Source organism: Panicum virgatum, chromosome 4N, assembly GCF_016808335.1.
Source record: "Panicum virgatum strain AP13 chromosome 4N, P.virgatum_v5, whole genome shotgun sequence".
NCBI classification, from domain to species: Eukaryota; Viridiplantae; Streptophyta; class Magnoliopsida; order Poales; family Poaceae; genus Panicum; species Panicum virgatum.
In genome coordinates this window covers 35,826,732-35,898,820 of record NC_053148.1, presented here as the reverse complement: position 1 = coordinate 35,898,820, position 72,089 = coordinate 35,826,732, and the positions used below count along the sequence as shown (strand labels likewise).

At 48.4% G+C, this 72,089-nt stretch overlaps 2 protein-coding genes and 3 pseudogenes across 2 annotated transcripts; 4 read left to right on the top strand and 1 right to left on the bottom strand.

Moving 5' to 3' along the window:
• The first annotated feature begins 7,048 nt into the window (after positions 1 to 7,048).
• LOC120669356 lies at positions 7,049 to 12,063 on the top strand (annotated as a pseudogene).
• Positions 12,064 to 14,637: 2,574 nt separating this feature from the next.
• Positions 14,638 to 16,007, top strand: LOC120671360 (3-oxo-5-alpha-steroid 4-dehydrogenase 2-like). The gene has a single exon (XM_039951655.1). The coding sequence runs from the start codon at positions 14,877 to 14,879 to the stop codon at positions 15,699 to 15,701; it is 825 nt and encodes a 274-aa protein (XP_039807589.1). The 5' UTR covers positions 14,638 to 14,876; the 3' UTR covers positions 15,702 to 16,007.
• Positions 16,008 to 16,877: 870 nt separating this feature from the next.
• On the top strand, positions 16,878 to 18,323 carry LOC120670922 (probable carboxylesterase 15). The gene has a single exon (XM_039951120.1). The coding sequence runs from the start codon at positions 17,063 to 17,065 to the stop codon at positions 18,047 to 18,049; it is 987 nt and encodes a 328-aa protein (XP_039807054.1). The 5' UTR covers positions 16,878 to 17,062; the 3' UTR covers positions 18,050 to 18,323.
• Positions 18,324 to 19,458: 1,135 nt separating this feature from the next.
• LOC120668984 lies at positions 19,459 to 20,750 on the bottom strand (annotated as a pseudogene).
• Positions 20,751 to 30,411: 9,661 nt separating this feature from the next.
• Positions 30,412 to 62,387, top strand: LOC120670956 (annotated as a pseudogene).
• The last annotated feature ends 9,702 nt before the right edge of the window (positions 62,388 to 72,089 follow it).

Here is a 72,089-nt window from a genome sequence, read left to right as displayed (position 1 = left end):
TTTCGGTGGCAAACAATGCCAAATAAATTCAGCATCTCCAGAGAGTCGCGCTAAATTTGATTTTGACATGTCCTGTTTGCCGGTCTCCATAATTGCTATGAAATCGAGTTGTTGATCTTTAATTGCGTAGAAATGTAACGGTATTTAGCCAAGTCAGAAAGACCTCTGCTATTCCAAAAAATACCTTTCATGATGAACTATGTTTAGTTTTATTTCTGACTTTCTTTTTCTTATGGGATTTCCTTTTGGAGGCCATTAGATCACAGATTGACATGTCTAGATCCTCCGTTTCAAGACCCACTTCTGAAACATCCTTAATCAGGTGCGCGAGAAGGTCGCTGTTAGTGTCAGCGTCTTCGTCATCACTTGACTCAAAGGGATTTGTTACTACCTTTTCTAAAGGAGACCCTGTGGAATTCTTAGATTTATTTGAAGCCAGCAGTTTTAATCTATCGACTTCAACACGTTTAAGCGCTTGAACTGATAAGTGTACCCCGGCATCACTAGTTGTCGTTTTGAGGCCTATGTTTCTTAGGTTCTTATCACAAGCATCATCTGACATTGCAACAAAAGAAACATGGCTTGGACAAGGTGCCATACCATTTGTAGGAGTAGTCAAAACCGAAGACGAATTAGGCATTCCCTTTGCTGGTGCCATCGTCCTCTTGCTGCTCCACTCATGGTCAAGATTACGAGTTGCAGTACGGCGCATTGCCATATCCATGACAATACTATCTGTCAAAAAAACTCCATCAGCCGTACACAAGTTGTAGCGTCTACTACGACGTAGACCATTAACACAATTAAAATTCGTACCACTTGGAGTGCTAGTAGCTTTAAGCTTATTTGCTGAGATTAGAGATGAGGTGTACAACTCTGATGCGTTAGGCTCTAAGTCCTCCACAGGGAAGGATTGCATCTTCTCAGCAGGTTGATTAATATTGAGATGTCCCTGTCCCTCATCCCGGCCATTAGGGCCTCCTGTTGCTGCATCAGATGGGTGCAAAGCCGCTGCCGTGTGCAGCTTAACCTCAGCCGCACCTGTCGCTGCAGTAACGGTGGGAGTTGCTCTCACTGTGTCCAGATTATCCCCCACTGAAGCATCTCCATGCTCTGTTTCTGCGGAAGGAGGAGGCGCTGCTGCTGCTGCATGCAGGTTTTCCCCTGCCGAAGCAACTCCAAGCTCCTGATATCCAGCCAAAGCCTGAGAGGCCGGTACATTCTGTTCGTGTCCCCTTCCAGAGATTGGTGAGTACAGTTTTGAACCTAAATTAACAGGCTTTTCTGCATCAAAAAAACCCGGTTTTGAGGAACGGACCACCGGTTTCTTTCCAGGCGAAGTGTGAGCAATCATCCCCTGTATTGGGGCACTGTCAACCTGCAACGGAGCTGATCCTTGTTTATCGCCACCAGGGGGCATAGAGGGGGTAGAACCAGCCTTGTTTTTCTGCCTTTTGTTGGCGTCTGACTCCTGATCTTTCTCAGGGTTATCTCTGCTGCCCTCCCCATCATACCGCCCATGATGGTCCGTTGCAGCCTCCTCTGGCATGAAAGTGATGTCGTAACCCACATTGTGAAAGACAATATCTGTTGAAAGTGGTAATTTTGTTCTGTCCATCACCCCGACTAGCAGGCGGATCACGCCCTTCCTTCTATAAGTGAGCATATCAACATCTAGGGTTGCACCGATCGTAGAACCAAGGGCCCAAAAGCCAAGATAGTGCCTCCGAGCATGAGGTACTCCTGTGACATGGACCCACAGTTCATCCAAGTGATAAGCCGGAGTTGCATCACCGCCAAAAACCCACTGATTGATCTTCACGATAACACCACTCTTAAGTTTGAACTCAATATCCGACATACGCAGCAGCTCCTCTTCCGAAGGAAAAGCGATAAGATAAGCATTCTCCCCATGTGAAAGAGCTTCCCAATTCCATTCTACCCTTGAAAGTTTGGCCAATTCTGTTTGTAACTCAACTGCACTCAGATGCCCACCCGCTACTATAATCAAAGCTATTGGGGCTGGGTCTGGGACCTCACGTTTGTAATCAAACTCAGGTATGCGATAAAAGCAGAGCTCATTTTTGGCACACCCTGACATGGATACAGAAGGCTTCTGCAATTTGAGGATTGGGCACTTAAAGGCAGGGGCGGAGAGAGGGGAGGCGGACAGGGGTCTCCCCCCCCAGCCCCAAATTTTCATTACAAATTTAAATTTTGATTAATTTTTTATAAAAATTTATATGGTTGCCCCCCTAACAATGGAAAAAACGACATCCTGGCTCCGCCCCTGCTTAAAGGTAACATGGGAGTTACGCTTGTTGCAGATGTAACAATCCAGGTCAGCTATGCAGTTAACGTTAAGGTGGCCAGTGCACTTGCATCGAAAACAAAAGTGTTTGAGGCTTTTTGGATTTAGCAGGTTGAACTTGCTCTTTCGGCTGCGCACCGCCCTCCTCTCCCTTCTGAATTGCTTGCTTCGAAACAGGCACGTACCGTTGATGAGATGCATGGTGACGGTAGGCATCAATGGGTGCTACAATCTCTGCCCCTTGCCCGCGCCTGTAGTTGTGACTGACTGCTCCACGCCCCTGACCGCGAGGTAAATTGTCACGGTTAGATCTGATATCGCGTCCGCGTCCCTGAGCAGGACGATGGAAGGAAGGCCGGCGCCGGTCATCTCTCGCTTGCTGCTGCGTCGGTCGAGAGGGCTCTCCTACGGGAGGTCGCGCCGCCATGGCTGCGTAAGACAGTGAAAGTGATCGGGTGCTCTACCCTAAGAGTGGGAGGGGGTGAATTAGGCACTCTAAATGCTTAGACCTATAACTCCAACTAGTTTGCACAAAACTTAAACTAAAACATGCTATCTAGATGTGCAACTACGTTGTTCTAGTGTGAAAACCCTATCCCAAAAGAGTTTAGTAACATATAGCCTTTCCTATCAAGAAACTATTCTTATGAAAGTAAAGGCACACAAATTGCTAGTATGAAATGCGGAAGCTTAAAGAGCGGGATAGGAGATAGCAAACTCTTGACGCATGTGTTTATCCCGTGGTTCGGTTAGCCACAAAGTCACATCTACATCCACGTTGTTGTAGCACTCACTAAGAGTATTGCTACTCGGCCACCAAGTCTCTTCCGTGAACACAATCACGGTCACCTTGGCCCCGGGTTCCACTAAGGAGCTTCTCCACAAAGGATGGGGGTCTCCACGTCCCCCGCACAAAGTGTCGTCGCCGCTCCACACCAAGTCGGAGGGTCGATGACGTTGCCGGTGAGCTTCACGCTCCAAGGTGCCGGCGCACCAAGCTCTTGTTTTGGTTCACTAGAGAACCACAGCACAAAGGCTCAAGGCCTTGCAATCACACTCACTAAGAGCTAATCTAGCACTCACACTTTACAAAGCTAGTGCTATAAGCTAAGGATATGATCTATGAGCTCTTGTATGGCTTGGAGATGTTCTTGGATGTGTATGAGGTGTCTTGGGACTCCAGCAATCTTCAAATGGCCGGGGTGAGGCGTATATATAGGCCACCAAGTCTTGTAGCCGTTGCTCCAACGGTTAGCTGAAAATCTGCGTATCACCGGAAGAACCGATGCCTCTGACGGGGTAGCGTCGGTTCATCCGGTCACTCATAACCCGAAGTAGCCGTTGAAGTCCTGACAGCTGACGCAGAGACCACCGGTTGAACCGATGCTTTGTACCGATGCATCACCGGTTCATCCGGTGCTTAAGAATCTTCTTCTGGGCGCTGACGTCATTGCACCGATGCAATACTCCGATGCACCGTCGGTTCAACCGGTGCTGAAGAAACTTCTCCTGGGCACTTGACATCGTCTCTGGAACATAGGACGCCCAATGCACCGATGCCCTTTCTTGAACCGTCGGTTCAACCGGTGCCTATAGGCTGACTTGGCTTCGTTTCCCTTCTGCACCAAAGTACCATGGCGTCGGTTTTTCCGACTACCATCGGATGCTCCGATGCCCATGGCGTCGGTTCTTCCGGTGCTCCTGATCCGAAGAGCTTTCAGGGCGCTGCCCTGAGACCCGCGAGGGGCGGCTCCCCCTCGACCCCCGTCCGCTAACCGGGTAGCGGAACCCCCATAGGGGCTGCCCTTCGGGCCTTGCTACGCCTATTTTCTCTTTCTCTTTGTCATCACTTGAACCTAAAAGCCTGAGAATGATCATCTTAACAATCATATTAGTCCAAGTGTTGTGTTGTCATTCGATCACTAAAATCACTCGAAATGGCATAAATGGTGCCATGTTCGTTACAGATAGGCAGCCCGCGGCGCATCCAGAAGTGCAGGAAGAGGAACCGGCGGCGCGGTTAGGCGAAAGGGTATGAGCGACTCGACTGATTCTAGGAATAGGCCGGCGTTTCAGATCACGGTTCAATCCGTATTCCCTGGCCCGGTTCACCAGACTGTCCCGGGGTTGGTTTAGCGGAGGGGTCGTTCGCACTTGGATCGGCACCGAAAGCGGGACCGGACTTTCCACCGATCGCTCGTCACCGCGCGACAAAGTCTCCCGTGATTGAATCAAAGATGGAAACTCGTCACCCGAAAATGGTGCAAAGCCCACCTTCCCTTTTGGCTGTGTGGGCAAAGGCCTGCTGTCTTGCCTCGCCGGCCGGTGGCGCGGCTCCGGCCAGAAGGCGGCCAGCGTTACAGCCGGTGACTTCCTAGGACGGGGGAGGGGACCCCGCCAAGGTTTGACATGAAAACCCCCTCTCACACGTGTGGCTGGTGAGGACGAGGACTTTGACGAACACGCTGCCGCTGATCGAGAATGATCTGCAGGTGGTCCCTGTTCTGAATCATTACCAATGCTAGCCAATTTTGAATCATCTATGCATCGAACTGTTCGATCCAGATTATCAATGGCTGCTGGTACGATTCCTTGTCTGACAAAACTGAGGTCACCCTGAGGCAATGCGAGATCAGGACTGGAGTCCTCCTACCATCTGCTGCCTTTTGGGAAACCTATGGAGCACCACAAATTCTCACGGAAATCTCCATCCAGACATACCTGGTTTGCCGCATCGATCTTCCTGTCGTTGACGTATGCTTGTGCTTCTTGATCCGTGAAGCCGGCCAGCAAAGCTGTGTGGAGTGCCTCGTCATCGTCTTCCGCGGTTTGCGCCTCTCCTTCCGAGACTCCATCTTGAGTGCCAGGTTCGCTGGCCTTCGCGTCCGCCGGCACCGCGCTCTGAACCGCTTGTCCGCGCCGGAGATCCTCCAGGAGCGAGCGTGAGGCGCCGCCACCGGCGTTGGTCCTCGGGGCGTCGACCCAGATCGCCTGGGCGGAGCCCCTTCCCAACGGTCATCTCACCTAGCTAGGTCAATCGGTACTTGATTTGTTGCCTAATTCTGATTGCGCCCCATGTTGTTCCAATCAGAATTTATAAGTTGCAATCGTATTTTCGGACAAGCGTTGCTGATGCAGTGTTATCTCTACCCTAGATCGATGCAAAAGGGCCGGCGCTCACATGCCAGAGCTTGCTAGGCCTCCGCTACAACCGGATTTCGAGCATTGGACATGGTAGCGCATCTGTTCTGAACTTTCACAGCATACTTCAAAGTTTCAGACACGAGGTTGCTGCTGCTTGTATGTACATGATGACAGTTCGTCGCTAATTTATATTTCAGTATGTGAATGGATACCGTCATCCTCTGTTCGCCTAAACGGCCGTTTAGACCGTTTATACACTGTTTAAACGCTACTCGGTAGCCAACTGTTTTGGCCGTGTATGCCGTTTAATCTGTTTAATCCCGTATAATCCGTTTTTTAATCAGTTTAAACGGCCGTGTCGTCCGATTAAACACTAAACGGAGGGCGACCGACTGTTTACCGTTTAGCATTTAGGCTAACACTGCCGTCATCCATTCATGGTAACCGAATTCCAATCCGAAACTACCTTAAGCTCGTGGAGCTCCTTTAACTGAATTCACTGCAGATGGTCATGTGCCAAATTTGTTCCATGGAATCCCAGTGTTTGTCTTGTGTCATGGGCAGGCAGTTGAATTTGCCATATGCCATGGTGAGAGCGATGGGCTTGCTGAAATAGGCCACAGCGCCGAAGCCTGATCCCGATGCATCACACTGCACTGTGATAGGCAAAAACTGGCAAGGTAAACATGGTGGGCTGGTGGCCTTCTGTAACGCACGAGAAGCTCTGGCCGCACCCTCAGACCAACAGAAGCTATCTGCTATCCTTCATTCCTTCTTGAGAAGAACGGTGAGTGGTGCAGCAACTGCAATGGCGCTGAAGTTGCAGACGATTTGCCGAGAGTAGGTAGCCAGACAGACCCCATGCTCATGGAGAGCGAGCACCGACATCGTGCGGGGCCAATGCAACACTGCCTAGACTTTGTGCTGATCCATCTGCAGTTCTGCATGCCGGCCTCTGAGATGGCATGGCCTAAGTATGAGACTGACTCCAGCCCAAAGTCGCATTCAGATTTCAGCCTTTCAGGGCCATGGAAGAAGGTGTCGCTCTAGTTCAACCATGGAAGAGGATCTTCTTTGCCGTTGCAGGTGGGAAGACCTAGATCCAGCAGCCTCGACTTTAGCAATCATGCGTTTGGTCTGAAGCAATCATGCTGCTTATTCTTATGATACTTTTTTGGATGGTTGATGATTAGTAATAATCTTAGAATTGGTCTGCTACTTCTTCTTGTGTTAGGGAATCATGTATTTTAAATCTATTGTCAAACACAAACTTGCAAGTCCGCATATGGTCTTTGTGCTCCAATTTTGATGCTTCACTAAAAATGTGACTAGGTGCTGCTTGAAAAAATGTGACATGTTATAAGTGAAAAATGGTGATGCTCCAATTTTGATACCTGAAAATGCTTCATAAAAAAGGGGGCCCAATACCTTGCTCAAATTTTCAAATTAGCCCAATACATATGCTTCCTTGGCTAGTTGATATACAAGAGAGGGAGGCGCGCTTGCGCTGCGCCCGTCGCGGCCGGGAGGCGGCTCGCCGGCGTGAAGGCAGGGGATGCGCAGCGGCGGCCGAGACAGAGACGCGCTGACGCCATGCCGGGCGTCCTGGGCACGCGGGCAGGGGAGGCGTGGCGGCGGGCGGACCGCAGGCGGGGTAAGCGCGGTGGTGGGCAGGATACGGGGGAGGAGAGAGCGGGTGGCGACGGGCGGGGGAGCGGCGGGCACGGACGCGGACGCGGACGCCGCACCCGCTGTTGTTGTGGCGTGGACGGGTGGGGAGGCGTGGTGGCGAGTGGGAGGCCGGGGAGGAGAGGGACATGGTGGCGGCCGGGAGGCGGGGGAGGAGAGGACGAGCGTTGGGGGGAGCGACACGGCCACCGGCGCGACGACGAGGGAGCGGGAGGCCGGCCGGCGGGGCACGAGAGGCAGGGGAGCCGCGGCCGCGAGCGGGAGGGCGGCGAGGAGGCGGACAGACGCGGGCAGGCGGGCGGGGTAGAAGGGTCACGGCGGACGGCTGGGATGAACCCGCTGTGCCACGTGTCGACAGGGGGCAGGTGGCCTGAATGAATCTGAAAACTCCCCATGGTATGAAAGTAATAACTATATATATATTTGTACTCTAGTAGCTCAATAGGCCACTAGCACATACGATCCGATAACCGGCAAACTATATGGCAAGTAAGAGCAAGTATAATAAGGTGATGTAGGCGGGCTGTAAGGGATGCCACGTTAGATTTATGGTGAAATGAAAGAAAGAGAAATATAATAAGGTGATGTAGGCGTGCTGTAAGGGATGCCACGTTAGATTTATGGTGAAATGAAAGAAAGAGAAATGGAGAGAGAAGAAAAGCGGGCTGCTCACTTGTAGCCAGCTTAAAGCGTGCTGCTCACGGACTCTTAAAGCGGGCTGCTCACGGACTCCAAGACACTATGTGAGACGGAGAGATGGGCTAGGTATTAAATGTACAGCTTGCATAAGAGACAAATTATTATACGAGTGGACTTTTAGTTGGCTATATATAACATGCACTACTACAGAAAGTGCATATAGTCCCGGTTGGTAAGGGGTTTTTGTCCCGGTTTTTCAACCGGGACTGCTCGTCCGGGATAAATGTGTCCGACATTTTATCCTAACGGCTATAGAACCGGGACAAATGTAATTTTTAATAATAAAAAAATCAGCCTCCATCAGCCAGCCCGTAAGCACCGCCGCTCGTCGGGTCTGGCCGCGCCGCCGCTCGCTCGGTCTGGCCGCGCCGCCCACTGGAGTTTGGCCAGGCCGTCCACGCGGCTTGCATCCCCTCCCATTCCCCTTCCATCCCCACCAATAGTGTCGACAAATTATTCAAAGAATCAATCACCAAATATTGAATCGACCATACAAAATCAATAGATCCAGCAAATCATTCAAAGAATCCATCACAAGATATAATCCATACAATCCGATAAGCATCTCTATTTCTAAAAATCTAAAAAGTAAGAAAAAAAACTGACGGACGGCTCCCGCGGCACCCGCTGCTCGAGCGCTCCCGCCGCAGTGGCCGGCGGCGGCCCGCTTTGCGCGGCGGTAAGCTTCGTGCTTTGTGGTGGCGGCGGGCCCGCGCGCTTCGTGTCGGCGGCGGCGGCGGCCGGCCCGCGGCCAGCTCCTCACGGCGTCCGCGCGCTCCGTGGCGGCCGGTGCCCTCCACCGCGGCGGTGGCTCACGTGCTGCATGGCCGGCGGCGGCCCGCGGCCAGCTGCTCGTGCGCTCCGCGGCTGCCAGCGGTGGCTCGCGCGCCTCCGCGGCCGGCGGCAGCTCGCGGCCGGCGGCAGCTCGCGGCCGGCTGTGCGCTGCGCGGTCGACGGCGGCCCGCGGCCAGCTGCTCGCGCGCTCCGCGGCAGCCCGCTCCGCGGCTGCCAGCGGTGGCTCGCGCGCCTCCCGGCCGGCGGCAGCTCGCGGCCTGCTGTGCGCTGCGCGGTCGACGGCGGCCCGCGGCCTGCTGCTCGCGCTAGCAAGACAGAGAGAGGGATAAGGTAGAGAGAGAGGAGAAGTAGAGAAATGAGTGGTAGAGAGGAGCCACGGACTTCGAAACTATCAAGAGGGAGAGGCCGATCATCACCTTTTGTCCCGGGCTGTTGTTTCAACCGGGATAGAGTCTTAGCTATTGGTCCCGGTTGGTGGCTCCAACCGGGACAAAAGGTCCGCGCAGTTTTTTGTCCCGGTTGGAGCCACCAACCGGGATAAAAGGCATAAAAGGCCACCCTTTTATCCCGGTTGGTGGCTCCAACCGGGACAAAAGTCTCCTGTCCCCCGCTGGCCCGGCTAGCCGTTGGACCCGGGACAAAAGCCACCTATTGTCCCGGGCCCAAAGGCTGCCGGGATAAATGGCCTGGAACAAAGGCCTGTTTTGTAGTAGTGATGGCAAGATCATATAGCCCATAATGAGCTCTATTATTAATCTTGCTCTAACACGTATGGTGCAAACTTGCTATCCAAACAACTGGTTATAGGTGACAAAGAAAGCTAGTGTACTGATGTGCACAGAAAATTACAAAAGCATTTGATTTACAACTAGAAAAAATAGGATGCAGCCAAATAAGGCCTAATTCTCTGTTGGCATTCCACATGTTAACCTGCAAGAATTATTTAAATTCAAATTTTAGTCAAACTTCGTCAGATTAAAACGATGTGACTTGTTGTTCTACTAGCTAGATTCCGGTTGCTGAGAAAGTGATGCGAAACCACTCCCAACGCATAGATTCCAGTTGGTGAGGAAGTGACGCGAAACCATTCCCACTGCACCCACCATCCAATGCGCTGATACGAACTTCTTGTTAATGCAAGTCCGCATATGGTATTAATGCTCCAATTTTGATGCTTCATGAAAGATGTGACGAGTTGCTGCTTGAGAAAACGTGACCTATTGTGAGTGAAAGATGGTGATGCTCCAATTTTAATACTGCTTCATAAGAAAAAGGCCAAGTACCTTGCTCAAATTTTCAAATTAACCCATACATGGGCTTTCTTGGCTGATTGATATATCTGTATTCCAGTAGCCCAGGTTCACATACTAACTGATCATCCGGCAAAACTGTATGGTAAGTAATATATGCGGTGCAAGCTTGCTAATAATCAAACAGGAAATTGCACCTGCATTTGGTTAAGAGCTGGCAACAAAATACGATCGATGGGAGCAGACACGGCCTATATAACATAATTATATATCGTCATTCACACGATTAACTTGCGACAACTATTTAGATTTATTTTTTATTTGGGCCTGGTCAACCTAAAACGATGTGACTTGCTGTTCCACTCGATTCCTGCTGGTGAGGAAGAAGACGCGGAGCCCCACCACCCCACCCACCAACGAGAGCGTCGAAGCCCAGTTGGTGCGAAAATGATGCTTCGTCCTATATAAATCAGCTTGCAGTCTGCACTCTGCACGCCACATAGTTACCGCTCGCTCCCAAATTCTAGTAGCAGCACGCGCGCACGCAGACGTGCCAAGTGAGAGACAACCATCATGTCGTCGCCGCCGACGGCGCCGCCGGAGCGGAGCCTTACGTGGTGGAGGACTGCCGCGGCGTGATGCAGCTGATGAGCGACGGCACGGTGCGGCGCAGCACGGCGGCGCCGGCGCCGTTCACGGTGGACATCCCGGAGGGCGAGTGCGGCGTGGAGTGGAAGGACGTGACGTGGTCGCCGGAGCACGGCCTGGGGGCGCGCCTGTACCGCCCTCCTCGCCGCCTCGGCGGCGACGACGCGCGCACCACCCCCGTGCCCGTGCTGGCCTACTTCCACGGCGGCGGCTTCTGCTTCGGGTCGGCGCGCGGGCGCAACTTCCACGCCGTGTGCCTCGGTGCCTCCGGCTGGCCGCCGAGCTGCCCGCCGTGGTAGTCTCCTTCGACTACCGCCTGGCGCCGGAGCACCGGCTCCCGGCGGCGCAGGAGGACGGCGCGGCGGCCATACAGTGGCTCCGCTCCCTCGCCGCCGCCAACGACCCCTGGCTCTCCGCCGCCGACTTCTCCCGCTTCTTCCTCACGGGCGACTCCGCGGGCGGCAACATGGCGCACCACGTCGCCGCGGCGGTCGGGACGGCCGGGCTCGGCCCCGCCGTCACCGTCCGCGGCTCCGTCCTCATCATGCCGGCCATGTTCGGCGAGGCGCCGACGCGGTCGGAGCTGGAGTGCCCGCCCGACGCGTACCTCACGCCCGCCATCTGCGAGAAGTACACGCGGCTGGCGATGCCGGAGGGCTGGCCCTGGGACCACCCCGTGCTCAACCTGGCGGGGCCGCGCGCGCCGCCGCTCGGCGACGTGGCGATGGCCCCCGTGCTCGTCGTCGCCGCCGGCCGCGACCTGCTGAGGGACCGCAACAGGGAGTACGCGCGCCGGATGAAGGAGTGGGGCAAGGACGTGGAGTTCGTGGTGGTGGACGGCGCCGACCACGGCTTCTTCCACCGGTTCCCGTGGTCGGAGCACGCCGACGAGGTCGTCAGGGTCGTCAGGCGGTTCGTCGTCGACCACATGGACTCCTCCGAGTAGGACGCACACGGCCGCCGGGCCATCTCGCACAAAGTTCAGAGAATGCACGGTGCATGAATGGCTGGCTGCATGTGGTTACCTTAGCTTCTTGATGTTCATGGTTTCGTTGATCATCAGGACGGCCGGGTAGATTAATTCCTGCATGGATTTCTAGCCCACTTTTTTTCTTCTCATTTTCGATTACCATTTGCTCATTGTCATGTACTTCTGCATATATTGCCGATCAGTTGTCAACTAAAACTTGCGTAACTTATAAAAAAAACTACATCATGAATGTTTACTTAACGTTTTTATATGTTTTCTTGGAGACCTACCTTGGCGCAGATGGGCGACCATAATCAGTGATGTCCACCTCCACCACATGGATAATTAATCATGGCTTTGCCGTTTGCTTCTCGCTGTCGGCTGTCTATGATTTTGTTGATCATGATGGGTTGGTTACTTCCTGGACAGATATGTTGACCTTTTTCGCTTCTAATTTTTGTTTGCGATTTGCTCTCTGTCATGTGGTCAATTGTATTGTCGATCTGTCCAACAGTCCAAGGGACGATTATATATGAACTCCAACGTTAAGATTTGTTTGCTTTTCTATGTTTCTAAACAATATTTTCCACTGCTCTAAATGTCGCCGATCCCTTCTCAAAATCATGGCTCACACGTTTTAAAAACAAAAAAAAATCATGGCTCGCACAAACGTTCCTTTTCATTTTCAGCCTTTCAGAGTGAGATTTTTATTTTTGGTGTAGGCCATACGAGCGACGAGGTCCTCCGTCCGATACACCACTCTGACAGCCTTAATTAGTGGACCAGCAGTACTGTTAGATGCCAGTTGGATAATGGTATAAGAAGGTGAGATAGAGATATAAAGTGGATCATATAACTAAACCAATATTTGAATTTGGGGGGGGGGGGGGGGGGGGACAGGTGAGATAGGGAAACGAAGATGACATCAAGAAGCCTTCCCATTGTATGTCTATCCCACCATATCCTAACACGTTTCCTTATCCAGTTATCCATATGTCACCTCTTTTATCCTGCCATCCAACGTCACCAGTGTTTCTGAAAGGACTTTAACCTCCCTCAACTATATCTTTAGAGTTCGATTTTCATCTCTGAGTTAGAAAACGGTAGTTTGTGCTCCCTATTATTGAATCAATTACGGCTTTAATAGTGGTTTTGTTTGATGCGGCGTCATGTCAATGCTGACGTGACCAAGGAACATGTGATTCAGATTGAATGGACAAAACTCGGGTGAAATTCATCCATCTCAGTTGGCCTGATATACCATTAAACAGAACAAAAAAATCGACCTAATTTGAATTTTTAATCCAGCCCATCCATAGAAGACCATGAATACGTTCAACGTTCCCCAGTATTCGACCTAGTTTTGGGTGGTCTTGTTGTGCGCCTAGTTGTGTTGCTTTATCTACGACATGCGCGCATCTTGGAAAAATGGAGAGATCATGTTCCAGCACTGAAATGGAACCAGGCGGCCGAGGGAGCCAAGGGACGATTATGGACATGATGCGATGATGGAGAGCACACCATATTATTGGTCTGGTTGGCCAAAAAACATGGAGAGGCATTGATGACATGGAGGCCCAAGTGAGCACCCGCGGCCCGAAAATGTAAAGGCCCACGACAGGTAGACGACATAACATCAACCCCATAGTGGACACGTAGGGTCGGCCAGGCGAAAGCCGAGGACTAAATGGCCCGCTTGCATCCCCCACGTAGGACACACATGGACCCGCCCATTCTCTACGAAATACACTATACACTATATAGAAACTTGTTTAAATTATTCGGTTGCTGTCTTGCACAACGCGCTAGAATTTTTCTGGTCTTGGAAGCATACTATATTAGACATGTACACACACGGTTAGTACCATAACCTTTATCCAGTTCACCCAAAGCTATTTATATGCAATCTAGTGGCTGCACATTTTCATTTTACTTCTCTTCAACTTATATTTTATAAACCCTTTCGGTAAAAATTTTAATAGCTCCATGCTAAAAAAAAAGAAAAAATTAATCCCTCCACTCATATTTTGTTTTAACCGCTTTAGGCCAACCTCAGCGGGTAGTGTAAAAGGATTTGTATCCTCATTCGGGTCCCGCGCTTCCACTCTGTGAACAGTGCAGCTACAGTGCGAAACAGTGTTTTGCGAATCTATTTACAAGTCTCCGCTGAGGATAGCCTTACATGTTATAGATTATTGGGTGCGCATATTCGGATACCTTCACTCACGTCGTGTGGGGCCTCATCTGCTGCTTCCTGCTTGTCGGCTGGATTATGCACCCACCCCGTATCATGAGCATGACTTTTATTATTCTGCTCTCACACCTAAAGCATCTTCAGATGTGAACTTTTTTTTTCTTAAAGAACTAGTATTATTTGTTTGTTGTACGATTGCTCGAAATATCCAGAAGGAAACACTATAACTAATGAACTATCGCAATATAAACATGTGTTTCATGTGCTGATGGTTTTTTTTATTGTTGCAGCTTCCCTTCGTTTGTGAAACGGTATTGTACATTTGACGCTGTTGAATTTTTTAAACCGGTCGTATTTTAAAAAAATATTGAAACATGTAAGAGTATAGTACATACTCAAAATAACCTTAATGATAAAATGTATAATAAGACAAATAAAAGATAACTTATGAATTTTTATAATAAGACGAATGATCAAAAAAATTTAAAGAAAAAAAATCAACCACGTTAAATAAAAAAGATCGGATGGAACTGTAGATAAAAGTTGTGCCAGCTTTTGGCTCCGTTCCTTTCTGTTTCTATGGTGCAGTTGGCTTCCGCAATTCACTAGTAATAGTTGTGCGTTCGTGTGCTTCGTGATCACACAAGGGACACATGGCGCACCATACAGACACCAGATGTTCACATGCGTGTACATGCACAATAAGTAACCATGGTTGAATCCAAATCACATACGTACTCAAAAAAGAACGGATGGAACTGTAGATAAAAGTCGTGATCACTCAACTGCTCGACAAGGGCGAAGAGAGGCAGACGAAATGGTACAGTGTGTCGGCGCAGGACCTCAGGAAATCAGCAAAGTACAATTTCGCGACAGCCTATAGCACACCAGCACACCGGCACACCGCGGCATCTGCATGCCTCGTCCATGGAAACACGGCCACATTCTTTATTGCGTTTACTCCAGCCTCGTGAAGCTTCCGGCGCCGCGCCGCCCGCGCGCGGACGCGGAGAACTATATGATAAACCTGCATCGGTTTCGTCTGCGTCCGGATCTCCGTCTCCCACGAGCCCACGACGGCGTGCCACTCTCTCTGCGTCCCCACACCTCGCCGCCGTCCTCCTTCCTCCTCGTCGCAGACCGCCCTCGTGAGCAAGCTAGCTAGCTATAGGGACCATGTGGCTGTCGCCGCCGCCGTTCCTGTACGCGCCGACGCCGTTCGTGTTGGCGGCGTCGGCGGCGGCCGCCGTCGTGGTAGCCTTCCTGGCCATCTCGGAGTTCCTCGGCGACAACCTGGCCTACTCCAAGTTCTCGCGCGGCGGCCTCGGCAAGAAGCCGCAGCCGATCTCCCGGCGCCTGCCGAGCCGCGGCGCGATGCTGCTGATCTACGCGCCGGCGCTGGCCGCCGCGCTGGCGTCCTTCGCGGTGCCTGACGCCGTATCCGGACCCCGCGAGTGCGCCCTGGCCGCCGCCATCGCCGCGCACTTCCTCAAGCGGGTCCTGGAGGTGGCGTTCGTGCACCGCTACAGCGGGAGCATGCCGCTGCCCACGGCGCTGCTCATCTCCTCCTACTACCTCTCCAACGCCATGGCCATGGTCTACGTGCAGCGCCTGAGCCGCGGCCTGCCCGAGCCGCGCGTCGACCTGCTCTGCCCCGGCGCGCTCGCCTTCGCCGTCGGCCTCGCCGGCAACTTCTACCACCACTGGTTGCTCTCGAGGCTGAGGGCCGGTCACGGCGCCGGCGGCGGAGACGGCGGAGAGAAGGCGTACAGGATCCCCACGGGGGGTATGTTTGGGCTCGTCGTCTGCCCGCACTACCTCTTTGAGATCGCCGTCTTCTTCGGCTTCGCCATGATCTCGCAGACGCTCTACGCGCTCACCGTCGCGCTCGGAACCGCCGCGTACCTCGCCGGCCGGAGTTACACCACCAGGAAGTGGTACGCGTCCAAGTTCGAGGAGTTCCCGGCGAGCATCAAAGCTCTTGTGCCGTACGTGTGGTGATCCTTCGATCGGCAGGCTGGGAGAGCACGAGATGAGCGCTGACTTTGTGCGAACTAGCACTATCAGAGTACGGTTATCTGAATCGCACGATTTGAACTGGAAATTCCATTAGAACTGGACCCGAAGTTTTTTTCCTTCTATTATGATAAAAAAATTCAGCAATTGCCCGGTTGACCAAAGAGCGGTTGGTTTATTATTATTAATTGAAAATGCTTGATTTCATTTAGCATGCGTGATACTCGTTGTGTTTTTTTTTTTGTCATGAAAGGCTGTACCAAAGTTTTGGAACAAGTTCTTTTCTGCTTCTTCAGTGCGATTGGCTTTGGTTTTGCACCTCACTGTGCATTGCGCCTCTGTCTATTTGTGGTGGGCAGAACTCCAGAAGCTTTGTGCTCCATGATCACTGAGAGCACACCATACAGACACAAAAAAAATCTCACAAGTAGATGCATTCTTTCGAAAGATTGGTCCAATCGTTCTTTAGGTGGGCAGTTCTCAACCACCCAACAAGGAAGCAGTTAATCAAAAGAAAAACAAGGAAGCACAATTTTGCTGCAGCACACATGATAGCGAGCTGACACACAGGAATACTTTGCTCTTTCTCTCTCACTGGACAAATCATTCTAATACTATCCTAATAAGTCAAAGCTCTCTAGAGTTAAGTTTTCCACAATTTTATAAGGATTTTATATGAATTAATTCAATTTCACAGACGAGTAGAATGCCCGGCTCATGTTCCGAGGAGAGCCGCACAGATTGATTATTCACACACGTTGTCGTTGCCGATGCCGAGATTATTCGCAAGCTTCTCGATTACTAAATTTTTTCCGTACGGTCCGTACCGCTATTACTCCGGTTTCACGACCGTCAACAAACGGAACGGAGCATTGGGCGGTGAGAGAGGTACTCTTTCCCTTTTTTTGTTTGTAAACAATGTAGTCACTTATTTTTTTTAAAAAAGTAATCACTTATCTTATATAAAAAAATTATAAATTTTACGTATTTCTTGTTATATGTTCTATCGTTAAATTTAGTTTGATCACGGTACTTTTATATATTTATATAATTTTTGAAAGAAAACGAGTGACTGAAGTTAAATAAAAAAGAAAAAAAAGGACACGCAACGGAGGTACTAGTATCAAACGCCCCACCCCCACCAAAGAGAACGATGGAGCCCGGGAGTTGATGGCACTTGATGCTCCGTCCTTTTATCATATCAGCTCTTGAGCAGTGTGCATGACTGCAGCAGCCAACAGGGCACTCACTGCTCGCACCCGCGGCGCGGTCCAGCTGGCCAACTCCCACCAGACGAGGCAGCACCCGCGCGGACGCAGGCACCAGCACCACCAAGCGACCCAGCCATGTCGTCGTCGTCGGAGCCTCACGTGGTGGAGGACTGCCGCGGGGTGGTGCAGGTGCTGAGCGACGGCACGGTGCGGCGGAGCGCGGGCGCGCCGCCGTTCGCGGTGGAGATCCCGGAGGACGAGTGCGGCGTGGAGTGGAAGGACGTGGCGTGGACGCGGGATCACGGCGGGCTCAACGCGCGCCTGTACCGCCCGCGGCACCTGGGCGCGGCCAACGACGCGCGGCTCCCCGTGCTGGCCTACTTCCACGGCGGCGGCTTTTGCTTCGGGTCCGGGCGCTGGCCGTGTTTCCACGCCGTCTGCCTCCGCCTGGCCGCCGAGCTGCCCGCCCTCGTGGCCTCCTTCGACTACCGCCTCGCGCCCGAGCACCGGCTCCCCGCCGCGCAGGACGACGGCGCCGCGGCCGTGCGCTGGCTGCTCCGCCTCTCCCCCGCCAGCGACCCCTGGCTCGCCGACGCCGCCGACCTCTCCCGCTTCTTCGTCGCCGGCGACTCCGCCGGCGGCAACGTCGCGCACCACGTCGCCGCCGGGCTCGGCCGCGGCGGGGGCGCCGTCCGCGGCGCGGTGCTCCTGGCTCCGGCCATGTTCGGCGAGGCCCGGACGCGGTCGGAGCGGGAGTGCCCGCCCGACGCGTTCCTCACCGTCGAGACCTGCGAGAGGTACATGCGCCTCGCGCTGCCGGAGGAGGAAGGGTGGACGTGGGACCACCCGGTGATCAACCCGGCGGGGCCGCTGGCGCCGGCGCTGGACGCCGTCGCGATGGCCCCCGTGCTCGTCGTCGCCGGGGGCAGCGACCTTCTCAGGGACCGGAACAGGGAGTACGCGCCCCGGATGAAGGAGGAGTGGGGCAAGGACGTGGAGTACGTGGAGATCGCCGGCGCCGGGCACGGCTTCTTCCAGCTGGACCCGTGGTCCGAGCACGCCGACGAGGTCGTCAGGATCGTGCGCCGGTTCGTCGTCGACCACATGGACTCCTCCGAGTAGGACGGGCGAGCGACCTGACCTGGTCTGCCACGTGGGTCATCATCAATAATGGGCTTTGCTTTCGCTTCTTGCCCTCAATTATTTTCTTCATCAGGGTGGATTGATTGCGCGGATTTCTCAACAAACCCAGTGAGAATTATTTTGTGTCGGCCATAGAGATCCGAATTCGATACGATCCACCCCCACCACACGATGGGCCTTTATGGGCCAGTCTATGTTACTGTTGTCAGTGTTTTATCCTCTACAAAGCATGTTATACTCGTGCGTTTTCTTATCGATGTTTTAACGTATCTAATTTATTATTATTAAAAAGACCAAAAAATATACAACATATTTTAAATAAAAAATGTAGCTACTACCAAACATTTTCTAAAATGTAAGCTATATATGAGCGCCCCAACTCCGCCCCAGCTACGCATTCACCGAGACACCACAAATCGCATTCACTAGAATGGATAAACATGAAAAGTCCTCGAAAAGCTCCTGCTCCGCGGAAAGAGAGAGGGAGCAAGGAAGGATGCGTCGTCCCCATCTTTCGCCCCCCTCCCTCTCCAGCTTCGGCACCTTGCCGGTGACGAGAGGGCAGCGGGCCGGCCCCCACTCTCGTGTAAGATAGTAGCATAGTTTTCTCTTAAGTGAGGCTTGCGAATAAAGTCGTCCTCTTCGCTTCCGCCCTGTTCAGCCTTGTTCAGAGCAATCCTTTGCCTCGGTCCATCCACCCTGGCATCGGAGGCGAGGATGGACATCGTATACCTCCCCGTCTTCTGCTCCCACTTCGCGAAGATTAAGACAGCGGCAAACCACATCTAGCGCCAACGACATCAGCTATGGATTCGGTCTCTCCGGTGATGTTGCTTGCTTGCCACCTTGGGTTGCTTGCGTGTTGCTCATGAATTCTTGGGCGACAGCTTCAATTTCTTAGCTACTAAGACACTCAGGTTCTATTATACCCACCGGAGAGGGGTCAATGACGGCTCCAACACCCACCTTCAACCTCCCGTAGGTGAGGTCCTTGCACAACAGCTTCATGCGCCTGTGGCGTCTCTGTGTCCGACGACTCCAGCATCCTCGCCAGAGCTCCTGCACATGTATCCCCCTCGCTAGCTCTAGAAGCAACGCGTGGCAGCGGACGTGTCTCGCGCTCATTTAGGGGTGCGTCTATAAATCGGCCCTTTTTGGAGGGTTGTTTTGTAATTTACCTGCTATTTTAATATATATCATGGTATCATCAAAAAAAAAAAAAGTAAGCTATATGCTGAAGCGGTGAAGCCGTGAAATTCTGAACCCTCCCGGAGAACTGGCTCTAGAGGCTAGCCTTGGAAACCCCCTACAGCTCTCGCGCAGTCGCGCTACCACTTCGTGATAGTTTACTGTCATAATTTTTATCGATTTCCCGGCTAACGAAAGAGTAAAGTAAGCTCACAGCAGATTTATTTAGCAGTATAAAAAAACTCGCTTCCCCAACACAGGGCTGCGAAGCATGACGCGACAAAAAAGCGCTGACCGGCGAGCAGCGTCACGTGATGCGTCCGGACAAGCACACTGCACACCGATCGAGTCAAGCTAGGCTCGCGTCCGGCTCCCCAGCGCCGCCGCCGTGCACGAACCGCCGCAGGACGCGGACGAGCTCGCCCGCCGCCTCGGTGTCCGGCTCGAAGATGGCGAACCCATGGCCGTCCCCCGCGAACTCGACGAGCTCGGCGCGCTCGTTCCCCGCGGCCCTGAGCCGCGCCACGCCACGTAGTCCCGGATCCGGTCGATGAGCATGTCGCCGTCGCCGGCCGCGACGAGCAGCGGCGGGAGGTCCGCGGCGCCCAGCGCGGGGCTGTCTGGGCCGAACGGGTTCCCGGCGGGGTGGTCCCTCGTCGCCCCCGGCGGCAGCGCCAGGCGCCACATCTGGTCGTACAGCGGCAGCGTCAGGAACACGTCGGCCGGGCAGGCCGCCTCCGACGCCGTCCTCCGCTCGCCGCCGAAGTAGGGCCACAGGAGGACGCACCCCGCGAGCGCGAGGTGTCCGCCTCCGCTCGGCCCGGCGCGGGCCGCGGCGTGGTGCGCGATGTTCGCGCCGGCGGAGTCGCCCGACACGAACACGCGGCCCAGGTCCGCCGAGCTGGCGAGCCACGGGTCGGTGGCAGCGGCGGCCTGGGCGCGGAGCCAGGAGAAGACGCTCCCGGCGTCGTCGAAAGCGGTGGGGAGGCGGTGCTCGGGGGCCAGGCGGTAGTCGGCGGAGAGCACGACGGCGGGGAGCGAGGCGGCGAGGCGAAGGCAGGCGGCGTGGAAGTTGGGCTCCGCGAAGCTGCCCACGCAAAAGCCGCCGCCGTGGAAGTACCGAAGTAGACCAGCACCGGGACCTTCCCCGCTCCGGCGGGCGGCACGAACATGCGGAGGCTAAGGTTGTGGGTCTCGTCGTAGACGACGTCCTTCCATCGGACTGTGCCCGGCGCGTCGGCCGAGGGCAAAGGCGCGCCGTCGGGGTCGGGGAGGACGAGCGCGGCCGGGGCGCGCTTGACGGTGCCGTCGCTGAGGAGCTGGACGATGCCGAGGCAAATTTGGACGACCTGCAGGTGACAGTGGATATGGGCACATGCTCGACTTCTGCCTACGCTATTTTTTTTTACCTTGGTGTAGTTGATTTTTTCTAAAGATGGGGATGGTTGCTCCATGGGTATGGCGGATCGATCCACCCTGCTCTAGCTAGCTGCTGCCGCGTCGGCTAGCTGCAGCGTGAACAGCACTAAGCTACCAACAATGGACACTACTACTTACTAGTACTATATTAGCTTTGCTAATCTATAAATGTACTGTTTGGTTGATTCATTTGCCAAAGCAATACGTTGACTTTCATCCAACGAGAGGAGCACGTCGGAGCGACAGGAGCACGTCGAGCTCCGGTCGGAAGGTGCGGTGGAGGCGCTCGCTGTTGCTCACCTTCCGAGCGCACGCGCGGAGAAGAGGGACCCGCAACGGCGGCGGCGTCCCCAAGTCGGCGCCCCCGGTGGTGTCGCCCGGGCCCGCGTCGGTGCCTTGGCTGGCCACAGCGGCGGCGGCGGCCCCGAGCCGACGCCCCGGCGGTGTCGCCCGGCGCAGGGGTGGAGCCAGGAATTGAATTTAAGGGGGACAATTGTCAAGAAAAACGATGAACAAATGGGGAGATGCTTCGTTTTAAGATCTTTGATGGTGTAAACATTGTTCTTGCTATACAAAATAAGATAAAGAATAGCCAAAAATACACTCAAATAGCATGGTTATTAAAAAAATACACTCAAATAGCATTGATTGGTGTAAAAATAGAGGTACTCCTAGGTAATTGGGAAGAGGTTAGGCTAACCTCAGCCGCGCCTTCTATCCCACCTTCTATTTCTATTCACAAGGCCCACCTCACTATGTGAACGGTGCATCTACAATACCAAACAGTGTTTTACAAGCCCATATACACAACACTGCTGAGGTTAGCCTTAGGGGGGTTGTGCCCCCCTAGCCCCTCCCTGTCTCCGCCCCTGGCCCGGCGACCTGGCTGCCTCCAACAGCGTCGGCGGCGCTGACGCCCCTTGTGGCCTCCTGCGTCAGCGGTCCTGCGGCACTGGGCGAAGACGGGTGGATCGATTTGGTTGTTACGCAATCGAACGGTGCACCCTAAGCTGCTGTATGGTTCAGGAAAGGAGCCCATTAGGGGTGTTTTCATGGGCCGGTTCAACGAACCGCTGGGCCGCACTGAACCATCCCTGTCTTTAAAATTTTCTCTCTAAATTTTAAATCATTTGTCTTATTCAAACAATTTATATAAAATGTAAAAGTATAAATTATGCTTGAACTATATCTAACTGTCATTTATGCACTTGCGCCTATGTTTCAACAACCCACGGAAAACACGGAGCGGCGATGAAGGCGATTCCTGGTGACTTGGCGGCGACCTAATCTGTCCGGACTCCTAGATGGATTTCTAGGGGAGAAAGAGCTCGTAATCGCTGCGATCTCTTCCTGGTTGTTGGCCGTGCGGCTGCGGTGAAGTCGTGGTAGGATCCGATCCTGTTTCTTTACTCCGCGTTTTCCCTATCTGCTACGATAGGGTCCGTGGGAGATCGTCTTTTACTTCCTGGGGAAGTTTTGGAGGTTGGCTCATGATACGGTGGAAGACCGATTCCTTTTTGTTTCCGGACGTCATTCTGCTGCCTACATCTGCAACCCTGCCTCTCCCATCTGCTAGGGTTTTTCCGTTTTCTTTGCCGACGTCTTGACTTGCCTTGTCAGTGGGGGTGATCAAGGGGAACCCGGTGAGGGATCTGCCCACCCGAAGCTGCGAGCGACGATAGACCCGGTAGAGAACGCGATTAAATGGCGCGAGATGATGCAGGGTGCGGTGTTGCCAAAGGATATGGCGAAGGAGACAGAGTTGCCGCTGGATGATACCCAGTCAGGGGAGAAGATGGTAGCTGGGGATGTACAGGCTACAATGGAGCAAGTCATGCAGAAGGAGGCGAAGGGGAAAGAGAAGGTGCCAGAGGAGGATGATGAGTTCGAGTTCGATCCGTTCGAAGGCATGAAGGAGCAGGCTCCAAAGTGGTATGCCATGGCGCTGTTCTATTCTAGTCATCGTTCCAGATTCTTATTTGTTGAGATGGGTGCGGCTTGGAAGTGTAAGAATCCAATCCCGGTTAGACCCCTGGAGGACAACAGATATATTCTGGAATTTGATGTGGAGGAGGAATATAACTACGTGATCAATGGTGGTCCATGGAGGCATAAGGGCGACGCTCTGATCGTTGTGCCTTATGATGGTCTCAGCAGGCCGTCAGAGGTTATCATTGATTCCATTAATCTATGGGTTCGTTTCTACGACGTCCCGACTCATCTGATGAGCATGGTGTTCACGGGAGTTCTAGCAAAGAAAGTCAGCTCCAATGTCTTGGTGGTGGAAGGACCGGTAAAGAATTACTTACGTGCTAGAGTGGCTTATCCTCTTGATGAGCCAATAAAGCCAACTGTGGAAGTGAAGGTTAAAGGGTCCGGTGAGATGAGCTTCGACGTTAGGTATGAGAATGTACCTTTCTTTTGCTTTGCATGCGGGAGGATGGGGCATTCCAAGAAAGAGTGTCCAGATGTTGAGGAGGAGACTGAGGATGATGATGATGAGTCCACCAAGGTCAGGAAATTTGGTGACCGGCTACGGCGCTCGCCACAAAAGAAGGGGGAAGAGCGGGAGCTAACTGTGCCAGCAAGCCAGTGGCCAAATCGTGCTCTGAATTTTAGCGGTTCTCAGCAAGACAAAGTGCAGGCAGCCTCAAGCGTGACAAAAGGTGGACTGGGTTCTACTTCGGCAAGAGGCGGGGGAAGCAAGTTGCTATATCTGACAAACAACAACCATGCCGGCCCCAAGCAAGTGGCAGCGGAGGTCAGCAATGCACTGTCTAACAGTGTGCAAAAGTTAAATATGAATGCTGATGCGGGCTTGTCAGAAGTGCAAGAGGAAGCTGGTGGACTGCGCGAGAGGGTGTCCGGGATTAATTCCTATGTTGGATCAAGTGACGCCTCGCTGTCTACACTGAATGGCATCAAGGGAGTGGGGCCACGCTCACTCCAGGAAAAGCTACAGATGACAAAAGCTCTACGTGCACAAGATAGGAAGGTGGGTGCAAAAGGGCCAAGCCCAGTCAAGGAGATAAATAAACAGAAGAAGGCGTCCGTAGCAGGAATTGCTGCGACGATCAAGGATCTACAGGATGGGCTGATGCACGGGAGTAGGGCCAAGGCGAATGATGGACTCACTGATGATGCAAATGAGGCTCTAGAGAAGGTGGCAGATCAAGATGAGCTTGGCGCCGGCCGGCCAGGAGACCTGACGGGTGCTCTGGAGGAGCCCCGTCAGGAGAAATGAATGCGATAGTCTGGAACTGCCGAGGGGTGGGGAACTCCCGGACAGTTCGTGACCTCGACGCCTTAGTGCGTAGTCATAACCCCAAGCTTGTTTTTCTTTCAGAAACTATGATAAGTGAGAGTCGTGTCAAGAGTCTTAGATGGAGATTAGGCCTAAAAGGTTGTTTAGCAGTAGATAGTCATGGTAAGAGAGGAGGCATCGCGTTGTTTTGGGATGAGAACATTCTTATTGATCTTTTGTCGATGGGTGATCGCTATATCGATGTCTCTGTCAGGGAAAGCCCGAGCTCTGTCCCATGGAGAGCTACTTTTATTTATGGGGAACCTCGGGTGGAGGATAGGCATCGTACTTGGGAAATTCTCCAGCGCCTAAAAAACCGGTCGCGGGATCCTTGGGTGGTTTTGGGTCATTTTAATGAAGCTATGTGGCAATTTGAACACTTTTCTGAAACTAAAAGGGGGGAGAAACAAATGGAAAATTTCAGAAATATTTTGGAGGAATGTGATTTGCATGATATGGGCTTCTCTGGGGTCCCTTGGACCTATGACAATAAGAAAACTGGGAATCGCAATGTGAAAGTCAGATTAGATAGAGGGGTGGCTACCCAGCAATGGTTGGACCGTTTCAATAATGCTACTGTTTATCATCTAACATCCCCTTGCTCAGATCATTGGCCCCTGCTCGTGCAAGTACTACAGGAGGAAAATGGGACCAGGCCCAGACCACAGGCTTATTACGAGATCATGTGGGAACGGGATGCATCACTGGAGGACTGCATTCAACAGGCATGGGCGGGCGAGAGTACCAGGGGTGATCTGGGGACGATCTGCAGTGCGCTGAAGGGGGTGATGCGATCCCTAAAACAATGGAGCACGAAGAAGTTCAGATCAGTCCGTAAGAAACTTGAACAATTGCGCTCTAACCTTGCTGAGTTGCAGGCTGCAGGAGATGATGAAGCAGCTACCAGGAACTTTATCCATGAGATGAATGAGCTCTTGTACAGAGAGGAAATGCTCTGGTTACAGAGGTCACGTGTTTCATGGTTGAAGGAGGGGGACCACAATACAAAATTTTTTCATCAGAAAGCAACATGGAGAGCAAGAAGAAATCGTATAAAGAGATTAAAGAAGATGGATGGGGAATGGTGCTCCTCCCATGAAGAGATGGCAGGTATGGTAAATGAGTTCTTCCAAAATTTATATACTAAAGACCCTAGTGTACACCCGCAGGAGGTTGCAGATCTTTTTGCGAGGCAAATCACAGATGATATGAATTTGGAGCTATGCAAACCCTTCTCTGTAGAGGAAATTGGAGACACACTTTTTCAGATCGGCCCTATCAAAGCCCCAGGGCCGGACGGCTTTCCTGCTCGGTTCTTCCAGCGGAATTGGGGTGTCCTAAAGGACGACGTGGTTGCAGTGGTAAAAACCTTTTTCGCAGAAGGTCGTATGCCTGAGGGTGTTAACGATACGGCTATTGTACTCATCCCGAAGGTGGCCCACCCAGAGCGGTTGACAGAATACAGACCGATTAGTCTGTGCAATGTTATTTATAAGGTGGTCTCCAAATGTCTGGTTAACAGGTTGCGGCCCCTCCTTGAGGAACTAGTAGATGAAAATCAAAGTGCTTTTGTTCTTGGGCGTTTAATAACTGACAATGTACTAATCGCTTTTGAGTGCTTGCATGCTATTCAGCAGGGTAATACAGATAGGAATAATTTCTGCGCCTTTAAGCTGGATCTCGCCAAAGCTTATGATCGGGTCGACTGGAATTATCTAGAACAAGTTCTTGTGAAACTGGGCTTTCATCGGACCAGGGTACAGTGGATCATGTCATGTGTCACCACTGTGCGTTACACCGTCCGTTTCAATGGTGTCCTACTGGACACGTTCCAACCGACCCGTGGGTTACGCCAAGGTGATCCGCTATCCCCTTACTTGTTCCTTTTTGTTGCTGATGGTTTATCCAAAATCTTGCGGCAAGGGGTCACAGATCGAGTGCTCGAGGGCCTAAGAGTGAGCCGTCGGGCCCCTGAAATCACCAGTCTGCTTTTTGCAGATGACAGCTTGCTCTTCTTCCGAGCTTCCTTAGAGCAAACAAGATGGGTTAAAGAGGCTCTAAGCAGATTTTGCAGGGCCACAGGACAGTTAATCAATTTTGATAAGTGCTCGATTTTATGCAATGAAAACAAAGGTGCAAAAGTAAAGGACATGTTGATACGGGAGCTGAATGTACGTACTGTTAGCTTCGAGGCAAAATACCTGGGATTGCCCACACCAGAAGGGAGAATGAAAGTGGAGAGGTTCCAAGCACTGACTGAACGTCTAACGAAACGATGCAACGCATGGGATGAGAGATGTCTGTCAGCAGCCGGCAAGGAAGTACTTATCAAATCGGTAGCGCAAGCTATTCCGGTGTATGTGATGAGTGTCTTTCTATTACCGGCATCGCTGCATGGGGCCCTTGAACGCCGGATCAGGCAGTTCTGGTGGGGAGAGTTGACTGGTAAAAGGAAGACGCATTGGATTCCTTGGAACAGATTCACCAGATCAAGAGGAGAAGGTGGACTGGGTTTTCATGATATCAGGTTGTTCAACCAGGCGCTGCTCGGCCGCCAGGCATGGAGACTGATTGAACGTCCCCAAAGCTTATGTGCAAGAGTACTGAGTGCCAAGTACTATCCGAATGGCAACCTGCTGGATACGGCTTTCCCAACAAACCAGTCGCCGACATGGAGAGCGATAGTTCATGGACTGGAGTTGGTAAAAAGAGGAGTGTGCTGGAGGATTGGTTCGGGGGAGCAGGTTCGTATTTGGAGAGACCCGTGGTTCCCAAGAAATTGGTCCAGGAGACCAGGACGGAGGAGGCGGGCTTGCCGCCTTAAATGGGTTTCACAGCTTATTGACCAAGAAAGAATGGCATGGAGAACTGACGTTGTACACAAGTACTTCATGGAGCATGATGCAGAACAAATTCTCCAGCTGAAATTGCCCCGATCAAAAGCAGAGGATTTCATTGCTTGGCTGCATGAAAAGTCAGGTGCTTATTCGGTGAAAAGTGCATACAAGCTAGCTAGAGATCTCTAGAGCGAAGAAGATGGCACACGTCAAATGTCATTGAGCAACCAGAATGGAAGCCCGGTGTGGAAATCCTTTTGGAAAATTCCCCTACCTCACAAGGTGCTCATCTTTGGATGGAAGGTAGCCAACAATGGGCTAGCTACGCAGGACAATAAAAAGAGGAGAGGAATAGAGGTTACCAGCATTTGCAAAATATGTGGTGTTGAGGAGGAATCGTGCATGCACGCCCTGATCAGGTGCAACCATGCCAAGACCCTAAGAGACGCAATGAGAGCGGTCTGGATGTTACCGGATGAGAATTTCTTCCTTTCCCTGACACCGGAAAACCTGGTCTCTCCGTCGAGAATCAGGATGTTGATACAGGGGCAAAAATACTCTTGTTGCTATGGAGAACCTGGCAGGTGCGCAATAACATTACACACGAGACAGAAAAGCTCTCCTTTGCAAAGTCAGTTGGATTCCTGACGAAGCACTGGACGGAGCTATGCTCAATCCGGCAAGACCATCGACTCGACGACACAAAAGGTAAAACAATAATAAGCGATTCTCTGGTTGCAGGGCGTCGAGAAAGGGAGACCACGAGAGTGACTCAGTGGGAAAAGCCTGGAGATGGCTGGTGCAAAGTCAATGTTGACGGGGCCTTTGAGATCTCCACTAGAGTTGGAGGCATAGGTGTCGTCATCCGGGACCAGACAGGGAGCGTCATGCTGTCTGCATGGAAGTACCTGGCACACGGGTCGGATGTGGAAGAGGTGGAGGCATTAGCATGCCGGGAAGGCATGCAGCTAGCTGCCGAATGGTGTCCCAGCAAGGTGATCCTGGAATCGGACTGCAACTACGTGGTGGGTCTGCTCCGACACGGCAATTTCCAGAGATCGCGGCTAAAGTTCTTGCTAGAAGAGACGAGGGAGGCTGGCAATATGCTCCCAGAGTGGACGACTGTCCACGTGAGAAGAGAGCGCAATCGTGCGGCACATGAGCTTGCACAGTTGGCGAAGCGAACAACACACTCTGCGGTTTGGAGGTTCACGGCGCCAATTTGTGTAGAGCAAATTATTGCTCAGGAGTGTAACTTTATTTCTGAGTAATAAAAAGCGCTCTTTCTCCTCAAAAAAAAATGGCAATGCAGTGGGAGTAAGTCATACAAAAACATTAGCTCATCCTAAAATGTATGCTAGAGTCTGACAATATTTTATTCAAACGAACAATCCTAGAGAGAGTCTAGTGCTAGTGCATATTCCCTCACGCAAAACTAATTACAGTAAAGTTTAGCAAAAGCATGATCTCTAGATGGTTTGTTTAAGCAGATAAAGCCACATCATCGCTTAATTTTTATATTAAGCTGAGGCACTCTCGAAGTAGGTAGTGTTAGGGCAAAGCTCGATGAATCCCCATTTCCCAATAATAATCTAAGCACAACACATGAAAAAAGCAGGTTTTGATGCTTTAGAGCTAAGGTTTAGCTAGTATGGGGTTTATATACTAGAAGCTAATAGACGGAGGGAAGTGTAATGTTCAATAACACCCTTTATTTGTTGTTACATTTGTATGGATAAGATATGTGGAAGTGGGTAAGAAGGTCTGTTCGCAATTCTAGGGAATTTTATCCACTTGACCTCATTTTTTTTTAACTAAACAACTAGAGTTTAGCACACACTTGGACTAAACTTTAGTCTATTCAACTGGCTTGTTTGCATACAAATGGAATAAGTTTTATTGGCTAGATTTTACTCCTATGTACCCAAACATGCTCAAAGGCATCATCGATCAATTTGGTTCGGTGGAACCATCTGTCTTCAAAATTCGCTCTGGGTACCACAAGTCCTAATCGCCCCGATTGATACGTATGAGCTAATCTTGGACTTTCCTGGGGCACATGTTCCAGTTAGCTTACCAGAGCTTTTCGCGGGTGGGCAAAACACGTGCCCCTGTTTGGAACGGCTGAAACTAAGCTAGCCTATGGTTGGTTGCCTTGAGAAGCGCCTGCCTGAATAATAAGCTGTGTTTAGCATTCTAACTTCTTGATGGACTGAAGAGATGCTAAGAGCTTGTCATGAATTGTGAAATGTCTGAAACATCCCTGAGTGTGTTGAAAACCGTAGGAGTAAGTAGTAATGGATATTTTTTCATGACTGCATATATTTAAATAATTATTAATGGGCTTTGAGTGTTTGTACAAATATAAATATATAGACAAATATTATTTATATATTGTCTTTCAACGCTACGTCCTTGCACACACTATCATCACAAAAAGATCTTGGTTAGTGGCGCATACTATCGTGCTCCTACTAAGGCTAACCTCACTCATGCCTTCTATCCCTATTCCAGGGCCCACTCTCCACTCTGTGCTACAGTGCGAAACCGTGCGAAACAGTGTTTTACAAGCCCATATCCAAGCCCCCACTGAGGTTAGCCTAACATCACAAACGATCCTAGATAGTGGTCACTATCATGCTCCTGCTAAAGCGGTTACAATATAGCATCTTGTAGCCCACCCATGTCCCTATCGTGCACCACATCTTATTCACTATCTTGATGTTGCATATCAACATCAAATATATGGCTGGTCTGACTCAAACACATTGAAGTGGGCATCACTTATCTGACTATCTCTAATAAAATTGTGCAGTGCCATGTAAGCAATTATGATTTTCTTTTGCCTCTCCATTATAGACAGCTCGGTATAATTAGAAGAATGTGCCATTTCATCTTAAGAGCACAAAATGAACGCTCAATTACATTTCAAAGAGATGAATGAGCACCTTCAACCCAATTGGTCAGACACTATTTGGGAATTCAGGTAAGTGGTACCTTTAACATTTGTACATGATAAATAATTATCAACTAAACGTGCATACACATGGAGAAAGGGTGGCCTTAACCTGCCTCATCGTCCTCCTCTCGATCCATCCTGATTTCCCCACAAGATTTACAATTTTGGAACGAAATTCACAAAGTTCGCGTGACTCGGACCCATATTTTGTAAGGCATGCGAACCAGTGTCAAAATGTAAGAGACATGCGTGTGTTAAATTGTGAGAGGCATACGAATCGAGACCCATATATCTATCCTCCATGTGTGCTCAGGGTCACCCTAGGCGTGGTCCAAAAAACAAAAGCCTTTAGGGCTAACATCAGCAAGGACTTTACATAGGCTTGTAATTTGCAAATCTGTTTTGCACTGTGATACAAGGTTCATTTCCCTTGAAATAAAGGTGGGTTAAGTCCTACCTGGCGGCCTGGCCTCGTGGAGCAGAGCGCTGCAGCATTCCCGACCCCGTCCGGCCGTCCCAGATATCGGAACTGTCCGCCTCTTGGCCGCCCCGCTGCGGCGGCGCCCGCGCCTCCTCGACCTCGTCCCAGCATCCCGGCGTCTCCGCAGCTGCCAGGCAGGGAAGGCCGGGCGGTGCAGCGGCAGCCTGCAGGAGCAGGGCATCGAGCGCGCAGCCAGGGAGAGGCAGGGCGGGCGGCCAGGCAGGCCAGCCGCGGTCTGCCGGTCTTCACTCAACCTCAGCCTCTCTCCGGGCTCCAGCCAGCAGGTCCTCCACTCTCCACACATGTTCTTGTGTTTATTTGGATGTTTGCTACGAGAAGAGAATGATTTAAATGTTATCTTTCATGATGTTGCATGCTGGTAACGGGCGCCGGATCGGTTTCGTTTCCTCGATCTGTAGCAAGTTCCAATTTTTGAGACACCCACGCAGCAGTTGCTCCCATAATCCTGGACCTGCTTACCTTTACCTCTTCGTGCAAGAGTTTACTCATCTCCACTTTCCGGCTCTTGCCTTGGTGATTTAGGGGATTAAAATAATAGTAGTATTTCATCTGGCTATGAAAGTTATAGCCGATCGATGGAGCTGTAGTGATTCTGGTCAATTTGATACGGATTCGTAGTGTCTCCGCGGGAAACTTTAATTGCTCTCTTTTTGGGTATTCCATGGGCTTATTGTTAACTACAGCTGGTAGCAGCTGCTTTTCTTTTCACTACTGACCACCCTTTCCATGTCATTTTCCTAATTACCTTTTATTATGGCAGATTCCAGGTCAGGTCCCCCCATCCCCATTTATTTATCTTTTTTGTTTACTTTTAAGGTTCCCATGTTTGCACCACATCTTTGATCCTTGTTTTCTCACATGGTCAGTAATTTGCTACTACTCTAGGGAGATGATGTACCCTGTATGTTTTTTTAACGGATTCTTGATCTGCTGCATCTGTAGGCTCCTTAACTTCCTCGCTGTGTCTGCCTAGAAAGTGGAAATAAATTTCATATTGGAAGATGAGATCAGTAGTTTGGTCCCTCCGACAGCTCCGGCGTGTCACTCAGCACTATGCAGAAAGGATGTTAGAAATCTAGTCAATTTTCGGTATATTTTAATTCCAAAATTAAATGTATAAACTAGCAATATTTCTATGACTTTAAGGAGTAAAATAAAACATGTGAACATGTTTATACTTATCACACATATAAGCATAAACAATATAAATAACCAAAGTTTCAGGGAGTACCCTAAAGCGGGGCCGTTGCCGGAGGCATTGGCTGCGCTGTTACCAACTGGAGTAGACATCTACTCGGTTAGCCTCAGTCGAAGTAGTCGAACTAAATCGGTGCAGGAAGAAGTTCGCAGTGCAGTCCCACGAACGGTCACCAAGATGTAGTCGACGTAGTCGTTCGGCCACCAGAATGTAGTCGACGTAGTCGTTCGGCTCGTCCACCAGGAAGTAGTCGTACAATCGGGTAAAGCCTTAGTATTTTTGAGCAGTCACGCCAAAGCGTTACCCAAAAACCTGATTGTCCGCCTATCTCGTGCAGGATCTCAAGGCGAGCAAGGTTTCGGAGGCCTGCTCACGCTAATTCTGTGCGCGCAGAAATTAGCGTTGGGGAACTCAGTTGTTGCAACTGGAGAGGGAGAAGAGAGGAGCCGAGTTGCCTCAGTGCTCTGGTGCAGGATGGATGAGGGGAATGGCACTCCTTATATAGTGACTCAGGTGCTCAGGTTCGTTGAACCTGGACACCATCAGAGTCATTTAGGTGATGCGGTTATGGCCATTAATTACAGATTTAATTGCACGTTTAATCGCACGATTAATTGCTGTCAACGGCAAAATAGCCATCACATCACACCGCGCCACGCCACGCCGCGCCGCGCCGCGCCGCGCCGCGCCGCGCCGCACCGCCCGTCCGGCCGGTCGCGCCGCGCCGCGCCGCGCCTCGCCTCGGCCTCGGCCTCGGCCTCGGCCACAGCCACGGCCACGGCCACGGCCACAGCCACGGCCCGGCCCGGCCCGGCCCGGCCCGGCTCGGCGAGGCGAGCGCGCGCGCGCGTGTGGTTCACCGTCCTCCTCTTACCGACTTCACAAGTGGTGTACAAGAAGTCCACCTTTTAAGTCGGTTGAGATCCTCCTCAATTCCCGGTACGGAATTAAACATTGATTCCCTAGCATTAATAGTGGGCTTTAAATTCTTTTAATGCTTTAGAATAAATGGGCCAAGCCCATTACTCCAACAATCCCCACCAAGAAATTCAAGCCACACTAGAAATACCCTCATTCTCTCATTGATATACCAGTATTCGACAGAGACTGTTAAGTTGAACTTCTATCTAGGACAAAGGCTACACTTATTCACAACTGTGCAATGGACTATGCCTTGAATTGCCAGTTTTGTGCAAACAAGTTTGACCAGAGCCCTACACTGGTACTAGGCTGCAAAAGCATCCCCGCGGTTTGGAGCTTATAAGTCATACTCCAGGCCCTTCATGAGTTTCTAGAGAATACCCAATTCTCATAGACCATGACCAGTGGTCAAACTCATATAGGTGTGTTCCTTTCAGATGTTCTGTAGGACAACATCTTTGTTTCAAGAAAACAACTCATTTGTTTAAAAGAAACCACCTGGCACACATTAAGGTATAGACCAACCTGCCATACAGATTAGAAGAGAAATGCATCTTATACACGGAATGAGCCCTTTTCACAAAGGTTCTCTTCTCACAGTCAGACTTTAGTTTGTTTCACCATCCTAATTCACGGGATCTCCGATCACATAGGACATGTTTCCACTATAGAATGACTCACGTGGGTCTCAAGCCCAATTCCATAGATGCATTGTCTATCACATTTCGTGAAAGACCCTTTGTAAACTGATCTGCCAGATTTTTAGCCGTCGGAACATAGTCCAGGGCTATAACTCCGGAGTTTCTCAATTTTCTGACAGATTTCAACCGCCTTTTCACATGTCTAGATGACTTCATGTTATCCTTTGAACTATTCACCTTGACAATTACCGTTTGATTGTCACAGTTCATTAGGATTGCCGGTAACGGTTTTTCAACTATCGGCAAGTCCATAAGGAGCTCACGAAGCCACTCAGCCTCAACAGTGGCGGTATCTAATGCTGTGAGTTCTGCTTCCATAGTTGACCTCGTTAAGATGGTCTGCTTGCAAGACTTCCAGGAAACAGCTCCACCACCAAGTGTAAACACATATCCACTTGTGGCCTTTATCTCATCAGCATCAGAAATCCAATTTGAATCACTATACCCTTCTAGTACCCTTGGGTACCCGGTGTAGTGAATTCCATAGTTCATTGTCCCCTTCAGATAGCGCATTACTCTTTCAAGACCCTTCCAATGATCATCTCCCGGGTTTGAAACAAACCGGCTCAGTTTGCTTACAGCAAACGAGATATCAGGTCTTGTAGCGCTCGCTAAATACATTAATGAACCAATGATCTGAGAATATCTCAGCTGATCTCGCATTATCCTTTTGTTCTTTCTAAGAATTAAACTGGCATCATATGGTGTTGAGACAGGTTTATAGTCACTATAACCAAAGCGACTTAACACCTTCTCCACATAGTGAGACTGTGTAAGAATCACCCCACCATTGATCTCTTTTACCAGCTTTATATTAAGGATAACATCAGCTTCTCCCAGATCCTTCATCTCAAAATTTTGAGATAAAAACTCTTTGACTTCCTTAATCACATTAAGGCTAGTGCCAAAGATCAGTATGTCATCCACATACAAGCACAAAATCACTCCTTCAGCCCCACCATAGCGATAGTACACACATCTGTCAGCTTCGTTCACAACAAAGCCGTCAGAGGTCAAAGTTCTATCAAACTTTTCATGCCACTGCTTAGGCGCTTGCTTGAGACCATATAAAGATTTTAACAACTTACAAACCATTCCTTCTTGACCCTTTGATACAAACCCATCCGGCTGATCCATATAGATCTCCTCTTCTAACTCTCCATTGAGGAAAGCCGTCTTAACGTCCATCTGATGAACGAGAAGACCATAAGAGGCTGCCAAGGAAAGTAACACTCGAATTGTGGTCAATCGGGCAACTGGTGAATAAGTGTCAAAGAAATCTTCTCCTTCTTTTTGTGTATAACCCTTGGCCACAAGCCTAGCCTTGTACTTTTCAATAGTACCATCTGGCCTAAGCTTTTTCTTGAACACCCACTTGCATCCAACCGGTTTACATCCATAAGGACGTTCAACGACCTCCCAGGTTCCATTAGACATAATAGAATCCATCTCACTCCTTACTGCTTCCTTCCAATAGTCAGCATCAGGAGATGAATATGCCTCTTCAATGGTTCTGGGTGTATCATCTATGAGGTATACAATGAAATCATCACCAAAAGACTTTACAGTCCTTTGTCTCTTGCTCTTTCTCGGAGCATCATTGTTATCCTCCTCAGAATTTTCTACAAGTGTATGTTCATTGTGTTCTATCGGCTCAGCAGAGCCATCATCCTTGATGAACTCTTGCCTAGATGAACTTGTTTCATCTCTCATGGGAAAAATGTTTTCAAAAAATGTAGCATCTCTGGACTCCATTATAGTACCAACATGCATGTCAGGTACTCCAGATTTCACTATTAAAAATCTATATCCAACGCTGTGAATAGCATAACCTAGAAAGATACAATCCACAGTTTTAGGTCCAAGCTTACGTTTCTTGGTTATTGGCACACTCACTTTTGCCAAACAACCCCATGTACGTAAGTATGACAGTGTTGGCCTTTTCTTCTCCCATTCCTCGAAAGGAGTTATCTCTTTATTCTTTGTAGGAACACGGTTTAGGACATGACATGCAGTCAATATAGCCTCACCCCACCATTCCTTGGAAAGTCCCGCTGTATCTAACATGGCGTTAACCAAATCCGTTAGAGTGCGGTTCTTTCTTTCGGCAACCCCATTTGACTGAGGTGAATAGGGAGGCGTCCTCTCATGAATAATACCATGTTCCTCGCAGAATAAAGTAAATAAATTTGAGAAATACTCGCCACCACGATCTGACCTAACTCTTTTGATCTTTCTCTCAAGTTGGTTTTCTACTTCAGCTTTATAGATTTTAAAGTAGTGTAAAGCTTCATCTTTTGACTTCAACAAATAGATGTAACAAAATCTAGTACTATCATCAATCAAAGTCATGAAATATTTTTTACCACCTTTTGTCAACACTCCATTCATTTCGCACAAATCGGAATGAATTAATTCTAAGGGTGCCAAGCTCCTTGCCTCCGCGATCTTATGAGGCTTACGAGTTTGTTTTGATTCAACACATACATGACACTTAGAATTTTTGACAAAAGTGAACTTTGGAATTAAGCTCAAATTAGCTAAGCGCATCATACAACCAAAATTAACGTGACAAAGCCTCGAATGCCAAACATTTGTTTCATCAACGTTAATAACATTGTATGCAATTTTATTACAAACATCTGACAAAGAAAGACGGAACAAACCTCCGCTTTCATAACCTTTTCCAACAAAAGTACCAAACTTAGACAAGATACATTTATTGGACTCAAAGACTAATTTGAAACCATCTCTACACAGTAGAGAGCCGCTGACTAAATTCTTCTTGATGGTGGGGACATGCTGCACGTTCTTCAGCTGCACGGTCTTCCCCGAAGTAAACTTCAGATTTACCGTACCAACACCAAGAACACGCGCATGTGATCCGTTCCCCATCAGCAAGGAGGAAGTCCCGCCGGTCTGGTAAGAAGAGAACAAAGAAGCATCAGCACAAACATGAATATTAGCACCAGTATCAACCCACCACTCGGGTGAACCAAAGACTGAAAGAACAGTAGGTAATAAATTACCGTACCCCGAAGTTCCTCCAGGCTCGCTAATAACCATGTTGGCGGAGTTGTTGCCTTTGCGGTTCGGACACTTTGCAGCAAAGTGATCCGTACTAGCGCACACATAGCAAGCTCCCGTCTTCTTCTTCTTCTTAAAAGTGGTTGTCTTCTTAGTCTTTGGTTGGTTCTGCAGTGGCTTTTTCTTGTTCTTGTTGGAGTTGTTCTTCTGAACAAGATTGGCACTTGAAGCACCAACAACTCCTTTCCCACGTATGTCCTTTACTCTCGCCTTCTCCTCAACATCAAGAGTCCCTATGAGTCCATCTATTGTGAACTCCTGTCTCTTATGTTTTAGAGAAGTAGCAAAGTCCCTCCAAGAAGGTGGCAGCTTAGAGATTATACCTCCAGCCACAAACTTATTGGGTAACACACATGGGGACTCTTTGCTGCAATTTTTGAGATCTTTTGCCAGAGTATGTATTTCATGAGCCTGTTCCACTACAGAACGGTCTTCGACCATCCTGTACTCAAGGAACTGCTCCATGATATACAACTCACTCCCGGCGTCAGATACTCCATATTGAGCCTCAAGAGCATCCCACAAAGCTTTGCCAGTTGGCAGCCGGATATAAGAATCCACCAGGTTATCACCGAGAACACTAATGATCAAGCCTCGAAAGAGGATATCAGCCTCATCGAACGCACTCCCTTCCTCTGGAGAGAATTGTTCAGGCTTACCCTCTTTCACATGGATCACTCTCGATAGTGTTAACCACAGTATAAGCCGCTCTTGCCAACGTTTGTAATTTGAACCATCAAAAGGTGATGGTTTGATTGATGCAGCAAAGCTAGATACCGAAAGCCTATTAACATAATCAGGTTTTTGGATTGTTAGAAATCTAGGCAATTTTCGGTATATTTTAATTCCAAAATTAAATGTATAAACTAGCAATATTTCTATGACTTTAAGGAGTAAAATAAAACATGTGAACATGTTTATACTTATCACACATATAAGCATAAACAATATAAATAACCAAAGTTTCAGGGAGTACCCTAAAGCGGGGCCGTTGCCGGAGGCATTGGCTGCGCTGTTACCAACTGGAGTAGACATCTACTCGGTTAGCCTCAGTCGAAGTAGTCGAACTAAATCGGTGCAGGAAGAAGTTCGCAGTGCAGTCCCACGAACGGTCACCAAGATGTAGTCGACGTAGTCGTTCGGCCACCAGAATGTAGTCGACGTAGTCGTTCGGCTCGTCCACCAGGAAGTAGTCGTACAATCGGGCAAAGCCTTAGTATTTTTGAGCAGTCACGCCAAAGCGTTACCCAAAAACCTGATTGTCCGCCTATCCCGTGCAGGATCTCAAGGCGAGCAAGGTTTCGGAGGCCTGCTCACGCTAATTCTGTGCGCGCAGAAATTAGCGTTGGGGAACTCAGTTGTTGCAACTGGAGAGGGAGAAGAGAGGAGCCGAGTTGCCTCAGTGCTCTGGTGCAGGATGGATGAGGGGAATGACACTCCTTATATAGTGACTCAGGTGCTCAGGTTCGTTGAACCTGGACACCATCAGAGTCATTTAGGTGATGCGGTTATGGCCATTAATTACAGATAAAATAGCCATCACATCACACCGCCCGTCCGGCCGTCCGGCCGGCCTCGCCTCGCCTCGCCTCGCCTCGCCTCGCCTCGGCCACGGCCACGGCCCGGCCCGGCCCGGCCCGGCCCGGCACGGCGAGGCGAGCGAGCGCGCGCGCGCGTGGTTCACCGTCCTCCTCTTACCGACTTCACAAGTGGTGTACAAGAAGTCCACCTTTTAAGTCGGTTGAGATCCTCCTCAATTCCCGGTACGGAATTAAACATTGATTCCCTAGCATTAATAGTGGGCTTTAAATTCTTTTAATGCTTTAGAATAAATGGGCCAAGCCCATTACTCCAACAAAGGAACTCATCAGCAACCAGATTGATCAGGCAGCGGAATGCTTTAATTATGTGCAATTCAACATCCTGTTCACCGAGCATGCCACACTGTAATGGTGAAATTAGCAGATTCGCAAGTCCATGAGTGGAGTTAATGAAGTCCATGTTCTCCACTGTAGCAGCTGATTCTATCAGAGGTCTTATTTTTCATTGCTTTTATGCATGGAGCTTTTCAAGTTCTATTTGGGTGTGTTTCACTCAACTTACTTTATTACTTTCTTAAACGTTGCTAGAGATTGGAAGAGGCGGTCCAATGGGCGAATATGAGAGGAGAATAGCATCAGGAGAGCTGGTAGCTGGTGATAGCTTTCAGGTGTTGCTCTGGTAATTGGCCAAAGGCTCATTTTATGTATAACTTCCTTCAATGCCGTTGTAGAACTTTTATCATGTTTTTTCTGGCTCATACAGCTTGGCACAATTCAACAATTGCAAAGGCTCTATGAGGAGTTGATCAAGAATGATGAAGACTGCCAGCTGGATAGATACAAATCGTCTGAGAAATCAGGACGGTAAGAGCAGGTTGAAGGCGCTGAGGTGCCATATTTTGCATATAGTGCATTATCTTAACCTTACTCTTTGATATTGATAGGAGTCGATGGCTATGGTCATGCCTCATTGCTCAGCCTTCTACCTATGCTCCAGTCAAGGGGCTGTACCTGTATGATGGTGTTGGTACAGGGAAGACTATGCTAATGGATCTGTTCTATGAGCAACTGTAAGTATATCAATTCTAGAAGTAGATTTCCTTGGCAACACTATATGATAATGATGTTGAGTCATACCATTGAGTAAATATTGCTTAAATTGTGCAATATTTATTTAATCCTATCAATCCTATTAGTCTAATATATTTATTGTTCTTCCATTAGATCAGTCTATCTATAAGATTTCGTATAACACGATTATGACAACTATTTAGATCCCAAGTACCAGTAATTCTATCAACAATTATTTTGAGGTTAGTAGTTAAAAGCCTGCGCATTGCTAAGGGCAACAAAAAATTTTAAGAGTTGCACAGATTCTCAAACTTCATGCAATCCTTTACTCATTCATTGTAACAAAATCACAACCAACCAACCAAGTTCAACAGATCCACAAGAATCTAAACTTAGAAACATTCACAGGCACACTGGATGTATGCATTGCTTCCCAACAGACCACAACTATCATCAAAACAGACATAAGTTTAACTCCTTACAACTAACCACCATACTGCCACCAAAGCTCGAACAAACAGACCAGGAAGCCTGACTACAAACACTCCAAAATAACTAGGAGGCTTTGCACTTTTAACCACTATGGGAACCAGCATAATTTCCAGCAACCATTAGCATGAAAACCGACAGATAACTAGCTGATATTTGAAATCATCAATGTTCATCTGACATTTATCTGCGAAGGAGAAACATGTTAGATAATTGTTTAATAGCAAATGATTTTGTTCATACAGAGATGTACCAAAATGTGTTCTCTCACACAAACTATCTTGAGTTGTTGCATTATAGGTAGCAGAAACTATAGAGAAGAAACAGAATTGAAATACAAAATCATTCACTTTGAGTTGCATATATATGTAGCAGAAACTATAGAGAAGAAACAGAATTGAAATACAAAATCATTCACTTTGAGTTGCATATGTCGGTACTCCCTGCATCTGTAGAGTAGGATAGTTTTTCCTGTGCTGTTCCTCCCTTTCAGTTTCGTCAGTAGAAAAGGGCCAAGCTTTCAGCTGGTCGATGCAGTTAGTCAGTTGGTCGTGTCCTAGGTTGTAGGAGTTAGTGGAGTCAGTTACTCAGTTGTGGCTAGATTGGAGGGAGCCACCAACTACGGCTTGTATTGACATATAAATAATGAGTAACAAAAACCCAAAATCTGCGCCTTCAGCAGCACAAATCTCTCGAGTTTCCTTGTTCCAAGTGAGTTGAAACGGAGAATCTAACAATTGGCATCAGAGCTGGTTGATCTTTTTTTTATCAAACACGCAGGAGAGCTGTGTATCTTTGTATTAAAAGAAGAATGGAGGGAAAAAAATAATCCCTGGTTGATCTTTTTTTTATCAAACACGCAGGAGAGTTGCGTATCTTTGTATTAAAAGAAGAATAGAGGGAAAAAAATAATCCCCATTACAACAACCACAACCTCAACCCTCCACTCATTCACTCTAAGGAGAGTGAGGAGAGGAGAAAAGAAAACACACCACACCACAAATTAAACTCCTCTAAATCTACTGAATGGCTACCAAGGAAAGAAATTCCCCCAGCCCCTGCCAAACTCCAGAAGAATGCCTCCTCTGCTAGGTTTAGGGCCCTTTCCAAATTAGGATTTACCCCATCAAACATGCAGGAGTTGAATCCTTTCCGTCTATGGTTGATCTCTCCTGGAGTCAATCGTTGAGAGGTATCGACGGTGGAATCGGGATCCTGCAATCCGCTATGTCATGGCTGCCGATGACAAGACTCCTCCTGGATCCAAGGCCTCTAGTGGCAGCAAGTCTGGCGGGGACAACAGCGTGTTAGGATTCTTTGGAACATCTAGGTGTAGATCGAGCGGGTAAATTAGACTTCTTTACATAGATGAATACCTTTCGGTGACCACCGTTACCGCCTGCCATGGCGCCGCCGTGGAAGGGTGACGAAGTCGCGGCGCAGGGGCTGATGTAGCAGTGGTGACGGCGTGGTCGACGGCGAGATGCGCAGGGGTGTCGGCGCGCAGTACCGTGACCCCCAGGAGACAACGGCGAGCTGGTGGAGCTTCCCGCCGCTTCAGCACATCCCTAATCGGCTAGGGTTTCTGTTGGTGGGTAAAGGGCGACGAACTTTGGACCATGTGCCACTGACCCCCACCTCATCCTTTTAAATGTGTGCTGCATGACGGGGGCCCACCAGCCTCCCACAGGCTGGGCACCCCCGATCAGGGCGCGAGTCAAGGCCCGTTTGGTCCGTTGGGCCCAAACGGTGGAGATCAACACTAACATTCTCCCCCTTGATCTCATCTCGTCTTTTAACTTATTTCAATCTTTACTTTCTTCATTCTTGATTCTTTATCTACCTACTCCATCACGGATCAATGCATATGAGCATGCCTCATCGTCACGGTCAATAGCCGATGGACTTAACAGCTACAACACACCTCTCAGTTCTGAAATAGATACTTTAACTTTGGGCCCTTTATCGTCCGGAAAACATAGGCTATACCATAAACCCATGTCGACTGTGTGTTCTCTGTACACACTGGGCGGCAAGCCTATAGCAAGCGGATCCGCAGACACTTTCTGTCATTTATACTCACAATGCATTTCATCATGATTCCGGAGTTTCTCCTTTACAACGTATAACTTTGTGTCAATGTGTTTGGCACCACACTTGACTCGTTGTCATAGGAGCAAACTACTTTAATGGTTATTGCTGTTGTCAACCATTATCAACTCCGGGTACAGGTTCCCTTAACCATTTTGCCTGTCCCTCGGTCTCGTATCATGCTATACCATGTCTTTGCATCACATTGATGATAATTATTTCATTTTGGAGCTTTTTCACACAAAACCTCCAAGTGTGAAAGTTAGCGATAACTGTGGATTTCGCTACACATTTCACATGTTCTACTTTTGTACTCACAATCTTTTGAGAGTACTTGATCTTCCCAACTTAGCATGAGGCCGACATTCTCAATTTTATTCCAGTGATCTATATCTGGATTTAACTTTTGCCAAAATAACCCGGATACACAAAATATGTCAGGGTAAGTTCTTTACTTGCGCGCCTATAAAGCTTCCAGCAGCTGAAGCATTTGGAACTATTTCCATTTCACATTGGTTCCTGGAACACTAAGATTCCCAAAACTATTACCCTTGACGATAGGAACAGGCATAAGTTTATTCATATGCATACTTCATTTCTTTAGAATCTTTTCCAAGTATGCCTTTGTTGTAACCATAATACCCCTTCCTTTTATCTCGATGAGTTTCAATTCTTAGAATGAAAACTCATCACCGAGATCAAAAATTGAGGACAAGAATTCTTTATCTATAACAATATTTTAACACCACCACTAGAAAGTAGGATGTTATCTTCATTTAAGATGTGGAAATCAGATTTCCCATTCTTTTACTTTTCTTTAAAAACTACTGTCCTCCCCAATCTTTTGGAAAACCCAAAAAAAATTCATATTGTTTCATTTAAACTTTAGATACCACTGTTTCGTGGCTTTCTTCAATCCATAAATGAATTTACTATTATGGTATCCTGTATGTTCTTTCTTCTCTTTGACTAAAACTTTTGTTACAAGTTTTGGTTTATTTCTTTCAACATTCCTTCTGGAGTCACATTTCATTTTGTAGGTCCATTATAACCTACTATGATGGCTCTTTCAGGAATCACTCCTTTTTCCATGACCTTAAACCATGGAATTCTCGTAACTCTTCAAATGGGGTGGAATCAACATCCATGTGATTTTCTTTACTTTGTATAGGGCTGTTGTTGCTCCTTTTTGCCAAATGGCTATGGACTAATGATATCCTGCATAACAAGATCCTTCTTTACTTTATTCATTTTCTTTGAGAGCTAACAACATGTGTTGTATACAACATCAGCACATATGAGAAACTTGTTGTTCTTGAATCATCGAAGTGGGCACGCATTCCCACTTCTCCCCCAGATATTTTGCCATCTTTTGTAAAAATAGTGTATCAATAAATCTCTTTGTTTGGGTTCTATCTGTTAAAATTTTTTTATATGTGTTCTGTAAGCACCATCCTACTATTTTTTAGTGTCATCCAGCTGGATGCTGAAATTTAGCTATTTCTTTACATAGGGGTATCAGTATAGTGACCGTTGTACTCCCCCTGACGGTCACATTCATTCTTTAATAGATCATCTCTTGCTTTCAATGCACATTACAGGGGAGTACCTGTCTTAACTGTCTCATATTTCCCCCCTCGAAATGTGGCTTGAACTTTTCTGCCACAATTTCGAAAACTATTCACAACTTTTGTGAATGAGGAAACTTTAATTACTTACTTCATCCACATGATTACATAATGCAGAACAAAGTAATTCTTAGTTCGTATGGGAGTACTTTTTACTCATTTCACTTTAAGAACTCAACATAGTCCTTTATTTCATATGACAGTTCTTTTTCCTCATTTCACTTTAAGGACTCAACATAGTCCTTTATTTAAAACCTTTTGCAAGTCACGCTCGCATATCATTCTCATCTTGAGGTTCGTATGTAACATTTCATTCTTTTTAAACTCATTGAGTGCTTAATCACTATGACACAATAGAAGTGCCCGACCAATTCTAGAATAGCTTAAGAGCTACTCCAAAACTTTTCTCCCAGTGTGGGATAAACCAGCACATGAGTCATCACAACTTTCTCCCGCCATGCAGCATTAACACTATGCCAACTTTACCCCGTCATGCGGGTATTATTTCATACTTTTGGTTCATATCAAATTCAGAAATAAATCTAAATATTCCATGACACACATGCTTAATCCGACGTTGGTCAAATTAAACATATATGACTTATCACAACTTTGACTAAACTCAAAATGAATTCTTCTTGATCGAGAGAACATAAGAGAATTTCCTGAACTAAGCTCTTATCGCTCTATCTTCTTTTCTTGGATCAATATCCACGAGTACTTTTCTTTTCACCCATTCTTTATAGAGATCACATTCTCTCATGCAATGGCCTTCTTTCTTTCTGAGTCATAAGTACCCAGTACATTTTCTTTCATTCTTTCAAGAAGAACAACATGGAAATCTTTATCTGAAAAAAATAATATAAGTTCTATTCTATATCACCGTTGGGCAGAAATAGAATAAAACATTTTTTACATTAATTCCATATCACCGTTGGGCAGAAACGGAATTAACATATGGAAAAACTCAATGAACTTTAAAACCATATATCTGCTCCTCAAAATTAAATTCTCTCGTTGGTTCGAATTTAATTAGAGGATAATCAAATTTATTGCAGCGAAAACTAGAAAAATACATTTCTCTAGTTTAAGAGCAGTTCTTTATCTATTCTCTGAAAAAAGGTCACTATGATGCAACATTTACCATGGACTTTAAACTTTAAGCTATAACTCATAAAAAATTATAATATTGTTATCATCAACGTTGGTATAACTCATAACAATACTATAATTAACTTTAGATTTCTCTCCTTTGAGAATTATCTTTATAATTTCAATGATGCTCAATTTTGAGACTTCAAATGGCATAAAAATGCCAAAACTCAATTTTGACTTTAAACCGCAGAAGCTTTTCTATCTTTTAAACTTTAAATGTAGTTTTTACCCATAGGGAAAAACTCATCTAAGACCTTTTGAACTATACTTTCAATTAAATCTTCTCGTTGGTTCCGACTTAATTAAAAGATAAAACTTTTCTTTGCAGCGGAAAACTTTTTCTTTGTTTATGGCATCGGAAAACTTTTTTTAGAAGTAATTATACTTCTAAACTTTACTGTACACCGATTCTCTCTCTAAACAATTTATCTCGTTGGTTCCAAATTGAGTAGAGGTCTAAATATTGACAAAATTGTCAAAACTCTGCCTAAAATTAATATTCCTTCGGAAGCATTCTTTTGGCTTTACTTTTCTCTAGTCAATTTTTCTGTACGTTTCAAAAGATTAGAGATAATAACACTATATAAAATTCAACGAATAAATGCTTCTGAAAAAATAATGAAACTGTTTGCTTTCCTTTATTGTGCATTGTGTCCAGCAGACCAAAACCGGCCGCGACCTCTCTCTCATGCACGCGCGGTCTAGCTTGGTCTGGCTGTTGAGCGCCGTTCGGCTCGGCAGGCTTCATGGGCCTGGATCTCGCAAAACCAGAGGCCCAGGCGTCGAATCGGCCCAGCAATCCAGCAGCGCTGGAGCCTATGCCCGACTCGATCGTGGCCATCCGACGCGATCGGATGGCTGAGCGCGCGGATCGGCCAGTATAATCGAGTTTGTTTTCTGTAAACCCTAACCCTAGGGTCACTTTCTTTCCTTTCTTTCTTGGTCCGAGCGGGCGGCGGCGGCGCCGGCGCTGCCCGGTCCGCCTCCGTGCCTAGGCCTGCGACGCCGAGGCTTCCTTGCTCTCTGTTCTGTTTACGGCCGCGTGCAGTTTAAGCCACTGCCTTTTCTACTCTAGCATTTCTCTTCTTTCTCTCAGCTCTCCCAAGCCGGGTCCGGCGGCGGCCCTCGCCGGCGCGCATCAAGGTCCGATCACCGGCTCCATGGCCGGCGACCCGAGCCCCCTTTCTTTTTCTTTCTCTCCCTTGCTCTTCTCGCAGCCCCGCACCGAGGAGAGGAGCGGCGATGACAAGGGGTGGTTTGGCCCGTGCTGGCGGCTTGCCGGAGATGGCGGTGCCGCCGCGCCATGGCCGCGCCATGGCCGCAAGAGCCTGAGCTCAGTCTTTCTTTTACCTCCTTCCCGTTATTGTTCGCAGCGTACAGCGAGCACGGAGCGGCGTCCAACCTTGGCGGCCAGAGGAAGGCGTCAGCGCCGGTGCCTCTCGCCGGTGCGCACGTTCGCCCGTGGGTGAGCGCGCCGCCGTCGAGCGGCCGTGCGGTGGTGCATGAGCCAGAGTCCTCACGACTGCGATGTGGCGTCGAGGTCTGGTTTTTTCGATTTGGGATCAAAACTTTTACTTTCTTTCTTTTCTCTGATTTTCTACTACCCCGGTTAGGGTTTGGGTGAACTGTTCTTCCGATTCGAAAATCAAAATTTCTTTTCTTTGTTTCTTCCTCGATCCAAGATCGATATCTTTTGTTTTCTTTCGATTCGTGAACGAATCCTCTTTTTCCCTTCTCGATCTACATCGCTAGATCGGCTCTTGATACCATTGTTAGGATTCTTTGGAACATCTAGGTGTAGATCGAGCGGGTAAATTAGACTTCTTTACATAGATGAATACCTTTCGGTGACCACCGTTACCGCCTACCATGGCGCCGCCGTGGAAGGGTGACAAAGTCGCGGCGCAGGGGCTGATGTAGCAGGGCGACGGCGTGGTCGACGGCGAGATGCGCAGGGGTGTCGGCGCGCAGTACTGTGACCCCCAGGAGACAATGGCGAGCTGGTGGAGCTTCCCGCCGCTTCAGCACATCCCTGATCGGCTAGGGTTTCTGTTGGTGGGTAAAGGGCGACGAACTTTGGACCATGTGCCACTGACCCCCACATCATCCTTTTATATGTGTGTTGCGCGACGGGGACCCACCAGCCTCCCACGGGCTGGGCGCTCCCGATCAGGGCGCGAGTCAAGGCCCGTTTGGTCCATTGGGCCCAAACGGTGGAGATCAACACTAACACATCGGTGTCATGCGAGTGATCCGCAAAGTAGGCGGCCCGGTGAATTGGCCTCTCCTCACCAGGACAAACTACACTGAGCGGGCGCTTCTCATGAATGTCAAGATGAAGGCCTAGAATCTATGGGATGCAGTTGAATTCGGCGGAACCGGCACTCAGGAGGAGATGCTGGCTCTGGACACCATCACCAGTGCTGTGCCCATGGAGATGGTGGCGCAACTGGCTGTCAAGGAGACGGCCAAGGAGGCGTGGGATGCCGTCGCCACAATACACGTCAGCAGCGACCAAGTGTGCAAGGCAAAGGCGCAACATCTGCGTCGGGAGTACGAGATGATTCGTTTCGGCCCCGACGAGACGATCGACGACTTCATCACGCACCTCTCCAACCTCGTCGCCACGATGGGCACCGTCAGAGAGACGGTCGAGCCTAGCAAGGTCGTATGGAAGTTCCTGCGCATCACGCCCAAGAAGGTCCGTGAGGTCGCAGTTGCTATTGAGATCTCTCTTCACATTAGCCTAACCCCAATCACACCCATTATATATACTCTTGTAATATTGCTCATGGTTAATCAATCTACAGTATTCCCAAGCCACGCTTCTCTCAAATACATAGGCATAAACAGCTTGCTAAATCAACGGAGCAATATATGTCCGAAGCAGACTGCTAGCCACTGAGTCTATATGACCAAAAATACAGATTAAAAAATTAGCATTCACAGCCATTACCACCATCAGCCAATGAGGACCGAAACTGAAAGGAAAAATGACACAAAAAGAATGCAGACTGGTCTTGAATAGGCAATGACAATTTTTTTTAACACTAACAAATAAGTTATCAAACTTTGAACCACAAATAAACGACTACAAACCATTTACTGCCATATTTAGGTTTCTATGTATGTTTCTTTTTCTTTAATATTGATCCACAAAATGGAGGCATCTGATATTGGGCACAAAGGTCGGGTTCTTGTGAACTGAAAATTATAATACGTTACGCAACAGAATAACAGAAAATGTAAAGCATTGTGTTGTTTTTAGTAAAAGCATGCCAAATCGGGAATGAGGTATAATTAAATTAGTCCAAACATATACTATACTTATTATGACCTTAAAATTCAACACTAAGCTGCTTGTTTTTTTTTTTACTTACTGAGCATTTAGAAGATCATCCAGCAACAATGCAAGGGAGAAGTGGCTATCAGCAGCATGTGTAAAACAAATGATTTGTGTGGGCAGAGAGTAACACAATTTAAATTATAAATAGAGGTGGCTGCACTAAAAAGCTAAAAGCAGCAAATAAGCATACAGGAGAAAGAAAAATTATCTTGCCGCTGATTCCAGCAAGCTGCGTGCATCTGAATACACGGGTCTAATAAACGGACACCAACAAGATATCAAAAAAATAGATGGTCGCTAGCATACATAAACTTTAGCACGAACCACAATGGTTATAGGGCATTACTAAGGACACGACCTTCAGCAAAACATGATGGGATCTCGAAGTCCTGTATTGCACTTCAGTTTTCTATGCGACCACCTCATTACAGTAAACTACTTGCATATTGGAATAAGAAGAGAGTTTGCAATGCTACAACTGAGGGACCGAAGCCGGCGACCAGAGGGGGGTGAATGTGAGCCGATCAAAATTTCTTCAGAATTTGAATCGTCGGCCTATATCCCGAAAATCACCCAAGCCCTCAAGTGTTCTGACCAGAGTTTGGAATAGCTATGGAAAAGCTAAACCAACACAAAAGGCCTCGAACGAGCGAGCAAAAACCACGAAGCAAATCGGAAGCGAATCGGGAAAACTGCAGAACTGATCTGCCTGGACCGGTCTGACCGGTGCACTATACCGGTCTGACCGGTCTCGGCTGTTAAAAAACTAGCAGACTGGTCTGACCGGTCTTGCCTACCGGTCTGACCGGTGGCACCCAGAAAACCCCCGAAAACTTGGATTCAAATGATGAATCACAATCAAACGACCACTAAAATCGATGAAACATGGGGAATGGCTTCGCCCCTACCCCGTGAACATATCCCCAAGAGATCTCATCCTATAGATCAAAGAATCTAGAGAATTCGAGGGGAGATCAAGAAGGATTGGGGTTTTCTCAAAAAACTCAAGAAATCCAATTCAATAGAGCTCGTGATTCCAGAGGGTTTGGGATAGGATCAGTAGCACGAGAATCACAACAAAGAACTTGAAGAATCCTAGCAATCATGTGCACCAAAAACGAAATCGAAATCCATCACACAAGGGCACAAAAACTAGGGGATTGGATTGATTCAAAAGCCCAGAGGGCATAAGGAGGATGGGGCCTCCTTTCCCAATCAAATCCAATACAAAGTCTCACAAAACCATAATCAAAATCTACTCTAAAGAGAGGAACTTTGGGAGGCAGACACAGGGGCGGCGTCCTGCAGAACAGAAGCGTCCACGAACAGATTACAAAAGCCGCTATTAACCTAACACAAGTGAAGGGGTATTTATACCCACGGGACCGGTCAGACCGGTTGGTTAGACCGGTCAGACCGGTGCCAGGGACCGGTCAGACCGGTCCCTGGCCTACAGCACCCCCTGTATACGATCTCATCCGAAGGCCGAGGTTCTTTCTTCGAAACGAAGTCTTCTCCGCGATGCCGCCATCTTGATGAAGATCAGGTCCGCGGTTTTGGAGGGTCCGCGAAACCCGGGTAGGTGGCTGGTTTTGAGAAAACCGCCAAAACCTCACGCGCGGGAAGATTCCCGCCTCCACGCCGTGGCCCTAGACGCCGTTCCCGCCTCGGCCTTCTGACGGCCCTAGACGCCGCCCGACGCCCATCACCTCCTCGCCCGCAGCGAGGCCCTAGACACCGTCGACGCCCGTCGCCTCCGTCAGTCCCGAGACCGATGCCCGTGCCTCCATGACTTGGCGTCTTCAACCGCCGTCCGCCTCCTTGGTTTTGTGGCGCAAACCAAGAAACCCGCATTCCGTCGCCGCTTGCGCCCTCGATCCAGGAGTGGACGCCACAGCTGCCGCCCGGCCTGAGCTCCGGTCCCGGTTGCCCTTCACCGCCGTCCACCGCACGGTCCATCGGCCACAGCACCTCCACGGCAGCTCCCCGTCGACACTCGACGCCCGTGTACCTGCAATCCAAAGACCAAGCGCACGATCACACCGCACGGTTGACAATTCACTCATCACAGGCAGGATAGAGTACTCACATTCCTCAATCTCGCCCTTGATGAGTGCATTGTCAACACACCACAAACGAACCAAGAGAAGTGAAACCAGAAAAGAGCAAAGAAGCACAAGCAAGTGAAGAAAAGCTCAGAAAGGCAAGAACAGTCACTTACTCAAGCAAAATCGATCCCCTAAGACAAGGGCAAAGGCTCGACGCAATCGATCAAAAGCCAAAACATGACTCCTCAAAGACAGAGGTAACGCTCGACATAGTCATGCAAGAAGCAGAGGGAAAATGATGAAAACCAGGAGCCAAGAACAAAACAGAAACTTCCCAAGCAAAGCTTTCCCCTCTCACAAGTGCAACTCTCCCAAAATGATGCACTCTCAAAGCCCTGTGCACAACAAATGTTTCAAAAATCAAACAAGTCTCCCCCTTGTTCTATCACTTCTCCCAAAATTCTCCCCCTTGTTGGCACATGCACACATCAAGTCGAAAAAGACCTAAAACTCCACCTGAAGCTGAAACTCCCCCTGAACAGATGCTATGCAATGAATGCAATGCAGGAGGTGTAAGTAAAAGCATTCAGGGATACAATGATATGAGCAACATCAAGTTACAAGCACGTGTGCATCCATAAACAGGACCTGCATCTAGCTCAACAGGGTATATCAAATCAGTCTAGAACTAGGCAAGTTCAGTTTTAGGAGAAATAAAAGCATCACCCATGATCTAGCACTAACAAGTAGGGAATAGAAAGCAGTGCTAATCATACTCATACAAGGTGATCCAAAGCAGCCAAAACAAGTTGCCAACATCCATTTTTCAATTAAATTTATGGCAATCAATTCTAATAAGATAGCAAAGCATATCAACACGCCCTAACATGCTAGTAGCCAAGACAGGGTGATCATGTTTTCAGATTTTCAAATCAAAATAGCTTAACTCATATGATGTCATATACACAATGGAGCAAGCTATACATGATCAAGTTTATCAACTCACACTAGCAGGTACTAGAAGATCATAGCAATGTATACAAGAATGCTAGTGCAAGTGAGATAATGCAAAATGCAAACATGTACAATGCATATGCACAATGCAACTACCAAACCTAGAAAACTAAGAGAAGCAAAACAAAGACCTACCAAGCTAACCAAAACAAAAGTCAGCGATCAAAAGGGGTAACAAACCCCAAGCTCCCCTCGCAAGGGAGCAAAGGTGTCCTGCTCTAGCGGTTTGGTGAGGATATCTGCGGTTTGCCTCTCTGAAGGGACATGGATCAGGTCTATGTGTCCTCTCTCATGGTTGTCTCGTAGGAAATGGAATCGGATGTCTATGTGCTTGGTTCTGGAGTGTAGGACATGGTTCTTTGCAATGCTAATGGCTGACATGTTGTCTACAAAGATGGGAACCCTACCGAAACTCAAGCCATAATCCTGCAAGGTTTGTTTCATCCAAAGTATCTGGGAGTAGCAGCTAGCAGCGGCAACATACTCAGCTTTTGTGAAAGAAAGCGCTACGCTAGCCTGCTTGCGAGAGGACCAAGACACCAAAGATATACCGAGAAATTGACAAGTGCCGGATGTCGACTTGCGATCCAACCGACACCCACCGAAATCGGCATCAGAAAAGCCCACCAAAACCAGAGAAGAATCCGCAGAATACCAAAGACCAAATTCAGGGGTGAATTTCAGATACCTGAAGATGCGTTTCACCACCTGCCTGTGGGAAGTGCGCGGCGAAGCCTGATACCGCGCGCAGAGGCAGACGCCGAACTAGATGTCCGGTCGCGTCGCCGTCAGGTACAGGAGAGAGCCGATCATGCTCCTGTACTCCTTCTGATCCACCGCCTCGCCGTCCAAGTCCTCATCAAGCGCCGTAGATGTGCTGATCGGAGTCGGCTGAGGAGACAAGTCACTCATGTCGAACTTCCGCAGCAAGTCTCTAGTATACTTGGCTTGATGGACAAAAGTGCCATGAGGAGTTTGCTTGATCTGCAGCCCGAGGAAGAACTGCAACTCACCCATCATGTTCATCTCGAACTCCCTGGACATCTGCTCAGAAAACTTGGAGACAAGAGCGTGAGAAGAGCCACCAAAGATAATATCATCCACGTATATCTGAACTAAAAGAAAATCAGTGCCAGATCGCATGAGGAACAAAGTTTTATCAACACATCCCATTTTAAAGCCCTGAGCCAGCAAAAAGGTTTTCAATCTATCATACCAAGCTCTAGGTGCCTGTTTCAAACCGTAAAGAGCTTTCTGAAGTTTATAAACACGGTTTGGAAACTTGGGATTTTCGAAACCAAGGGGTTGCTTCACATAAACCTCTTCTTCGATAAAGCCATTCAAGAAGGCAGATTTAACATCCATTTGGAAAACCTTAAAACCCTTGGAAGCAGCAAATGCAAGAAAGATTCGAATAGCTTCCAAACGAGCAACAGGGGCAAAAGTTTCCTCAAAATCAATACCCTCTTTTTGGCAGAACCCCTGGGTAACAAGACGAGCCTTGTTTCGAACAACCAAACCATCCTCACCCTGCTTGTTTTTGAAAACCCACTTCGTTCCGATGGGATTACAAGCAGGTGAAGGCTCGACCAGAGCCCAAACTTGGTTTCTTTCAAAATTTTCAAGTTCCTCATGCATGGCATTGACCCAATTAGAATCAGAATGAGCGTATCCAATATCTTTGGCCTCAAAAGAGGCAACAAACGCTGAATGAGCAAAGCCAGCGATGCTTGTTACCTTGGACCTGGTGACTCGCTCGTTGAGATCACCTAGCATCTGTTGAGGTGGATGACGACGCTGAATGTGTCGCGGTGCTTCCCGTGTCGAAGTCGCCTCCTCCTCAACCAAAACTGGTGTCTCCTCAGGTGCAGCTGGTGAAGCCTGAGTCACCTCCTCGAACAGCCCCCGGGCAGAAGACGTAGTCAGATCGGGGCTGTCGTCATCGTCCAAGCTCGTGGCAGAGACGGCTGGGTCCACAGCACGCGTGGTAGCCTCAGCATCGCCATCTGCAGCTTCTTCCTCCTCATCTTCAAAGATGGAGGTGCCGAGCTCATCATCTCCTGCAACTTCAAAGACAGAAGAATTGCACGGTGCAGTCTCGTCGAAAGTGACTTCACAAGTCTCTCTGACGATGTTAGTATCAATAATCAGCACACGGTACGCTCTAGAGTGAGAAGCATAACCGAGAAAAACACCGTCAGACGAGCGAGACTCAAACTTATCAAGATTTCCATCTTTCAGCACAAAGCACCGACAACCGAAAACTCTGAGATGGTCAACACGGGGCTGGCGTCCAAACCGCAACTCATAAGAAGTCCTGTGCATGAAAGCACGCAAGAAAATGCGGTTGGACACGTAACAAGCGGTGTTAACAGCCTTAGCCCAGTATTTGTGAGGAGTCCTATGCTCATCGAGCATCGTCCTCGCCATCTCTACCAGCGTCCGATTCTTCCGCTCTACAACTCCATTCTGCTGTGGAGTGTAGGGAGAAGAATACTGGTGTTCAAGCCCTTGATCACTGCAAAAGGCGTCAAAACGAGCGTTTTTGAATTCTGTGCCATTATCACTGCGAATCGCTCTCATGGCCTGGGGTAGCTCATTTTTCAACCTCAAGATCAAGTCTCGAACAAACTCGAAAGCCTCATCCTTGGTTCTCATGAAAAAGACCCAAGAATAGCGAGAAAAGTCGTCCACAATCACAAGAACGTACCACTTCCCACCAACAGACATCACCCGAGAAGGACCGACAGTGTCCATGTGTAGCAACTCTCCAGGGTGAGAGGTCATCACCTGATTAACAGGCGGATGTGAAGTGGCAATCATCTTCCCGTGGCGACACGGATGGCAAACAAGGTCCTTTTCAAACTTCTATTTGGGCAATCCTCGGATCAGGCCAAGTGAGCTCAGTCTCGACAACAAGTCAAAGCTCAAATGTCCAAGTCTCCTATGCCACTTCCACAGATCAGAAGAAGGACCAGCCAACAAGCAACGAGAAGGGCCAAGAGGAGTTCCAGAGAAGTCAACCAAGAAAACCCGATCGCGAGGTGTAATCCGACAAACCAAATCTCCTCTGGAATCAAGAACACGCGAACAGCCCTCCTTGAAGCGAACCTCAAACCCCTCATCAAGAAGTTGTGAAACAGAGAGCAAATTAAAGCCAAGATTCGAAACCAAAGCAACTTCTCTCAAGGTAAAGCGATCAGAAACTCGAACAGCGCCAAGTCCACGTACCTTTCCTCTTCCATTATCCCCGAACACAATGTACTCCTTTGAGCACATCGGGGTGAGGCTGGAGAACCATTTGTCATTTCTGGTCATGTGGCGCGAACAACCGGAGTCCATGATCCACCTGTTCTCCAAGCCTCTGACCTGCACATCAGTAGTGAGACAAAGGGTGAGCAAATGTCTCAACACTGGGGTTAGCAAAGTGAGAAGCAAACCAATGTCGAGCCATTTGCTCTACAGAAGGGTTAGCAAAACCAGACAAAGCGCATCCCCCGTCCCGTCTACCGCGTGACTGACGAACACCACCGCGAGGAAAGCGTGGAGCCTCAAAACCTCCTCCAAAGCCTCGGTCCCGTGGTCCAAAGCTGTACTGAAAACGACCAGGAGCACGACCGGCAAAGCGACCACCCGCTGGAGCACGGTAACCACCACCGTCTCCCTGACCTCCACCTACACGGCGCGCCCTAGCATCTTGCCTACCACCACACCGAGAAGGACCATGCACCCAAGCAGAGTACATGTCCGCATTCTGTCTCTCCTGCTCTCTCCTCACAGCCCGCTTCCTCCTGAAGCAAAACTCCTCCAGGTGACCTTCCCTGTCACAGAACTCGCAGTGGTACCTCACCTCAAGCTTGGGAGGTGGAGGCCTAGCCTGCGGATGGGGAGGAGCATCCCTCTTCTTTATGGGCAACCTGGGCTGTGGCAGCAGGGAGCGTGTCGAGGGGATTCGTCAGCTCATTGGGCTTTGGAACTCAAACCTGCTTCTGTGGAGGTGCTTTCGATGGTTCTTTAAGCACACCATCCGCGGGGTCAACAAGCGAAGGCTGCGTGCTCGTGCCAGTAGTGTTTCCAGCAGCCTTGCCAATCTTACCATACAACCTGTCAAAACCTGACTTCGTGTATGTGTAACCGACCCCAAACCCATCACCACACTTGAATTGCTTAATCATCATGCCCAACTGCGGCTCACTGCTAGAAACCCAACTCAGAATCGCCCTAAGATAGGTATTCTCATTCTCCAGGTTGGCTTTCTCTACCGCAAGATTATCCAAATCAGAGATCAAACCAGGGCAAACAGAGCAGTCAATAAGTGGGCTAGACTCTACAACCTTAGTCTTTCCAAAAGACTTGATCAAAGCGTTCTTCTCCTCTAGCTCCGACCTAAGCGTGGGACAAAGCTTACAAGCGCCAAGCAAAGCAGGCCTAGATCTAAGCTCCTCTAGTTCACAAACAATAGTAGCAAACTTGGACTGCAAAGAAGCTAGATCAGACTTGAAGATAGGACACTCATCGCATTCAAGCACATCACTAACAATGGGAGCGTCCTTGACAAGTTCAAGCTCATGCTTGACCTTGGCTAGCTCGTGAGACACGTCAGAAAGTGAAGTCTTAGCAACATCTAAGTTCGCGACGTTCTCATCATGCTTGGCACGGAGAGCAACAAAATCATTCATGTGAGATATGCAGCCAGCACACTCATCCTCACTAGATTTCTCCCTAGCACAAGCCAGCTCAGCCCTAAGCTTTCTACGCTCTCTAGCTGCTTCCTTAAGCAGCCTCTTCTGATTGTCGAGAGCGGCGTATAACTCCCTAACCTCTGTATCAAGCAGGTCGATCGTGGAGTTTACCTCTGAATCGCTCTCGGATCCAGGAGAAAAGCCGAAGTGCGTCGGTGTAGCATGTCCACCCGAAGACGCACGAGCACCATCGGCTTCGCCCGCCATGGTGCAGAAGCTCTTGCACCGACCGGCCGCCAAGCAAAGGCCGATGAAGCCGGTGGCTTCCTTGTCCCGCTTCTTCTTCTTGTCGTCGTCGTCGGAGGTCGGTGAAGAAGAGCGGTCGGTGTCGGAGCTCTTGTCGAGGTCGCTGAGCTGCGCCAGGAAGGCCTTCTCCTGCTTCTTGGCCTTGTACTGGAAGCGCTTCTTGAGCGACTCCTTGTCGAAGCGTCCTCCCCGGTCACGACTGTGGTGCTTGTGGCGCCGACGCTCCTTGTTGGAGCCTCCCTCGTCACGGTCGCGGTAGTAGTCGAAGGAGTTGTTCTGGCCACCGCCGGACTTCTTGGGGCAATCGGTGATGAAGTGGTTCAGATCGCCGCAGTTGTAGCACCCGGGGTTCTTCTTCCTCTGCCTGTTGTGGTAGACGCGCTGGAACTTCATGATCAAGAGGCACAAGTCGTCGTCGCCCAGCGTCTCCAGCTGCTCATCTGAAACAGAAGGAAAAGAGGCAAGAGAAAAGCCAAGAGTAGAGTTAGCGTTAGAGCTCGATCCACCTGGGCCAGTCACAAGAGCGACGCTCTTGGAAGGAGGGGCACCATTGAGCTTGGCTCGTGTCTGGTTATCCACCTCCGTGGCCTTGAGCTTGCTGAAAAGCTCGTTCACGGTCAGAGTCTCATAGCCTGCAGACTCAATGATCGTGTTCACCTTGAGATCCCACACAGAGCGGTCAAGTGCGTAGAGCAACTTGAGAGCCTTCTCGTGCTCTGTGTACTCAAGGGCACCAGCAGATCTGTTCGCATTGACTTTGTTCACAATCGACTGAAAACGACTGAACATCAAGTCAATGCTCTCACCCGGCTCCTGTGTGAAGTTCTCGTACTCACGCCGGTGAGTCTCGAACAGTCTGGCCTTCACATGAGGTGTACCCTCGTGGTAGTTCTCAAGGCACATCCAAATTTTGTGGGCTTCCTGAAAACCCTGGACGCGTGAGAACTCCGTACGAGAAACGCCAGCGGACAAGGCATTGACGGCCTTGGCGTTAGCCTCGTGCTGGGTCACCTGGAGAGGTGTGGTCCGAACAGCAAGCACCTCGTAAAGCTGGTTCGTGGTAATTTCCCAGACATCGGCTCCCATGCTCTGCAAGAAGGCTCTCATGCGAACCTTCCGGTAGGCATAGTCCTCGCCGGAAAACACCGGGATCTTACCAAGACTTGCCATGGTCGTCGAGTGGTTTTCGAACCGGTTAAGGAACTGAAAACCTCAACCAAGCTCTGATACCAATTGAGGGACCGAAGCCGACGACCAGAGGGAGGGTGAATAGGAGCCGATCAAAATTTTTTCAAAATTTGAATCGTCGGCCTATATCCCGAAAATCACCCAAGCCCTCAAGCGTTCTGACCAGAGTTTGGAATAGCTATGGAAAAGCTAAACCAACATAAAAGGCCTCGAACGAGCGAGCAAAAACCACGAAGCAAATCGGAAGCGAATCGGGAAAACTGCAGAACTGATCTGCCTGGACCGGTCTGACCGGTGCACTGTACCGGTCTGATCGGTCTCGGCTGTTAAAAAACTAGCAGACCGGTCTGACCGGTCTTGCCTACAGGTCTGACCGGTGGCACCCAGAAAACCCCCGAAAACTTAGATTCAAACGATGAATCACAACCAAACGACCACTAAAATCGATGAAACTTGGGGGATTGCTTCGCCCCTACCCCGTGAACATATCCCCAAGAGATCTCGTCCTACAGATCAAAGAATCTAGAGAATTCGAGGGGAGATCAAGAAGGATTGGGGTTTTCTCAAAAAACTCAAGAAATCAAATTCAAAAGAGCTCGTGATTCCAGAGGGTTTGGGATAGGATCAGAAGCACGAGAATCACAACAAAGAGCTCGAAGAATCCTAGCAATCATGTGCACCAAAAACGAAATCGAAATCCATCACACAAGGGCACAAAAACTAGGGGATTGGATTGATTCAAAAGCCCAGAGGGCATAAGGAGGATGGGGCCTCCTTTCCCAATCAAATCCAATACAAAGTCTCACAAAACCATAATCAAAATCTACTCTAAAGAGAGGAACAGAGGGAGGGAGACACAGGGGCGGCGGCCTGGAGAACAGAAGAGTCCACGAACAGATTACAAAAGCCGCTATTAACCTAACACAAGTGAAGGGGTATTTATACCCGCGGGACAGGTACGCTGGACCGGTCAGACCGGTTGGTTAGACCGGTCAGACCGGTGCCAGGGACCGGTCAGACCGGTTGGCCTGCAGCACCCCCTGTACACGATCTCATCCGACGGCCGAGGTTCTTTCTTCGAAACAAAGTTTTCTCCGCGATGCCGCCATCTTGATGAAGATCAGGTCCGCGGTTTTGGAGGGTCCGCGAAACCCGGGTAGGTGGCCGGTTTTGAGAAAACCGCCAAAACCTCACGCGCGGGGAGATTCCCGCCTCCACGCCGTGGCCCTAGACGCCGTTCCCGCCTCGGCCTTCTGACGACCCTAGACGCCGCCCGACGCCCGTCACCTCCTCGCCCGCAGCGAGGCCCTAGACGCCGTCGACGCCCGTCGCCTCCGTCAGTCCCGAGACCGACGCCCGTGCCTCCACGACTTGGCGTCTTCAACCGCCGTCCGCCTCTTTGGTTTTGTGGCGCAAACCAAAAAACCCGCATTCCGTCGCCGCTTGCGCCCTCGATTCAGGAGTGGACGCCACAGCTGCCGCCCGGCCTGAGCTCCGGTCCCGGCTGCCCTTCACCGCCGTCCACCGCATGGTCCATCGGCCACAGCACCTCCACGGCAGCTCCCTGTCGACACTCGATGCCCGTATACCTGCAATCCAAAGACCAAGCGCACGATCACACCGCACGGTTGACAATTCACTCATCACAGGCAGGATAGAGTACTCACATTCCTCAACAACCGACATAGATTGTGCACCCTAGCAGCCAACATTGTGATACAATAAGCTGAGCTATTAAAATTAAAACTGAAAAGAAATATAAAAAAACGAATAGAATGCCTTCACTCCTCCGTCAAGCGAAAAGCGCAAGAATATTTGGAGAAGAAGACACCCCCTTCTGCTGCCCCTTCTCATGGATGCTCTAGTCTGTGGTTAACTGAAGATTCTGTTCTTGGCCTCTCGGCTTGAGCCAGCAGGCAGTTCAGTTGTTCGTCTTCTCCTTGCCGCTGGTTTAATTTTCAGGATGGCGTCTCATCTCCTCTCTTCTGCCCCCACGATCAACCTAATCTGTTTACATTGCCAGCTGCTCCAAATGGCTGCTTATTTACAGAGATAACTTTCGGTACGAAACTGAACGGCAAACTTCGCCCTACAGGGCAAGTTTGTTGCCAACAAACGAAACATGCATTGTTCAGTCTGGTATAGCTGAATGGAAGATGCACCTGCTCCTGATACTTCTCCTGAAACTGAAACAGCAATGACAATGTGCTCCTGCTACTTCCCCTGAAACTGATGCTGGCGTAGGGTTACTGTGAACCAGAAGAGCTTCCCCAACAAGGAACCTAGTAAAACCTGACTAAATGCTTTGCAACTTCAGCCCAGCCTAAACTTCCTCTGTAAAAGCGTCTGGTGAAGAGACGAAGAAGGAAATTTGCAGTGCATTCTATAATTCTCACTACGTTTTTCGTTCCCTTCTTCCTTCCTGGCAAGAACCAAGCACAAATGTCCTTTTCTTTTTTTGCACACTATGGCAGTTGACATTGCACACCATGGTGATGGTGAGAAATAAACAGAAGCAAGGCAAGGAAAAATGTCACAAACATCCAACAATGCACGGACTGTTTGCACAAGTGACTTACCCAGGTTCCCTGTGCACGAGGATCAGCTGTGCTTGCTTGGAGAAGGCAGCGATGAGCATGACGAGGAGCTGGCGGTGTCTTGCACCACTACTTGCAAGGTCGGCGTAGCTTGCACTTCAATGAAGCAACGAATTAGAGAAGATGCGAATCAGAGAAAATTGAGGTAGACGTGGGCAAACGACGGCTTACGTGGCTGTCTGGCGCACGAGGACGCTGTGTCTGCTTGGAGAAGGAAGTGGCTAGCGCGATGAGGAGTTGGCAGCCTCCTGTAACGCCGCCTGCAACCTCTCTAAGGCCAGCACAACTGCAGCCACAACTTCGACGATGCCTATCAACGCGCTAGAGATCGAGCTCTCTAAGGCTGGCAACTCAGAGCTCGTACGTGACGCCGTTGCAGGTTGCGAGAATGCCGCAGATACCCTAACCCGGCCAGCGTGGAGGGGCCGGTTCTTACCGATCCTTGTCTCCCAGCATGGATCTGGTGGAGTCCACCACAGATCCGTGCTCGAGGGACGGCCACGCGTGAGGTGTGGGCGGGCGAGCAGCAGGGGTGGTGGCGGGGAGCCTGGGAGAAGAGTGCAAGGAGAGAGTGTGGTCTGTGGAATGTGGATAGGCAGGGCTAGGGTTTGGTCCAGTGTGCGAAACGCGGACGCGAGCCCAACCCCCCTCGGGAACCTGATTGATCGGAAAGCTTTCTAGAAGAAACAATGAAATGCTGGCATTCCTCTTTGTCCTTTATACATTCAGCTAGATGCTTTATTCCAAATAGCCTGGAAACAACAGAGTTCGCATCTAAACCTTGTGGCTTTGTAGTAATAGTTAGACAGATAATTGGTGCTTACATACAATGTTCGCTTTACGTAGCTAATGTTATTGTGTATTGGCAGGCCATCTAATTGGAGGAAAAAACGTATTCACTTTCATGATTTCATGTTGAATGTACATAGTCGTCTTCAGGTAATTCGTTTATATGATGCACAACTGCCTTCTTAAGTGCCCAGTTTGTGCTTTCAGGAGGATATGATAAAAAATGTCATGTCTCTTGTCTGTACGCAGATGCATAGAGGTGTATCAGATCCCCTTGAAGTCGTAGCTGCTGAGATTTCAGATGAGGCCATCATATTGTGTCTTGATGAGTTTATGGTATGTATCTTTTCAGAGGTTACATCAATGTGCTAATGCTTATGGTTGTAATGTAACCAACTATACTGCACAGGTAACTGATGTTGCTGATGCTATGATTCTAAACCGGCTATTCAGACATTTGTTCAGCAAAGGCGTAGTATGTGGCTACTATTTTCTTCCACTTTCTTAGCTACTAAGACACTCAGGTTCTATTATACCTCAACTTAACGTTAATCTATTTACACATCTTGTGCTCAGATTCTCGTTTCAACTTCTAACCGCACTCCAGATAAGCTTTATGAAGGTGGCCTACAACGAGATCTTTTCTTGCCTTTCATTGATACCTTGAAGGTATGAGCTGTTCATACTTGCTGATTTCTCAGCGCTGTCAAATGAATTTTAATACGCTGTGGTTACTTTTGTGCACCATTGCAGGAAAGGTGCATTGTACATCCCATTGGCTCTGCAGTGGACTATCGTCAGTTGGGTTCTGTATGTTGCCAACTCTAGCTAGTAGTGTTTGTTTTCTCCACTCTTCCTTTTCTAATATCCACTATCTGATGCTTGAGCAGGCTGAGCAAGGTTTCTTTTTTGTTGGGAAACATTACATTACGCTTCTTAAACAGAAGCTCCAAACTTTAATTGGAGATGAGGAACCCATGCCACAGACTGTTGAAGTTGTTATGGGACGGACATTACAGGTTTTGACAACTACTCAAAGCAGCCCAATAAAACACATTTTTGCTATTACTTAAACATGGTTTTTGCAGGTTCCACTAGGGGCAAATGGTTGTGCATATTTTCCATTTGAAGACCTTTGTGATAGACCTATTGGTGCGGCAGATTATTTTGGACTCTTTAGTAAGTAGTATATTGGTGCGGTGCAATTTGTACTATTTGTATTCTGAAATTTTATTACTTTATGTAAACTTAATTGATACCTGGCTGTTGCTGTGCAGAGAAGTTTCACACCTTGGCAATTGATGGTATTCCAAAGTTTGGGTCTAGTAACAGAACAGCAGCCTACTGGTTTGTCACACTGGTTGATGTATGATCCTTTTTTTTTTGTTGCTTCACTATTATCTTTAAGTCTGTGTCTGCCTTAATTTGTGTAGGCAACCTGTCATTGCTCTATTTTGAACTTAGACACATGTCACTCAACACATTATATGCATTCATTTTCATAGTAGTAAAAACTAGACTTGAATTTAAACTATGGACATGAATCTTGGCTCAACCTGAATTTGCATACTGCAGCTAAGTGTTCCTATGTCCAGGTTTGTATACAGCAGCCTAAGTGTTCTCATCTCCAAATAACTAATGTTTTTTCAGGTTATGTATGAGAACAAAGCAAGGTTGCTATGCACAGCTGAGGCTGGACCAATAGAACTGTTGGAGAATATTGTGATGGTTGCTGAAGCACAGAAAGTTTCACCAAGATCTTCACGCTCACTGAAAAGTGACAACCCTGACCTGTGTCGACAACGAGCTTGGATTTGCCAAGGATCGTACGATCAGTAGGTAATGGGATATGTGTGCATGCATACGTTTTCAGCAAGATGTATGTTTCTTATTGTCTGCTATGCTGAATAAAGGTTGACCATTAAACTTGTATTAGACTGACGCCATCTGTTGCGCTCATGTTTGATTACAGGTTGACAGAGATCAACAGTAAAGAGTACTTGGAGGAATTCGAAGTGAGATTGCGGCAACAGCAGCACCCCTTAAGCTAACCTCACCAAGGAATTCTATCCTACGTTTATTTCAAACCCCTCACTCTGTGAACAGTGTATCTACAGTGCGAAACAATATTTTGCAATCCCATATACAAGACATTGCCGAGGTTAGCCTTACAAGGTGTAGATAACGGTGGTGTTGTACTAGCATAGAAATAACTGAAAGAAGCAGCATCATTCTTTGCCTCATTTGAGGTCCTCCGCCCAACTGACTTACACATATAGATGAGGGTACGGCCCGAGGCCCGTTAGCCCGGCCCGAGCACGGACGACCCGGCACGGCCCAAGCACGGCACGGGCCCGAAGTCACCGGGCCCGGGCCAAGCACGGCCCGTGCACCAAGCCATGCTTGGGCTGCCAGTTCGGCCTGCCGGGCGGCACGGCACGGCCCACCCAAAAAGACCTCGGCCCGGTCCAGCCCGGCCACTCCCAACGGTCGGCCTGCCCCTTCCCCGCGCCTGCCAACGGTCGGGAGCGGCCGCGGCCCAGCCTCCCCGCGCCGGCCCAAACGACGCCCCCAGCCTATATATCACCCCGCCGGCGCCCCTTCCCCAACCCTAACCGAGGTCCGTAATCCCCATCCCCACCCGCCCTCGCCCCCGCCTGCCATCCCCTTCGCCGCCGCAGCGACTCAGCGGTCGCCCGTCGGGCGTCGCCGCGTTGGACTTCACCTCGCCGCCTCGTCCTTCACCTCCGCGTCGCCACCTCATCCTCCCCCCTCTATCCTTCTCCCTCACCTCGTCCTCGCCCGTTTGCTCATCTCTGTCCACCGCGTCGTCGTCATCCTCGCCGCCGTCCTCCGTCAAGCTTGTCTGCTTCCATCTCTCCGGCGCCGGGCTCTGGCTTTGCAGGCAAGTACATCCTCCTCAAGACCTCAACCCCTCTCTCTAACCCTAGCTGTTTAACCCTAACCCTAACCCTAGCTACCTCTTCTTCACAGTAAGTCGACGATGAGCTGATGCCGCATTCGCCGTGAGGAACGGGGCCGAGAGCGGGGATCTGACGAGCCGCGGGGGCCGGTGGCCATGGACGACATCGACGAGGCCATGTACCCTGCAACCATCAACGAAGATCTGGTTGACTATGGTCACGTGCCCGACAACGTCGACGACGCAGGTGGCGCTGATGCTGCTGTCTTCCTCGGGCTTGGCAACGTCACTGAGGCTGTCGCGGCCCCAGTGCCGCCGGTAAGTGAGTCTTAGTCCTGTGGATCTAAGCGTCGATCTCCTGTCTAGGATAATTTTGATGAAATCTTGGATGATAAGTGCGTGCGTATTGTTGCTGTTTGCAAGTTTTGTCGCCATAGATTGTCTGCTAAATCTGCTGCTGGCACTGGTCATCTGCTTAGGCATCAAAATGCATGTAAAAAGAAAGCTGATCATCCTAAAATGGTTCAAACTAGGCTTGCTATAAACCCTGATGGATCATATAGGAACTGGGAATACAAACCTGATGTTGCTAGGGTTGAATTATGCAAATTGATTGCTAGGCTTGATCTGCCTTTATCTGTTGCTGATAATGATGCTTGGGATGATTACATTCAACATGCTCATAACCCTAGACATGTTAGAGTGTCTAGGTTTTCAACTAGTAGAGATCTGGAGAAGCTTTTCATTGACACTATTAATAACTTAAAACATATTGTCTTTCCTGCTGTCAATTCTATTTGTTTGACCTCTGATATTTGGTCTGGTAATGCAAAGGAGGATTACATCACTGTTGTAGCTCATTTTATCAATTCTGATTGGCAACTTAAGAAACATGTGATTGGTTTTAGATTGATTGAAGAGCCTCATACTGGTACAAACATTGCTGAACGTATCTCTGATGTGGTTGAGGCATTCGGAATGACTGATAAGATCTTTGATGTTTCCTTAGATAATGCTTCTTCTAATAATAATGCTATGCAAATTTTGGCTCCAATCTTTTCTGGTTACTTGGGTGTTGATACTGATCCTGATAATCCATCTAAGAAAACCTACTATGTTGTGCATCAGAGGTGTGCTTGCCTTGTTATTAATCTCATTGTGAAGTCTGGTTTGAAAAGGCTGAAACCTTATATAGAGATCTTTAGAACTGCAATTAGTTATTTGAATGCATCTAATAAAAGAATTGCTGAGTTTAAAGACTACTGTTTGCTTAAGGGTGTTAGACCTCGTAAATTTGGTTTGGATATGGATGTTAGATGGAATTCAACCTATCTCATGCTTAAGCACCTGATTCCATATAAGAATGTATTTTCTGTGTTCATCAATGGTAATATTGGCTATGCTGCTTTGAATGGTGAGCACCGGTATGTTGCTGAAAAGGTTTGTGAATTCCTTGAGTTGTTTTATGAATCAACTGTTGCTCTATCTGGAGTGTATTATCCCACAAGTCCTTTGGTTCTGCATCATATAATTGAAATTGCTACTCATTTCCATGAATGTCGGGGTGATTCAAAACTTGAAACTGTTATAGGCCCAATGAGAATGAAGTTTGAGAAGTACTGGAAAAAAATTCCCATGTTATATTCATTTGCATTTATTCTTAACCCTAGAGCTAAATTGAGAGGTTTGCATATGGCTCTTGATTTGCTTGCTAAGTCTACTTCCTACAATTACAATATGTATGCTAATGAAGTTAAGCATGAGTTGTTCAAGCTGTATAACAAGTATGAAAACAAGTTTGTTGCAGCAAGGCCAGCAAGGACAGCCCATCCATCAGGTTTGACAGGTAAAAGGAAGTAGGCTTGGGGTAAGATCTTTGGAGGGCCAGGAGGATCTGGTACCTCTGGTCCTTCTAGTAACATTCCTATTGCTAGTACATGTGAGCTCACTGCCTATCTTGACAGTGACAATGTTGTGGCATATAATGATTCATTTGATATCCTTAATTGGTGGGATGATCATAAACTAACCTATCCCGTTCTCTCTATCATGGCTAAGGATATTATGTCGGTTCCTGTCTCAACTACTTCTTCAGAGTCTTGTTTCAGTCAGTCTGGCAGGATTCTAGAGGATTGGCGCAGAAGGTTGAACCCGGAGACTGTGGAGCAGCTGATCATCATCAAGGACTGGGAGCTGGCTGCGAGGAGAGCACAACATTCTGTGGAGGACTTCGAGCTGGAGGAGAAGTTCAAGAACCTATGGCTTGATGAGGACAATGCTGGTGCTGCTGCTGGGGATGAGAGTTAGAATGAGATGTGAGTGACATTTAGCCTGGTGGCTGTTGTAAGACACTAAAACTATTTGGCCTGGTGGCTTTTGAACTTGAACTTGAGCTGGCTGCACTCTTTTTTCCTTTCTAGGGTTTCTCACAAGGGTGAGTTTTACCTAGAAAGGTTTTTAATGAGGCAGCATTGCACAAACAGCTCTTCCCAATAATTTGAACTTATCTTTGTTTGTCTTGGTGGTTTTGGCCTTTTGGATTTGGGGGTGTTTGCCTTTGTGCTTTGAATATATGTGAAATGTGAATAATTCATGTCTAGATTTGAGATCTGGAATTTTTTTGAAATCTGTTGAGATGTTTTTTTGGTGACGGGTTTTTGGGCCGTCCGGCACGGCGTCTGGTCCTGTGGTTGACGGGCCAGCCCGGCACGAAAATCGGCCCACGGGACGTGCCTTGGGCCGATCCCCGGGCACGAAGCCTGCTTAGGCCCGGCACGACGGCCCGTCATGCCCAGTCGTGACGGGCCCTTTCATGCCGGGCCGATGCCGGGCCGGGCCGCCCGAACGCTCATCTATACTTACACAAGCAACAGAAAAGCCCTTGTGTTTCCAACAATGGTGCATGTAACTGTGAATAGTGACGAACCCAGCACAAAAAATTAGGTAGGGCGGACATAGGACATATATTGAACTTAACCAATATTAGCATATTACGGTCAAACCGTATATCTATATGATTTCTATGTTAGCTAATTTCTACAACAAACAGTACCAACCTTTGTAACCCCGATACTTCAACATGACCCCGTATCACGTATCCGATACGTATCCGCATATCCGTATCCGATACTCCGATACACCTTTATGCCTTTAAGTTTTGCAGAAATTTGACGTATTCACGTATCCGTATCGGGCTGATACTGATACGCCTATCCGTATCGGTGCTACATAGGTACCAACAACGAGGAAACAAAAAATAAGGAGCTCGCCTGCATTTCTTGGCTCGGTTGGCTGTGCAGTGCCGATGGCACTATAGCTAGGCCACGCTCGTCGTCGCTCGTTCCTAGCGCGCAACCGCGTTGGTCGCCACCCGCCGCACCCGCGCTCGACGCCACGCTGCCGTGCTCGCGCCCGTGCTCGGCGGCGCCCGCCGCTACCGCGCCGCCAGCCTCTGTCGGGCAGCCGCACTCGCCGCCGCTCACCGCTGCAGGCCCGCAGTGCCACCCCGCTCGACGCCGCCACCGCCAGCCATGGTGCTAGCCTACTAGAGTTCGTGTCTGCTTGTCCGCCCGTATGCTGGACCTTTGGTCTTTTTTCGAGTTGGGCTGGTTGTTATTTCGTATTGGGCTTAATTCCTTGGGCCTGGGCGCTTGGTTGAGATACCGCTTCGCGTCTCCTTCACGAAATCGTCGTCTTCTTCAGCAGCGTCCCCGCCGGCGGCGGCTGAAAAACACGAACCTCGCCTGCGCCGCTGACAATTCTTGCTAAAAATCCTAGGGGTAATGGAGATTTTCGGCCGGACTTAGGTAGGGCGGCCGCCCCACCTTGCCTAGGTCCGCCACTGACTGTGAAATAAGATATGTAAGAGCATTTTTGCCAGTGGCTGGATGATCCATAAGATGACTCGTCTAGAGAAAAATGCCACAATGGAAATTGTATTGTATCATATGTTGGCCAAGCATTCAGGCTGTTGAGCTCAAAAATGAGTTGGCTCTCAAAAGCCTTTGCGACTTTCGGACAGATATACTCAGATGCATCTGTGTTTGTTGTAAAAGAAAAGATACTGCTAGAATAGGCACAACTAGTCTTTGACTAGTCGGAACCCTCGTAGTCGTCCCCTGACCATGTTCGGACTGGTAGTTTAGCTATTGCACAGTTATTTAGCCCAATGAAGAAGCAGATTAAACCGCAGCTGTTTAGCCCAATAAGTTAGGAAGTAGACAAAACAGCTGGCTGCAGCATCTTCTTCACAATGGCACTCAATAGCGTCTTTGGCATTTTTATTTTTTAGTTTGTGTGGGCCCCATCAAAATACAAACTAAAAAAGCCATAGCCGCAAAACCTTGAGTCTAAATCAAAATTCAACCACTCCATCATGTTTTTCAATAAAGTCTTCAAAAAAAAATATTTCTCCCGCTATATTTGGAAAATATTTTTTAAATATAAGATATACACATAGCGCTGTTCAACGTGTACTAGAAAAATATTCTACCTTCACTGGAAAATATATTCTAATTTCTAATGAAGAATATTATATCTTCATAGAAAAATATTCCAAAATTAGAACACTATAGTCTACCTTTAGTACTTCAAAGAGAAATATTCACATTCACAAATGAATTCTGCGAAAAAAATATTATAACATAAAGAATAACATATTCTAGTTTAGTAAGTATAATATTCTCAACTCATGAAAAAAAATATGTACGCATTGGAAAAAAACTTTAATAACAGAAAATGAAAAAGATGAAACAAAAACAAAATTAACACGAAGTATTAAAACACAGAAAGAAAAATAAAAAATAAATGAAAGACAACGAAAAAGTATAGAGAGGAGGAAGGGAAAACTAAAAAATAGAGAATCAAGAAGTAAGTACCGATCATGCGTGACAAACTGAGAATGTGTGGCTTCCGTTATCAATCAGCACCCACCAACAGCCAAGAAATAGAAAAACGGCCCACCAATGACCCATATATTTACTCTCGCACCAAGAAAAAGAGGTGGCCGTCCGGCGAATCGGGTCTGACTGAAGATTCGTGTATGGAGAGGCCCAAATTTAGAATCCCAAAGCAATCTATCTGCTGAAGCAAGTGAGGACGAACTTAAAAAATAGAGCACTCTCCATTTCCGGAACAAGAAATGGCAAGTTTTGCTACGGTGCTATGAGTATTTGCGATGGCTCAGACTCAGAAGGGATTAAGTTAACGGTGCAGGCTTGGAGCTGAGGATGAAGGTCACATGGAGTTGGAATCGGGAGCTTGCTCTCCACAACGGTAATGCGCACCGTTAGAAGAAGGAAGAGCTAGATGGGTGCGATGGGAGGGTTTAGGTGTAAAAATAGTGGCTATTGTTAGATTATACATCGGGTGTTTGAGATGGCCGATTGCATGTTTGTGCTAACATGTGCTTAAGGCCAGTTCCATCGGAGAATTTCATCGCACCGAGAGTGCCACCTCAACTTTTAACTAGGTAACCATGTATCATGAGTTCCATTTATTTATTTTATCTTAATCGGGGGACGAGAGTCCCACATTTTCATTTACCATAGATGCCAGATAAACTGGTAATGGAGGGAGCATCAAGGGTGCCCCAAGTCACTGATTACATGTCCGCTAGACAGGAGTAGCAGGGGGGGAGAGAGACGTTACATCAGGGAGAAAGCATTACATCATTGGTCTATTACAGATTCACTGCCCTTAGGCAATCTACAACCCCAGAGGCGACACTCAGTCCTGCAGGTGGAGAGGAGTCTTTTTAGATCAGGTGCGAAGGCATTGAAGATCACATCGTTTCGGTGTTTCCACAGTTGCCAGAAGCATAAGAGGAGCATAGTGTTGGAGTAGTCTGGTGGTAGATGCTGCGGCAGGCTTGATTGCCATGGGGCAGATGCCACCGGCATGGATCCGGGCGGCCAACCTATTTTTGCCCAAAAAGTGCGTGAGAACAGGCAACCAGATATGATATGAGCAGCATCCTCCTCACCATCCTTGCAAATAGGGCAGACAACATCGTTGATCATCGATTTTTGGAGCAAATTGACACGGCAGTGGATCCGGTTTAGAACTAGCAACCACCCGAAGAACTTAACTCTAGGTGGTGCAAAGCTTTTCCATATAAAGTCGAAGTGAGCACATGAGGCGCTAGTGGCGGTGGATATTCTATATAGTTGGGCAGTATCCAGCTTGTGGTGGTCGTCAACAAAACAGCTTGTTCACAAGTCCTCACCTTCCCCAAAGACAAGGCAGTTCAGGCGTGCTTGAACGTCCAGGAGGTCGAGAGATGCTGCTCGGGACCGACGCGGCACCAGAAAGGCATTCAGGCCAGAGGTTTGCACTTCATGAACCGAGACCCGGTCGGAAGTTGCATGACTGTAGAGAGCAGGCATAGCAATCGCCAGAGGTTGATTCCCAGACCAGACGTCCAACCAGAAGTTAGTGCTGCGCCCATCGCCAATGGATACTCTTGAGAAGCTTCTGTGAGCAGGCAGCAGCGCCCTAACAGCGCTCCAGTGTGGCCCGGAGACCCCCCCCCCTGTGAAAGAGGCGAGGTCAATTTTGGCCCTCGCCCAGGCAGCCCAAGATGAGGAGCAAGGGTTGTACAGCCGGTGCACAAGTTTCAGCAGCATGCAGGAGTTTTGAGTATCAAGACGCCGAATTCCTAATCCACCTTCTTCTTTCAACTTGCACGCAGTGTTCCAGGCGACGAGGTATTGGCCACCCTTGGCCTTATCCTTCCCAGTCCATAAGAAAGCACGGCGTTTGGCATCAATCTGTTCCAGGATCCCTGTAGGGAGTTGCATGGCAGACATAAGGTACAAGGGAAGTCCATCAAGTACAGAATTGATTAGGACCACCCAGTGGCGGACCCAGCACAAAAAATTAGGTAGGGCGGACATCTAACTATCTAAGCACATATTGAACTGGGCCAACATTAGCATGTCACGGTCACACCGTATTTGATTTCTATATTAGAAGCACATACCATTTAGAATATAAGTGGTAAAATAAAAGTTGAAGACTGAAGTAGTACCTCTCATGAAAAGCAATAGAACATATAAAAACTTGTTTTCCATAGATTTGGTGATACACCATAACATAAATAGTAAACTGGAGAAATGACCTGCAATTAATAATCAGAAAAATAAATTAATTAGGCAATGATAAACGGTTAATGGAGCGAATAAATAGAAAAATCTGTTCAATGTGTTAAGAAAACACACCACTACTAAGGCACTAAGTGCGACTTGGTCTTCTAGAAGGTTTAGGAAAATGAATCCTGCGGTTCTTCATGGCTTGAAACCTCTTCTTAATCTTCTCAAAATCAAGTCCTATAAAAATCTCCTTCTCAATATAGCACAAAATCAAATCAGTGAGCCACTCATCGGACATTCTATTGCGCAGATCCGTCTTGATTATATTCATAGCTGAGAAGGCTATTTCAACCGATGCAGTTGCCACAGGAAGGAGCAATGCTAATGTAATGAGTCGATAGACCAATGGAAAAGCCATATGGTCTTCAGTTTCAACCAATTTCACAGCCAAACTTCCAAGATCATAACAAGCATTGAAAGCATCAACTCTTCGCACATGTACAAGAAAGGTCTGAAGTTGATCCTTAATTACCGAACGATCCATAAACGAGAAATCCTGATCATAGATTTCTGCTAGGCGGGCAATCTTAGCAACATTAAACCTAGAGAATTAGTCTCTTGGATCTAGACAAGAGAAGCAAACAAGTAGCTCTGATGATACCTCATTGAAGTGATGATCCATCTCAATGATAATAGCATCTAGAGCAGCAAGAAAAGTATCAACACGGTAATAGTGATCTAGAGTGATTAAGTTCTTATCAAGCCTTGTTCGCCCCCATCTTGGTACTGCCTCATTCATATTTGGTACAAGAATCTCTTTTGCAACACAAAAAGATTTAACATCTTCAAATAATGACTCCCAGCCTTCATTTCTAATAGTTGTCAAACGTGTCTTCACATCAATTAGCAATGACATGGCTTGGACAATGTTTTGATCCTTTCTTTGCAATAGGAGAGATAACTCATTGGTAATGCAAAAGACTTTTATCATCAACTTCATGTTTAACACAAAGGAAAAGCTCTCCATTTTTTCAACCAAACCACCAGCTGAACCAGGATTGCGCTCATCTGCATGAATCATAGATAGCACTCTCACCACAGAATCCCACATAGACTCAATGCGAAGGAGTGTTGTGAAGTGAGAACCCCATCTTGTATCTCTAGGTCTGACTAGACTTGTACTTTGATTCTTGCCCTTTCCTGAAAAAAGCTGACCACTCTCTAACTTATTCAAAATTGACTCACGATGCTTTGCAAGCAACTTATCTTTCCTTCGGCAAGATGACCCAACACTGGTGGCAATCATATTCACATAGGTGAAGAAATCATTAAAAGATGAACATCATGTTGTAACTGACACAATGACCAATTGTAACTGGTGAGCAAAGCAATGAACATAGAAGGCATATGGATTCTCATCACGAATCTTTTTCTGAAGACCATTAAATTCACCTCTCATATTTGAAGCTCCATCATATCCTTGCCCTCGTAGTCTAGCAATAGGTAGACGATATTTAGCAAGCATCTCAAGTAAAGCTTTTTTAAGTGCATTTGCTGTTGTATCCTCTACATGTTTAAGACCCAGAAACCTTTCCACAACCATGCCACTATTGTTCACAAACCTCACAATAACAGCCATTTGCTCTGCTACTGAGATATCACGAGATTCATCAATCAAAATGGAGAAAAGACTATCACCAATCTCATCCTTTATCACCTCGCTGATTTCTTTTGCAAAACTTTCACACATGTCCTTCTGAATCTTGGGACAAGTCATCTGAGCATTTAATGGACATCACTCATCAAATGCAGCCTCTACCTGCTCATTTCATTTTTTGTACCACTCAATCATCTGCAAGAAATTCCCTCTATTTAAAGAACCAATAGATTCATCATGCCCACGAAATGAATGGCCTTGTGCAATGAGAAAACTTGTGACATCTA

What these genes read in the sequence shown, in the direction of transcription:
- LOC120671360 (XM_039951655.1), top strand. Translation starts at nt 14,877, where the DNA reads ATGTGGCTGTCGCCGCCGCCGTTCCTGTACGCGCCGACGCCGTTCGTG.
- LOC120670922 (XM_039951120.1), top strand. Translation starts at nt 17,063, where the DNA reads ATGTCGTCGTCGTCGGAGCCTCACGTGGTGGAGGACTGCCGCGGGGTG.